The sequence below is a fragment of the Lolium perenne genome, chromosome 1 (genome assembly GCF_019359855.2).
Source record: "Lolium perenne isolate Kyuss_39 chromosome 1, Kyuss_2.0, whole genome shotgun sequence".
NCBI lineage: Eukaryota > Viridiplantae > Streptophyta > Magnoliopsida > Poales > Poaceae > Lolium > Lolium perenne.
The window spans coordinates 86,794,071-86,866,159 of record NC_067244.2 but is presented as its reverse complement, the minus strand read 5'-3'; positions in this window follow the sequence as shown (position 1 = coordinate 86,866,159).

The following is a 72,089-nucleotide window of genomic DNA, read 5'->3' as shown; positions in this document are numbered from 1 at the left end:
AACTTTTATTGTACATAGAGGATGACATGCGGGTCCCATTTTGCAGCAGCGGTCCCAATGTTTCAAATGCGGCTTGAGATCAAAAGAAAAAGAAAGTAGCCAGAAATTACGGGGTAAAAAAACTCCAAGAAAGGAAAGCTTTATCGTTCATACAGGCTGACATGTGGGACCTATGAGCCAGCAGAGTCCTCAACGTTTCAAAGGCGGCAGGGGATCAAAAGAAAAAGGAAATAGCCAAAAATCAGAGGGTGAAAAAAACAATAAAATGAACTTTTATAGTTCATAGAGGATGGCATGCGGGTCCCATGAGCCAGCAGGTTCCTCAACGTTTCAAACGTGGCATGAGATCGAAAGAAAAAGGCAAGTGACCAAATATCAGGAGCCAAAAATAATTCAAGAGAAGAAACTTGATTGTACATAGAGGATGACATGCAGGTCCCATTTAGCAGCAGCGGTATCACCGTTTGAGAGGCTGCACGATATCTAAAGAAAAAGGCAAGTGACCAAATATCAGGAGCCGAAAATAATTCAAGAAAAGAAAGTTTTATAGTACATAGAGGATGACATGCGGGTCCCATTTAGCAGCAGCGGTCTCACCGTTTGAGAGGCGGCAGGGGATCGAAAGAAAAAGGTAAGTGACCAAATATGAGGTGCCAAAAAAAGTCCAAGAAAAGAAAGTTTTATAGTACATAGAGGATGACATGCGGATCCCATTTAGCAGCAGCGGTATCACCGTTTGAGAGGCGGCAGGGGATCGAAAGAAAAAGGCAAGTGACCAAATATGAGGTGCCAAAAAAACTCCAAGAAAAGAAAGTTGATTGCTCAGAGAGGATGACATGCGGGTCCCATTTAGCAGCAGCGGTCTCAACGTTTCCAAGGCGGCACGGGATCAAAAGAAAAAAGAAGTAGCCAGAAATCAGGGGGTCAAAAAAATCCAAGAAAAGAAAGAATTTTGGTTCATAGAGGATGACATGCGGGACCCATGATCCTGCATCGTAAATGGTTCGATCGGAGAGCGTTGAACGAGATGGCGCGATCGAGAAAAAAAAATGCTAGAGAGGCTGCCATCTGGGCCCTACATCCCTGGGCTGTGCGGATTTGCGTTGACTCGGCCAGCGAACCCGAGAATTCGAGATGCACCACGTCCCGTGCCACCATACGCGACGTTTTGGCCGTTTTCGTCGGGCTAGGTGGCCTCAAAAACGAGAAAAAAAAGTTTTGACATGCACCGCGGAGAGACCAAAAATCGTCGGCCATGGTGCACCAGCAACCACGGCGCGACTTCAACTTCGTTGTCCATGGCAACTTTTCTTGTAGTGTTTTTTAGCAGTGAAGGGATGAACGACTGAAGATTCTCTCGAGACCAAATGATGAACCACGATCGTCAGGTACGAAAGACATATTCTACTAGGATTTCCCATGCCGCATCATGTTAAAAGCGGCCACTTGAGACAAACTGCATGGCCTTACTTGATATCTTTACTGGTTTTCTATTATACGAGGCAACAAAATTTTAACTATTCACTACAGCTGAATTTTCTAGATATATTGTATTAGATGTGTGATTAACCGGTACTAGCCATTCTACTGCATAGGGTCTTCTTTCCTCATTTCCAAGATGGAAATCTGCCATTTGTCTTCATGATTACAAGATGTTGTGTATTTCAAGGATCTAAGTTTCAACAAGTTTTCTAGTTAGAGTCTAGCAGAATTTGGAGGGCACTACAATTTCCGTAAGAATATTATTCGGGTTGACATAATTTTAGCCTATTGTTTCCTTTTTAAAGTAGTATATTCTATAACTTTCTCAACAATATTATGTTTCATCATGCATTTTCAAAGACCCTCCTTTCAATTCTTGAGAATAGGTACATATCTGATAAAACACTAGGGATTCGCCCGCCTGAAATTTAGAGGGGTGTCGTGCAATTACAAAGTGTTAGCAAGCAAATGTGTATGTCACACATTCAGAGATATTTGCACCAGCTAGCTTTGCTCCTCAAGAGGCTCGCTTAACTTAATGTTATAATTACATGTAGGATAACGTTGCATAGAAAACAAAAAATTTCCTACCGCGAACATGCAATCCAAGCCAAGATGCAATCTAGAAGACGGTAGCAACGAGGGGATTATCGAGTCTCACCCTTGAAGAGATTCCAAGGCCTACAAGATGAGGCTCTTGTTGCTGCGGTAGACGTTCACTTGCCGCTTGCAAAAGCGCGTAGAAGATCTTGATCACGACGCCACGAACGGGCAGCACCTCCGTACTCGGTCACACGTTCGGTTGTTGATGAAGACGACGTCCACCTCCCCGTTCCAGCGGGCAGCGGAAGTAGTAGCTCCTCTTGAATCCGACAGCACGACGACGTGGTGTCGGTGGTGGTGGAGAAATCCGGCGGAGCTTCGCTAAGCGTGCGGGAAGTGGAGGAGCGGGGCGGCTAGGGTTTGGGGAGAGGGGGCGCCGGCCATCTAGGGGGTGCGGCCACCTTGGTGGTTGTTGGGGTGGCCGGCCCCCTCCCCTTGGCCCTAAATATATAGGTGGAAGCCCCAAGTGTTGGACTACAAGTCTCCGAATAAGACCCGAACCCAAAACCTTCCATGTGATAGGGAAACCTACCCAAGGTGGGAATCCCACTTGGGGTGGGATTCCCCCCTTCCATGTGGGGGGGGTGGCCGGCCCCCATAGGGGGAGTCCACTTGGGACTCCTCCCCCTCTAGGGTTGGCCGGCCATGGAGGTGGAGTCCCTTTGGGACTCCGCCTTCCATAGTGGTTTCTTCCGGACTTTTCTAGAACCTTCTAGAACCTTCCATAGAACCTTTCGGATCATTTTAAATCTCATAAAATGACTTCCTATATATGAATCTTATTCTCCGGACCATTCCGGAACTCCTCGTGATGTCCGGGATCTCATCCGGGACTCCGAACAAATATTCGAACTCCATTCCATATTCAAGTTCTACCATTTCAACATCCAACTTTAAGTGTGTCACCCTACGGTTCGCGAACTATGCGGACATGGTTGAGTACTTACTCCGACCAATAACCAATAGCGGGATCTGGAGATCCATATTGGCTCCCACATATTCAACGATGACTTTAGTGATCGAATGAACCATTCACATACGATACCAATTCCCTTTGTCACGCGATATTTTACTTATCCGAGGTTTGATCATCGGTATCATTCTATACCTTGTTCAACCTCGTCTCCTGACAAGTACTCTTTACTCGTACCGTGGTATGTGGTCTCTTATGAACTTATTCATATGCTTGCAAGACATTAGACGACATTCCACCGAGAGGGCCCAGAGTATATCTATCCGTCATCGGGATGGACAAATCCCACTGTTGATCCATATGCCTCAACTCATACTTTCCGGATACTTAATCCCACCTTTATAACCACCCATTTACGCAGTGGCGTTTGGTGTAATCAAAGTACCTTTCCGGTATAAGTGATTTACATGATCTCATGGTCATAAGGACTAGGTAACTATGTATCGAAAGCTTATAGCAAATAACTTAATGACGTGATCTTATGCTATGGTTTAATTGGGTGTGTCCATTACATCATTCATATAATGACATAACCTTGTTATTAATAACATCCAATGTTCATGATTATGAAACTAATCATCCATTAATCAACAAGCTAGTTAAGAGGCATACTAGGGACTCTTTGTTGTTTACATATCACACATGTACTAATGTTTCGGTTAATACAATTATAGCATGACATATAAACATTTATCATAAACATAAAGATATATAATAACCACTTTATTATTGCCTCTTGGGCATATCTCCTTCAGTCTCCCACTTGCACTAGAGTCAATAATCTAGATTACATTGTAATATACCTAACACCCATGGCATTCTGGTGTTGGTCATGCTTTGCCCTAGGGAGAGCTTTAGTCAACGGATCTGCTACATTCAGATCAGTGTGTACTTTGCAAATCTTTACTTCTCCATCTTCGATGTACTCGCGAATCGAGTGGTAACGCAGCTTGATATGCTTCAGCCTCTTGTGTGACCTTGGTTCTTGTGCATTGGCGATGGCACCCATGTGATCACAGTAAATGATTAATGGGTCCAATGCACTAGGAACCACACCAAGCTCTACAATGAACCTCTTCATCCATACCGCTTCTGATGAAGCCTCTGAAGCCGCTATGTACTCTGATTCTGTAGAAGACTTCGCCACCGTGCACTGCTTCGAGCTTGACCAGCTTACTGCAGCACCATTCAATATAAACACGTACCCAGACTGTGACTTAGAGTCATCAGGATCAGTGTTCCAACTTGCATCGGTGTAACCATTTACAACGAGCTCTTGGTCACCTCCATAACAAAGAAACATATCCTTAGTTCTTTTCAAGTACTTCAGATATTCTTGACCGCTGTCCGATGTTCCATTCCTGGATCACTTTGATATCTGCTAGTCAAACTAACAAAGATGTGCTATATCCGGTCTAGTACATAGCATGGCATACATGATAGATCCTACTGCCGAGGCATAGGGGATATTACTCATCCTTTCTCTTTCTTCTGCCGTAGCCGGTCCTTGAGTCTTACTCAAGACCTTGCCTGGTAACATAGGTAAGAACCCTTTCTTACTTTCGTCCATTCTAAACTTCTTTAGAATCTTGTCCAGGTATGTACTCTGTGATAGCCCTATTAGGCGTCTTGATCTATCTCTATAAATCTTGATGCCTAATATATACGATGCTTCACCAAGGTCTTTCATTGAAAAACTATTATTCAAATAACCTTTTACACTGCTTAATAGTTCTATATCATTCCCAATCAATAATATGTCATCTACATATAATATCAGGAATGCTACAGAGCTCCCACTCACTTTCTTGTAAATACAGGCCTCTCCATGACACTGTATAAACCCGAAGTCTTTGATCACCTTATCAAAACGTCGGTTCCAACTTCTTGATGCTTGCTTCAGTCCATAGATTGAACGCTGAAGTTTGCATACTTTGTCAGCATTTTTAGGATCGACAAAACCTTTGGGTTGTACCATATACAACTCTTCCTCAATGTCTCCATTAAGGAACGCCGTTTTGACATCCATCTGCCAAATCTCATAATCGAAAAATGCAGCTATTGCTAACAAAATCCTCACTGATTTTAGCTTCGCTACAGGTGAGAAAGTCTCATCGTAGTCAACTCCTTGAATTTGTCGAAAACCCTTGCGACAAGTCGAGCTTTATAGACAGTAATATTACCATCAGCATCTATTTTTCTCTTGAAGATCCATTTATTCTCGACAGCCTTTCGGCTATCAGGTAAGTCTACCAAAGTCCACACTTTGTTATCATACATGGATCCCATTTCGGATTTCATGGCTTCTTGCCATTTGTTGGAATCTGGGCTCATCATCGCTTCTTCATACGTTGCAGGGTCCTCATCATTGTTATCCACAATCATGACATTTAGACAAGGATCATACCAATCAGGAGTGGCACGTTCCCTTGTCGATCTGCGAGGTTCAGTAGTTTCCTCGTTCGAAGTTTCATGATCATTATCATTAGCTTCCTCTGTTGCCGGTGTAGGCGGTACAGGTACAACTTCCGGTACTGCGCTATTCTGATCAACGAGCATAGATTCATCAATCTCATCGAGTTCTACTTTTCTTCCAGTCACTTCTTTAGTGAGAAATTCTTTCTCAAGAAAGGTTCCGTTCTTAGCAACAAAGATTTTGCCTTCGGATTTGTGATAGAAAGTGTACCCTATAGTTTCTTTAGGGTATCCTATGAAGACGCATTTCTCCGCTTTGGGTTCTAGCTTGTCCGGTTGTAACTTCTTTACATAGGCTTCGCAACCCCAAACTTTAAGGAACGACAGCTTAGGTTTCTTATTAAACCATAATTCATACGGTGTCGTTTCTACGGATTTTGATGGTGCTCTATTTAAAGTGAATGCGGCTGTCTCTAATGCATAACTCCAAAATGATAACGGCAAATCAGTAAGAGACATCATAGAACGAACCATATCTAAGAGAGTTCGATTACGACGTTCGGACACACCGTTTCGTTGTGGTGTTCCCAGCGGTGTCAATTGTGAAAGTATTCCGCATTTCTTTAAATGCATGCCAAACTCATAACTCAGATATTCACCTCCACGATCAGATCGTAGAAATTTAATCTTCTTGTTACGTTGATTTTCTACTTCACTTTGGAATTCCTTAAACTTCTCGAAATGTTCAGATTTATGTTTCATGAAATAGATATACCCATATCTACTCAGATCATCTGTGAAGGTTAGAACATAACGATAACCACCGCGCGATGCTACGCTCATTGGTCCGCACACATCGGTATGTATGATTTCCAATAAGTCAGTAGCTCGCTCCATCATACCAGAAAATGGAGTCTTAGTCATTTTTCCCATTAGACATGCTTCGCATCTATCAAGTGACTCAAAGTCAAGTGATTCAAGTAATCCATCAGTATGAAGTTTCTTCATGCGTTTCACTCCAATATGACCAAGGCAGCGATTGCCACATATAAGTAGAATTATCATTCAATTTAATTCGCTTAGCATCAATGTTATGTATATGCGTATCACTACTATCGAGATCTAACAGAAATAAGCCATTCTTTTCAGGTGCTCGACCATAAAAGATATTATTCATAAAAATAGAACAACCATTATTCTCAGACTTGAATGAATAACCGTATTGCATTAAACAAGATCCAGATATAATGTTCATGCTCAACGCGGGTACAAAATAACAATTATTTAGGCTTAAAACTAATCCCGAAGGTAGATGTAGAGGAAGTGTGCCGACAGCGATCACATCGACTTTGGATCCGTTTCCAACGCGCATCGTCACTTCATCTTTCAGTAGTCTTCGTTTATTCTTTAGTTCCTGTTTCGAGTTACAAATATGAGCAACCGAACCAGTATCAAATACCCAGGTACTAGAACGAGAACCAGTGAGATAAACATCTATAACATGTATATCTGATATACCTTCTTTCTTCTTCTTGACAAGGCCGCTCTTTAGATCAGCCAGATACTTGGAGCAATTACGCTTCCAGTGTCCCTTCTCCTTGCAGTAATAGCACTCAGCATCAGGCTTAGGGCCGTTCTTAGGTTTCACAGGAGGCGTGGCAGCTTTCTTGCCACCCTTCTTGAATTTTCCCTTAGACCTGCCTTGTTTCTTGAAACTAGTGGTCTTGTTGACCATCAACACCTGGTGCTCTTTCTTGATCTCAATCTCAGCAGCTTTTAGCATGCCAAAGAGTTCAGGTAACTCCTTGTTCATGTTCTGCATATTGTAGTTCATCACAAAGTTCTTGTAACTTGGTGGCAGTGATTGAAGGACACGATTAATCCCCAGTCTGTTAGGAATCACTATTCCCAAGTCACTGAGTTTCTTCGCATGCCCGGTCATGGCGAGCATGTGCTCACTAACGGAGCTGCCTTCTTCCATCATGCAGCTGAAGAAATGTTTCGATGCTTCATAGCATTCCACGGCCGCATGAGTCTCAAAAATAGCTTTCAACTCTTTCATCAACTCATGAGGATCGTGGTGCTCAAAACGTTTTTGAAGATCGGATTCCAGACTGCACAGGATGGTACACTGAACTTGAGAGTACCGAGTTTTCCGAGTCTCGTAAACAGCTTTTACTTCATCGGTTTCAGTTTCTGCAGGAGGGTCACCTAGCGGTGCATCAAGCACATATTGCAGATTTCCGCCAGAGAGGAAGATCCTCACATGACGGAACCAGTCGGTGAAGTTGCTACCGTTGCTCTTAAGTTTTTCTTTCTCTATGAACTGGTTAAAATTGATTGGGGACGCCATCTCTACAACATATATTTGCAAAAGTTTAGACTAAGTTTATGAAAAATTGAGTTCAAATTTTAATTCAACATAATTAAAAATCTAGGTGAACTCCCACTCAAAACAATATCCCTCGCATTGTCTTAGTGATCACACGAACCAAATCCACCGCACCTAAGTCCGATCATCACGAGACAAGGTGTGATTTCAATGGCGAACACTCAAAGTGTTCATCATATCAACCATATGATTCATGCTCTACCTTTCGGTATCACGTGTTCCGAGACCATGTCTGTACATGCTAGGCTCGTCAAGGCCACCTTAGTATCCGCATGTGCAAAACTGTCTTGCACCCGTTGTATGCACTTGTTGATTCTATCACACCCGATCATCACGAGATGCTTCGAAACGACAAGTCTTGGCAATGGTGCTACTAAGGATGAACACTTTATTATCTTGAGATTTTAGTGAGGGATCATCTTATAATGCTACCGTCGCGATCTAAGCAAAATAAGATGCATAAAAGGATTAACATCACATGCAGTTCATATGTGATATGATATGGCCCTTTTGTCTTTGCGCCTTTGATCTTCATCTCCAAAGCACGGACATGATCTCCATCATCTTCGGGCATGATCTCCATCATCGTCGGCGTAGCGTCAAGGTCAATGGCGCCGTCTTCATGATTGTCCTCCATGTAGCAACTATTACAACTACTTTGAAATACTACTCAACATGAAATTTAAAGACAACGATAAGGCTCCGGCCGGTTGCCACAATACAATAATGATCATCTCATACATATTCATCATCACATTATGGCCATATCACATCACCAAACCCTGCAAAAACAAGTTAGACGTCTCTAATTTTGTTTGCATATTTTACATGGTTTAGGGTTTTCGAGAGAGATCTAATCTACCTACGAACATGAACCACAACGTTGATACTAATGTTGTCAATAGAAGAGTAAATTGAATCTTCACTATAGTAGGAGAGACAGATACCCGCAAAGCCTCTTACGCAATACAAGTTGCTTGTCGAACGAGGAACAAGTCTCATGAACGCGGTCATGTAAAGTTAGTCCGAGCCGCTTCATCCCACTATGCCACAAAGATGCAAAGTACTCAAACTAAAGATAACAAGAGCATCAACGCCCACAAAACCATTGTGTTCTACTCGTGCATCCATCTATGCATAAACCTGGCTCTGATACCACTGTAGGATAACGTTGCATAGAAAACAAAAATTTTCCTACCGCGAACATGCAATCCAAGCCAAGATGCAATCTAGAAGACGGTAGCAACGAGGGAATTATCGAGTCTCACCCTTGAAGAGATTCCAAAGCCTACAAGATGAGGCTCTTGTTGCTGCGGTAGACGTTCACTTGCCGCTTGCAAAAGCGCGTAGAAGATCTTGATCACGGCGCCACGAACGGGCAGCACCTCCGTACTCGGTCACACGTTCGGTTGTTGATGAAGACGACGTCCACCTCCCCATTCCAGTGGGCAGCGGAAGTAGTAGCTCCTCTTGAATCCGACAGCACGACGGCGTGGTGTCGGTGGTGGTGGAGAAATCCGGCGGAGCTTCGCTAAGCGTGCGGGAAGTGGAGGAGCGGGGCGGCTAGGGTTTGGGGAGAGGGGGCGCCGGCCATCTAGGGGGTGCGGCCACCTTGGTGGTTGTTGGGGTGGCCTGCCCCCTCCCCTTGGCCCTCATTATATAGGTGGAAGCCCCAAGTGTTGGACTACAAGTCTCCGAATAAGACCCGAACCCAAAACCTTCCATGTGATAGGGAAACCTACCCAAGGTGGGAATCCCACTTGGGGTGGGATTCCCCCCTTCCATGTGGGGGGTGGCCGGCCCCCATAGGGGGAGTCCACTTGGGACTCCTCCCCCTCTAGGGTTGGCCGGCCATGGAGGTGGAGTCCCTTTGGGACTCCGTCTTCCATAGTGGTTTCTTCCAACATTTTCTAGAACCTTCTAGAACCTTTCATAGAACCTTCCGGATCATTTTAAATCTCATAAAATGACTTCCTATATATGAATCTTATTCTCCGGACCATTCCGGAACTCCTCGTGATGTCCGGGATCTCATCCAGGACTCCGAACAAATATTCGAACTCCATTCCATATTCAAGTTCTACCATTTCAACATCCAACTTTAAGTGTGTCACCCTACGGTTCGCGAACTATGCGGACATGGTTGAGTACTTACTCCGACCAATAACCAATAGCAGGATCTGGAGATCCATAATGGCTCCCACATATTCAACGATGACTTTAGTGATCGAATGAACCATTCACATACGATACCAATTCCCTTTGTCACACGATATTTTACTTATCCGAGGTTTGATCATCGGTATCATTCTATACCTTGTTCAACCTCGTCTCCTGACAAGTACTCTTTACTCGTACCGTGGTATGTGGTCTCTTATGAACTTATTCATATGCTTGCAAGACATTAGACGACATTCCACCGAGAGGGCCCAGAGTATATCTATCCGTCATCGGGATGGACAAATCCCACTGTTGATCCATATGCCTCAACTCATACTTTCCGGATACTTAATCCCACCTTATAACCACCCATTTACGCAGTGGCGTTTGGTGTAATCAAAGTACCTTTCCGGTATAAGTGATTTACATGATCTCATGGTCATAAGGACTAGGTAACTATGTATCGAAAGCTTATAGCAAATAACTTAATGACGTGATCTTATGCTACGCTTTAATTGGGTGTGTCCATTACATCATTCATATAATGACATAACCTTGTTATTAATAACATCCAATGTTCATGATTATGAAACTAATCATCCATTAATCAACAAGCTAGTTAAGAGGCATACTAGGGACTCTTTGTTGTTTACATATCACACATGTACTAATGTTTCGGTTAATACAATTATAGCATGACATATAAACATTTATCATAAACATAAAGATATATAATAACCACTTTATTATTGCCTCTTGGGCATATCTCCTTCAGTCTCCCACTTGCACTAGATTCAATAATCTAGATTACATTGTAATATACCTAACGCCCATGGCATTCTGGTGTTGGTCATGCTTTGCCCTAGGGAGAGCTTTAGTCAACGGATCTGCTACATTCAGATCAGTGTGTACTTTGCAAATCTTTACTTCTCCATCTTCGATGTACTCGCGAATCGAGTGGTAACGCAGCTTGATATGCTTCAGCCTCTTGTGTGACCTTGGTTCTTGTGCATTGGCGATGGCACCCATGTGATCACAGTAAATGATTAATGGGTCCAATGCACTAGGAACCACACCGAGCTCTACAATGAACCTCTTCATCCATACCGCTTCTGATGAAGCCTCTGAAGCCGCTATGTACTCTGATTCTGTTGAAGACTTTGCCACCGTGCACTGCTTCGAGCTTGCCCAGCTTACTGCAGCACCATTCAATATAAACACGTACCCAGACTGTGACTTAGAGTCATCAGGATCAGTGTTCCAACTTGCATCGGTGTAACCATTTACAACGAGCTCTTGGTCACCTCCATAACAAAGAAACATATCCTTAGTTCTTTTCAAGTACTTCAGGATATTCTTGACCGCTGTCCAGTGTTCCATTCCTGGATCACATTGATATCTGCTAGTCAAACTAACAGCATGCGCTATATCCGGTCTAGTACATAGCATGGCATACATGATAGATCCTACTGCCGAGGCATAGGGGATATTACTCATCCTTTCTCTTTCTTCTGCCAGAGCCGGTCCTTGAGTCTTACTCAAGACCTTGCACAGTAACATAGGTAAGAACCCTTTCTTACTTTCGTCCATTCTAAACTTCTTTAGAATCTTGTCCAGGTATGTACTCTGTGATAGCCCTATTAGGCGTCTTGATCTATCTCTATAAATCTTGATGCCTAATATATACGATGCTTCACCAAGGTATTTCATTGAAAAACTATTATTCAAATAACCTTTTACACTGCTTAATAGTTCTATATCATTCCCAATCAATAATATGTCATCTACATATAATATCAGGAATGCTACAGAGCTCCCACTCACTTTCTTGTAAATACAGGCCTCTCCATGACACTGTATAAACCCGAAGTCTTTGATCACCTTATCAAAACGTCGGTTCCAACTTCTTGATGCTTGCTTCAGTCCATAGATTGAACGCTGAAGTTTGCATACTTTGTCAGCATTTTTAGGATCGACAAAACCTTTGGGTTGTACCATATACAACTCTTCCTCAATGTCTCCATTAAGGAACGCCGTTTTGACATCCATCTGCCAAATCTCATAATCGAAAAATGCAGCTATTGCTAACAAAATCCTCACTGATTTTAGCTTCGCTACAGGTGAGAAAGTCTCATCGTAGTTAACTCCTTGAATTTGTCGGAAACCCTTTGCGACAAGTCGAGCTTTATAGACAGTAATATTACCATCAGCATCTGTTTTTCTCTTGAAGATCCATTTATTCTCGACAGCCTTTCGGCTATCAGGTAAGTCTACCAAAGTCCACACTTTGTTATCATACATGGATCCCATTTCGGATTTCATGGCTTCTTGCCATTTGTTGGAATCTGGGCTCATCATCGCTTCTTCATACGTTGCAGGGTCCTCATCATTGTTATCCACAATCATGACATTTAGACAAGGATCATACCAATCAGGAGTGGCACGTTCCCTTGTCGATCTGCGAGGTTCAGTAGTTTCCTCGTTCGAAGTTTCATGATCATTATCATTAGCTTCCTCTGTTGCCGGTGTAGGCGGTACAGTACAACTTCCCGAACTTCGCTACTCTGATCAACGAGTATAGATTCATCAATCTCATCGAGTTCTACTTTTCTTCCAGTCACTTCTTTAGTGAGAAATTCTTTCTCAAGAAAGGTTCCGTTCTTAGCAACAAAGATTTTGCCTTCGGATTTGTGATAGAAAGTGTACCCTATAGTTTCTTTAGGGTATCCTATGAAGACGCATTTCTCCGCTTTGGGTTCTAGCTTGTCCGGTTGTAACTTCTTTACATAGGCTTCGCAACCCCGAACTTTAAGGAACGACAGCTTAGGTTTCTTATTAAACCATAATTCATACGGTGTCGTTTCTACGGATTTTGATGGTGCTCTATTTAAAGTGAATGCGGCTGTCTCTAATGCATAACTCCAAAATGATAACGGCAAATCAGTAAGAGACATCATAGAACGAACCATATCTAAGAGAGTTCGATTACGACGTTCGGACACACCGTTTCGTTGTGGTGTTCCCGGCGGTGTCAATTGTGAAAGTATTCCGCATTTCTTTAAATGCATGCCAAACTCATAACTCAGATATTCACCTCCACGATCAGATCGTAGAAATTTAATCTTCTTGTTACGTTGATTTTCTACTTCACTTTGGAATTCCTTAAACTTCTCGAAAGTTTCGGATTTATGTTTCATGAAATAGATATACCCATATCTACTCAGATCATCTGTGAAGGTTAGAACATAACGATAACCACCGCGCGATGCTACGCTCATTGGTCCGCACACATCGGTATGTATGATTTCCAATAAGACAGTAGCTCGCTCCATCATACCAGAAAATGGAGTCTTAGTCATTTTTCCCATTAGACATGCTTCGCATCTATCAAGTGACTCAAAGTCAAGTGATTCAAGTAATCCATCAGTATGAAGTTTCTTCATGCGTTTCACTCCAATATGACGAAGACGACAGTGCCACATATAAGTAGAATTATCATTCAATTTAATTCGCTTAGCATCAATGTTATGTATATGCGTATCACTACTATCGAGATCTAACAGAAATAAGCCATTCTTTTCAGGTGCTCGACCATAAAAGATATTATTCATAAAAATAGAACAACCATTATTCTCAGACTTGAATGAATAACCGTCTTGCATTAAACAAGATCCAGATATAATGTTCATGCTCAACGCGGGTACAAAATAACAATTATTTAGGCTTAAAACTAATCCCGAAGGTAGATGTAGAGGAAGTGTGCCGACAGCGATCACATCGACTTTGGATCCGTTTCCAACGCGCATCGTCACTTCATCTTTTAGTAGTCTTCGTTTATTCTTTAGTTCCTGTTTCGAGTTACAAATATGAGCAACCGAACCAGTATCAAATACCCAGGTACTAGAACGAGAACCAGTGAGATAAACATGTATATCAGATATACCTTCTTTCTTCTTCTTGACAAGGCCGCTCTTCAGATTAGCCAGATACTTGGAGCAATTACGCTTCCAGTGTCCCTTCTCCTTGCAGTAATAGCACTCAGCATCAGGCTTAGGGCCATTCTTAGGTTTCACAGGAGGCGTGGCAGCTTTCTTGCCACCCTTCTTGAATTTTCCCTTAGACCTGCCCTGTTTCTTGAAACTGGTGGTCTTGTTGACCATCAACACTTGGTGCTCTTTCTTGATCTCAATCTCAGCAGCTTCTAGCATGCCAAAGAGTTCAGGTAACTCCTTGTTCATGTTCTGCATATTGTAGTTCATCACAAAGTTCTTGTAACTTGGTGGTAGTGATTGAAGGACACGATTAATCCCCAGTCTGTTAGGAATCACTATTCCCAAGTCACTGAGTTTCTTCGCATGCCCGGTCATGGCGAGCATGTGCTCACTAACGGTGCTGCCTTCTTCCATCATGCAGCTGAAGAAATGTTTCGATGCTTCATAGCATTCCACGGCCGCATGAGTCTCAAAAATAGCTTTCAACTCTTTCATCAACTCACAAGGATCGTGGTGCTCAAAATGTTTTTGAAGATCGGATTCCAGACTGCACAGGATGGCACACTGAACTTGAGAGTACCGAGTTTTCCGAGTCTCGTAAACAGCTTTTACTTCATCGGTTTCAGTTTCTGCAGGAGGGTCACCTAGCGGTGCATCAAGCACATATTGCAGATTTCCGCCAGAGAGGAAGATCCTCACATGACGGAACCAGTCGGTGAAGTTGCTACCGTTGCTCTTAAGTTTTTCTTTCTCTAGGAACTGGTTAAAATTGATTGGGGACGCCATCTCTACAACATATATTTGCAAAAGTTTAGACTAAGTTTATGACAAATTGAGTTCAAATTTTAATTCAACATAATTAAAAATCTAGGTGAACTCCCACTCAAAACAATATCCCTCGCATTGTCTTAGTGATCACACGAACCAAATCCACCGCACCTAAGTCCGATCATCACGAGACAAGGTGTGATTTCAATGGCGAACACTCAAAGTGTTCATCATATCAACCATATGATTCATGCTCTACCTTTCGGTATCACGTGTTCCGAGACCATGTCTGTACATGCTAGGCTCGTCAAGGCCACCTTAGTATCTGCATGTGCAAAACTGTCTTGCACCCGTTGTATGCACTTGTTGATTCTATCACACCCGATCATCACGAGATGCTTCAAAACGACAAGTCTTGGCAACGGTGCTACTAAGGATGAACACTTTATTATCTTGAGATTTTAGTGAGGGATCATCTTATAATGCTACCGTCGCGATCTAAGCAAAATAAGATGCATAAAAGGATTAACATCACATGCAGTTCATATGTGATATGATATGGCCCTTTTGTCTTTGCGCCTTTGATCTTCATCTCCAAAGCACGGACATGATCTCCATCATCTTCGGGCATGATCTCCATCATCGTCGGCATAGCGTCAAGGTCAATGGCGCCGTCTTCATGATTGTCCTCCATGTAGCAACTATTACAACTACTTTGAAATACTACTCAACATGAAATTTAAAGTCAACCATAAGGCTCCTGCCGGTTGCCACAATACAATATGATCATCTCATACATATTCATCATCACATTATGGCCATATCACATCACCAAACCCTGCAAAAACAAGTTAGACGTCTCTAATTTGGTTTGCATATTTTACGTGGTTTAGGGTTTTCGAGAGAGATCTAATCTACATACGAACATGAACCACAACGTTGATACTAATGTTGTCAATAGAAGAGTAAATTGAATCTTCACTATAGTAGGAGAGACAGACACCCGCAAAGCCTCTTATGCAATACAAGTTGCATGTCGAACGAGGAACAAGTCTCATGAACGCGGTCATGTAAAGTTAGTCCGAGCCGCTTCATCCCACTATGCCACAAAGATGCAAAGTACTCAAACTAAAGATAACAAGAGCATCAACGCCCACAAAACCATTGTGTTCTACTCGTGCAACCATCTATGCATAAACCTGGCTCTGATACCACTGTAGGATAACGTTGCATAGAAAACAAAAAATTTCCTACCGGGAACATGCAATCCAAGCCAAGATGCAATCTAGAAGACGGTAGCAACGAGGGGATTATCGAGTCTCACCCTTGAAGAGATTCCAAAGCCTACAAGATGAGGCTCTTGTTGCTGCGGTAGACGTTCACTTGCCGCTTGCAAAAGCGCGTAGAAGATCTTGATCACGGCACCACGAACGGGCAGCACCTCCGTACTCGGTCACACGTTCGGTTGTTGATGAAGACGACGTCCACCTCCCCGTTCCAGCGGGCAGCGGAAGTAGTAGCTCCTCTTGAATCCGACAGCACGACGGCGTGGTGTCGGTGGTGGTGGAGAAATCTGGCGGAGCTTCGCTAAGCGTGCGGGAAGTGGAGGAGCGGGGCGGCTAGGGTTTGGGGAGAGGGGGCGCCGGCCATCTAGGGGGTGCGGCCACCTTGGTGGTTGTTGGGGTGGCCCGCCCCCTCCCCTTGGCCCTCATTATATAGGTGGAAGCCCCGAGTGTTGGACTACAAGTCTCCGAATAAGACCCGAACCCAAAACCTTCCATGTGATAGGGAAACCTACCCAAGGTGGGAATCCCACTTGGGGTGGGATTCCCCCCTTCCATGTGGGGGGGTGGCCGGCCCCCATAGGGGGAGTCCACTTGGGACTCCTCCCCCTCTAGGGTTGGCCGGCCATGGAGGTGGAGTCCCTTTGGGACTCCGCCTTCCATAGTGGTTTCTTCCGGACTTTTCTAGAACCTTCTAGAACCTTCCATAGAACCTTTCGGATCATTTTAAATCTCATAAAATGACTTCCTATATATGAATCTTATTCTCCGGACCATTCCGGAACTCCTCGTGATGTCCGGGATCTCATCCGGGACTCCGAACAAATATTCGAACTCCATTTCATATTCAAGTTCTACCATTTCAACATCCAACTTTAAGTGTGTCACCCTACGGTTCGCGAACTATGCGGACATGGCTGAGTACTTACTCCGACCAATAACCAATAGCGGGATCTGGAGATCCATAATGGCTCCCACATATTCAACGATGACTTTAGTGATCGAATGAACCATTCACATACGATACCAATTCCCTTTGTCACGCGATATTTTACTTATTCGAGGTTTGATCATCGGTATCATTCTATACCTTGTTCAACCTCGTCTCCTGACAAGTACTCTTTACTCGTACCGTGGTATGTGGTCTCTTATGAACTTATTCATATGCTTGCAAGACATTAGACGACATTCCACCGAGAGGGCCCAGAGTATATCTATCCGTCATCGGGATGGACAAATCCCACTGTTGATCCATATGCCTCAACTCATACTTTCCGGATACTTAATCCCACCTTTATAACCACCCATTTACGCAGTGGCGTTTGGTGTAATCAAAGTACCTTTCCGGTATAAGTGATTTACATGATCTCATGGTCATAAGGACTAGGTAACTATGTATCGAAAGCTTATAGCAAATAACTTAATGACGTGATCTTATGCTACGCTTTAATTGGGTGTGTCCATTACATCATTCATATAATGACATAACCTTGTTATTAATAACATCCAATGTTCATGATTATGAAACTAATCATCCATTAATCAACAAGCTAGTTAAGAGGCATACTGGGGACTCTTTGTTGTTTACATATCACACATGTACTAATGTTTCGGTTAATACAATTATAGCATGGCATATAAACATTTATCATAAACATAAAGATATATAATAACCACTTTATTATTGCCTCTTGGGCATATCTCCTTCATTACACAATTATGGTGGAAAGCTTTTCAGTTTGTAAGATTGTTTACTTGAATTTCCAGATGATTATTATTTTTCTTATGAATGCCGTTGAAAGAAAAACAAGTAATAAGTGTGTGTATTTCTTTATTTCTTACAATTTTTAAACCATGCCTAACAAAGAACCTCCCTTGCATGGCAAACCACAATGTAAATTTACTTGCACACTGGAGATGGACGAGCAGTCCATTGAAAACTTAGACTTATCTAACAACATCTGAAAATTGCTTCAAATACCCTGCTCATTAACTGTGCAGGCAGAAGCTTTGTGATAGATCACAATGTCTGTGAGGATGACAAATCTCTAACTAGAAAATAAACTTTTGCATTATCTAATGATAAAAGAATGGTCTTATAGTAGTACAAGTGATTTTGCAGTATTGAAGTCAAACCACTTGAACGTAGGAAATACTAGAATCCAATTTTGTGATGTGCGAAACCACCACACTCTAGCATGGCAATGGACTTGCTTCTTTCTAGGACCACATTTTGTTCAATAATTATATTTACTAACTATTTCTCTAGATTGTGGTGTATAAATAGACTCGAGATTGATTTATATTTTGACCTTCTTATCAACACTATGCCCTCTTTTCTGAAGATAAACATGGGTCCTGATTTATTGATAGGTCTTGACAGCATGCATTCCCGCCGCAACGCGCGGGGTATTATCTAGTTTAAGTAGAGATGCACCCCGCCATATTGAAGTAGCTCTGGTTCCCCAAAAAATTACATTGCGATGTAAAATTTGCACCACGTGATGCAAATATACATCACCTGCAACAACCAACTGCCAGGCCGATTCCGGCTCGCATCCGCGCCCTGCTGGCAGTCAGTCTGCGGGGCTGACGCGACACCTTCGAGCTTAGCTTTGCCTGCCACGAGCTCCCATGCAACCTATGTTCGACCAGCCTGTAGCCGACGAGCTACGAGTTGCACAGAATGTGTTTGACAAGCAGGGTGTATAATTGCACATGTGATGTACATCATCTGGATTCAAAAACCAAAAATTAGGCGATGTAAAATCTAAAATAATCCCTAAACATGTGATGTATAATTGCTTTGGTGCTTCTCTACGCTATCCTCAATGTCTTTTCTGTTAGAGTTTGCCTGGAAGAGAGAGCACAACTATTAATCATGTTACAAAATCAGGGGTTTTGCATTCGAAACAAACATCATTTATGGTTTTACAGATTAAGCAAATATTTACATCAACGTGTAAAAATAATAATGTAGTACAAAAAAGGCAGGCTAGATACAGTTTCAATTGAATATAAACATAGCCAGGTGAGAGAATTGGCGATCCAGATGGACAAATCCCTTTCGTTTAGTGTCACCAAAATTGGCTACTGTTTTAGTACGACTCCCGACATGGCTAAGAAAAAACAAAAACTATTTTATTTGTGCAATGGCACTGCACAAAACCTAGTTCATCGGCAGTTTGGCACGATGGCCGGTAATCCAATGATTTATAACTTGAGTCGGTGGGATGTCGGGATCACATCCGGTACAGTGTCTCCCGTGGATCGACCCGCTGGCGACAAATCATTGCGCGCATGTCTCGCCCTCTTCATCGACTACCTGGCCACCTCCTCCGCGCCACCAGATCTCGTGACGGGAACACGAGGAAGGGCGCGAGGAAGAGCCGTCGTGGCCGCGCACACGCCGAATGAGCTCTAGCGCCGGAACTGACGACTGAGGCGACTGATCAACGTCTGCGCGAGTAGCGCTGCCAAGTCTAAGTCTGAGAGAGTGGAAAGATAGCGAAGTTTTAGGGTTGCAGGGTAGTCCATGTATATATATAACTATATGAAATATTTCTAAGTCGGCCCTCCACACTGTGGCCGATGCCCCAAAACTCAAAAGGTTGCCACCTAAGCAGCGAAGCCCTGACACAATATTTTGGCACCGGCCTCCACAATGTAGTTGATGCATGTACAGTAAAGCGGGGTCCATCTGTGGATTAGAAAATTTGCCTGAGCCAATCTAGCGTGCTAGTAGTTGATTCGGGAGTTATATACACTAATAGTCCCACAACTTGTGCGGTATGTGCAAATTAGTCCCACATCTTGTAAAATGGGCTATAGTAGAGCCTGTTTGGTTCCTAGCCACAATTTGCCAAGACAAAATGTGGTTAGCCACAAAAGGGTGGAGAGCCACAAAATTTTGGCTTAAAATATTGAAGCCAAACTTTTGCAATACTTGGCAAATAAGTTGAGTCTATTATATATATGCAATTTAAATATTGTTTTTGAATTTCTAAAAATAAAAGTTCTACACGTAGCTCAGAATATAATTATCTAGAGGGCTACGGCGCTATGTAAGTTACAATCACTAACATAATTTGCCACCCATATATAACTCAACCTGTCAGATAAACAGAACATGACAAGCTATCCAAATCCAACACCTAGCGCGAGGTGTGCCTTAGTGGTTACCAAACGTTATTTGCCAATTGAAGTTTGCAAGTTCAAATCACAGAGTCGCGTTAAATTTTGTTTTAAGCTCCACCTCTGATAGGTGGTACCATAATGGTAATGCAGCACGAAGGAGACATGCCAAAGAAAAATAAGCAGGGTCGTTTTTGCAAAAAGTACATCGCCACATGTCCACTTCTAGTTCGTTTGGACGACCGGTTTTGCATGGGAAGTCAAGTTTGAGGACTGTTGTGCCCCATTTTACAAGAAGTGGGACAAATTTGCACATCCTAGACAAGTTGTGGAACTATATAGCTCTTTATTCAGGAGGACAACTTTTATTGCATGGAGAAACTGGGCATCGGAGCCACTGGAGTATCTGATTCCCTGAAAAAAATTCTAGGCACTAGCTGGGCAGCATGGGGCACCGGCCCTTGATGCATCAAAATCGATTTGGGCACCCATAAATGTATATAGTGTGTAAGAGCATCTTCAACCGCCTTTGTATATTTTCTAGTATTACTGTAAACTGAAAATATATCAATTTGGCTCCAAACATTTGCTCCAACAACCTCTGTATAAATGGTCCCCACACCAAATTAAATATAGCAAACTTGCTATATTGGCACCTCCACTTGGTATATTTGCAAAGCCTAGCCAAAATTTTGGTATAAGAAGAAGAGAGAGAAGGTATAGAAATCCTACCCATAATATGCTTTGCTAGCATTGCTATAATAGCAATTCAAAACTGCCAATGTACATGTGGGACCATATGTTAGTGGATTACACATTCTCCTTCCTTTTTTCATCCTTTTTTTTTCTTTTCCTCTTCCTCCACCCACAGCCAGCCACTGCCTAGCTCGCCACCCACACACCGCCGCTAGCCCATGACACCGTCCGCTGCCAGCCCATGCCACAGTCTGTCGCTTGCCCATGCACCCCGAAGCGAACGACGATGCATGTGGGATGACCTCAATTTGGCCTGGTGGGGCAACCTTGATTTGGCCGGTGTGGGGCGACGGAGCATAGGGAGGGGGCTTGGAGATGCACGACGGGGTCGAGGAGAAGCTCCACCATGCCCGAATCAGCTGGCACCTGCCTACCTCGGCGTGAATCGAATGGATTCGAGCGGCGCGGCTCCAGGCGCGGAGAACTCAATTTGGTGATGTGGAGGCTCGCGCTAGCGGGGAAACGAAGGGTGGGGCGGCGGAGAAGGTTTGGGTAGGGGCCACGACGGTTGGCGGGCGGAATGGTGACCGGGAAGGGAGAGGGTGATGGCCGACGGAAAAGGGCGCGCTCGAGAACGTTCCATGTGCGAGCAGTTTTGCCTCTGTGTGAGTGGCCACAAATTTTATAATTTTTGGTGGGGGGAACACTTATACAAATGCTACTGGAGCTGAATTTTGGCCACGGATTGCTAAAAAGCCGTTTTTTACAAATTTGGGGGAATATAGTAATGTTGTTGGAGACGCTCTTGGTTAGAATGGGAAGAGAGCAAAGACGTTGCGAGGCTGGCTTTTCTTTTTAACATGATCGATATTGTTGGTACTTGCGAGACGTACGTGGTCATAGTATAGCGTGCCATGCCGGTGTCGAACCAAGCCCATCTCTCTCTATCTCTCTCTCTAACAAGGACAGCTCCGTAGTACGCTGGTTGTTTGTGCCGAAAGCAATGTCAGTGGAAGTCAGTCCTAACAAAAAGCCAGTGTGTCTCCCACCTCATCCAAACAGGTGATGCGCGAGGCGAGGAAAAGAAAAGTCTCCATGCTTCTTCTCGGCCGCACACCCCTTCCAGTGTGGGAACTTCAACATCGCCACATCGGGTCCAACGGAGGGAAACTTGCATCGCCAATATATCTGGTCAAAATTTCCACATGCTGGGACCCACTTAGTGGGCATGTGGAAATCGGACTTCATCCGAGGAAATTGCACAAACCACTCACTATTGCTGCCTTCGTTGCACAAACTACTCAATTTACCTGTCTTTTGCATAAATTACCAACTATAGGATGTATTATGCTGCACAGGTCCAAATATGGGATTAAGCTGCTTAATAGCAAATCTGATGGCTGATACGTTGCAATGTATCTATAATTTTTGATGCTCCATGCTTGTTTTACACCAACTTCTATATGTTTGTTAACACTTCCTTGCACTTTTATGCATTTTCTGGAACTAACCTATTGACAAGATACCACAGTGCCAGTTCCCTGTTTTCTGCTGTTCTGTATTTCAGAAAAGTTGTATAGGAAATATTCTCAGAACTGGACGAAATAAAAGCCGAAGTTCCTATTTTACTATAACGAAGAAGGAGTCCAGGGGAGAGACGAAAAGGTGCCACAAGGCGGCCACACTAGGCCTAGGAGCGGCCCAGCCCCTGGCCGCACCTAGGGGTGGTGTGGGCCCCTCGGGCACCCACCGACCTTGCCCTTCCGCCTATTTACTGACATGTTTGGGAAAAACCTAAATACCCGAGCCTCCATCCATGAAAAGTTCCATCACGGCCGCCATCGCCGACCCTAGCTCGGGACGGTTCCGAAGCTCTTCCCGGCACCCTGCCGGAGAGGGAGATCATCACCGGAGGCCTCTACATCTCCATGCCCGCCTCCGAAATGATGCGTGAGTAGTTCACCTCTTGACTACGGGTCCATAGCAGTAGCTAGATGGTTGTCTTCTCCAATTTTTTCTTCATGTTTAGATCTTGTGAGATGCCTATCATGATCAAGATCATCTTTATGTAATGCTACATGTTGTGTTTGATGGGATCCGATGAATATTGAATACCATGGTTGAGATTGATTATATACTTGTCATATGTTATTTGTGATCTTGCATGCTCTCTGTTGCTAGTAGATGCCCTGTCCAAGTATATGCTTGTGACTCCAAGAGGGAGTATTTATGCTTGATAGTGGGTTCATGCCTCTAGTAATCTAGAAGAGTGATAATAACTTGTAAGATTGTAGATGTGATGTTGCTACTAGGGAGAAAACAACAATGATTTGTCTAAGGATAGTTCTATTGTTTAGTTTACACACCTTGTTTAATGCGATAATCTGTTGCTTGCAACTTAATTCTGAAAGGGGTGCAGACGCTAACCGGAAGGTGGATTATTAGTCATAGACGCAGTTGGATTCGGTCTATGTATCATGTTGTAATGCCGAAATGAATCTCATAGTAATAATCTTGTCATGTATGGTCTTTATTCTGTCAATTACCAGCATGTTATTTATATTTATGGAGAGACACCTCTAGTGAACTGTGGATCCCGGTCCTTTCTTTTACACTGATAAAATCATCCACTATAAACACCTGCTCTGTTTACTTACTGCAAGCATTGTTCTCTTTAATTCCACTGCAAACAAATATCTCTTTCCACACTATACGGTTAATTCTTTGTTTTGAGTAAAACCAGTGAGATTCACAACCTCACTGTAATTTGGGGCAAAGTATTTTGGTTGTGTTGTGTGTAGGTTCCACGTTGTTGCTGACGCCGGTAGTGCACCTTGCTAAAAATCAGCTAGCAACACCTTCAGAATTGATTTCTTTCTCCTACTGGTCGATTAAACCACATGTTAGTGATGGTGTGGCATCTACGTGTCATCAACTGACGTTGAAGAATAGAAACAATATAAACTAATAATCTGGGAAAGTTAGTAAGTTTATAGCGTCCATTTCAAATACTTACGGAAATACTTTTGTACAGCACGCATGGATATGGGTGTTTCTGTCACCGTCCATTTATTACTCGAGATTCATGCCCACCATGGTAGATGAAAAGATTTGCTGGTTTTTTATGAAAACATGGAAAAGTCTTGTAAATAAAATAACATGAACCAAATAATCTCAAAAATGTTTGAAAATAATTGACCTTCCAATTTATAAGTTGTCACTTTTTCTGAGATGCAAAATGATGAAATTTTGATCTTTTTAAATACTTGTTAAAGGTACGCCATGCACGTATAGGATGCACGTACATGACGTACGTGTGAAATGTGTTCTAACAAACATGAGATTGTTATTGTGCTTAATTACTAACTTTTGTCTTGTTATTCTGATAAAAATTGCTCGTGTGTGTCGATATTTTCAGAACCAATGGCAGTGGTGGGCCCAAGATTTTCATCAAGCTAGCCTGGGTGCACTGTAAGCCCGGCCAAATTTTCATCAAAATATCCATCTAATTTTCATCAAAATAGTCTACGCTGCTGGTTGGAAGCCTCGGCGCGTGCCCAGGCTTAGGGACAGTTGGGTCCACCTATGACCGAGGGTAGATTTCATAGGATTCTAAATAAATGTCTTGAATCCCTCATTCTAAACAACTGGATCGCTCGTGTATTGCAGGAACATTCTGGATCCCTCATTAAAAACTCGTGTATTATAGTAGTGGAGATAAAGCAATATAATAACTGAAACAATATTTCATATGTAATCTGGTTAACTAACATAATTTGGAGAAGTAATTAGGTACAGGATGAAGTTTAAGGTTGAGCAATTTAATCCAAGATTTTGACCTCTATGCAACAAACACACGTATAGTTGGGTTTTATGCAAAAGACATATAAAGTGAGTCGTTTGTGCAACAAAGACATCAATAGTGAGTGGTTTGTGCAATTTTCTCGAGTTCAACACTATGGGATTATTTGGTTCATAGTCATAATTTTTCATCGAAAAGTGTGGTTAGCCACAAAAGCGTGGCTTAAAATATTGAAGCTAAACTTTGGTAGAAGTTGGCAAAAAAGTTAAGTCTATGATGAAAAATGGACCATACATGCAATAAAGTCTAGCAAGCCAAAATTATTTCAAAAACCAAACACATGCGCCAACTAAAATATGGCTCCAAAAATTTGGCTTGGAAAGTTGTGCATTGGAACCAAAAAGGCATAGCACTTTGTGTACTACACTTGTAAACGTAGTATATATATTATTTTATTCCTTGTGGGCAACCTACAAAGCTTGCGATAGATTTGGCCACAAGCCTTTGGTCTTGTGAATTATTGTTGATGTTGATAGCATCCACTATATGTGTATATTGCCACCCTTATGGACTATTTTCGTGCATGTGGATACCCTTATGAACAACATATATAGTGGACACCCTTAATCACAAACACAAACAAGGAGAACAATAAGTAAACTATGGAAATTAAATAGTCCTTTATTTAGTATAAGGTTCTTTGTATGCTCTATGCATGTAATCAATCTTTGCCTATCCGGGGGAGAAACGTCAGGTAAATAAATTGAACCGGAACCTAGGATATTTTTCTAGGTGAATATTATGGGCCCCCTTTAATGCCACCATGACATGACATTACTTAACATAAACAAAATGAAATATCTACCGCCATTCGAAGCCAGTCAAAAGGCGGGGATAGAATGTGTACGTACACAAGGTAGGGTATCGTGTGAAAAACTTGTATATATATACATGTGTGTGTGGCCCTAAAATAAATATATGTATGTAAGTGTGGTCAAGGGGAGAGATTGAAAGAGCCAAACCCTAGCACATGCAGCTAGCTTGTCGGTGTGACCCACACACTTCACACAAATATGCTTTCACGCATAATTGGGAGGTTTCTTGATTTATTAGTTCGGGTGGCTAGAATTCCCAACTCGGTTCAACTAGAGGGAATTGCGCTCGATCTTGAAAGAGAGTTACATTATCTATTCGGCAATGTGTGTGGTTGCATGGTATATATATGCCACACTTTCGAAGACAATATGAGCCTCCATGTGGTGGTGAAGGACATGATCTTTTTCCATTTATATGTTTAGGTCCTTTCCTCCATATATCAGGGACTTCTTTGTAATTCCCTATTTCTTGATGTCATATGTATCATGAATCGGTACCAAAATTATGAACTAGAGATCTATATGAACTACCGTAACCAAACGGGTCCCTCTTTCTCTCCCCTCTTGCCTCCAACCTTGAGAGTCGACTTCCCATATTTATTCTTCGGCAGCCAAGCCACTTGGAGCAAGGATAGGTGGACATGCCCGCTTGTACAAAGTATTTTAGGCGTGTTTCTTGGCCAGATGCCGACCGGAGTGGATGGGGGACAGGAGGCCGGCCTCCTCATGTAGATAGGTTTTTTTTAGATTAACATGTAGATAAGGTTAGTAGTAGGTGTAGTTGTATGAGTTCTACCCTCTGGAGAATGGCGTTATGACCTGGAGGTTCAAATAGTCGGTGCCATCACGCGGTATTGCGAGGTCGACGGATCTGTGCGCCGGCGAGCACTAGTAACATATGGGTCTTCAATGACGGTATGATACTGATGGTTTGGAAATCCGTCAGTGATTGTCTTTTTCTATGACGATAGGCCGTTTTCGCGTCACAGATAGCGATTTGGGCCATTCGGCCCGAAAAAATAGTGACGGGCGAGGTCTAAACGTCAGCGATTGTGTAGAAATGAGCATCGCGGGTGGTTGGCGGCTCAAACTGCTGAGTCAGCAGTGGGCGCGCGTCACAACAAGTGGGCTTCGGGCCGGTGGACACACCTGAACCACACTCTGCACGCTCATGTTCACGTACTTTTGTGTCTGCCCGCACAACAGTCCAAGGCCTGCAGCACTGGGACCATATTTGTAAGGGGAGACAACCACTGTCTGCACACATGTACCTAGCCTGCACCACTCGGCCCCGCATGTCAGGTGCCGATAAAACCCACCTGCGTGGGGCCGCCCGTTCCGACAGCCTCCCAGGTGGACCAGAACTGTCAGTACCACCAACATGGGTTCCACATGTCAGTTGTCATGCCAAAAAAATTCCGCACGTGCCAGCACAAGTGTCTGCCTGCCGTCAATTCTGAACGCATGGCCCCGCAGGTCAGAGCCTGCTGGGACCGTTCTCTAAGAGTTTTGGTGGGTCTGGCATGCCAGAGATATGTGGGGGCCGCATGTCAGAGCCTGCTGGGACCCTTCTCTGAGAGTTTTGGTGGGTCCGGCATGACAGAGATCTGTGGGGGCCGCATGTCAGAGCCTGCTGGAACCCTTCTCTGAGAGTTTTGGTGGGTCCGGCATGACATAAATCTGTGGGGGCCGCATGTCAGAGCCTGCTGGGACCCATCTCTGAGAGTTTTGGTGGGACCGGCATGACAGAAATGTGTGGGGGTCGCATGTAAGAGCCTGGTGGGACCCACATTTAACAGTTTTGGTGGGTCCGGCATGCGAGAGATCTGTGGGGTCCGCTAGTCAGAGCCTGGTGGGCCCCAGCATGCCTGAGCTTGGTGGGCCCAACATTCTAGAGAGTGGACCCAACATGTCAGAACTTGTGGGTCCCGTTTGTTAGAGCTTGATGGGTCCCTGCTCCCAACCCCGTCGGGCCCACATGCAGACGTGGGACCTACTGGATTCACTATGTGTCCCAGCTGTCAGCTATGCGTCGTGGTGTCCTTGGGCCATATTGGCTGACTAAAGGCCCAAGCCCAATTTATTCAGGTCGAAACAAGACATTCACAGGAAATTAATCGGCCAATGGTGGCCCATCTAACGTGCGACGTCATTTATTCGTGAAATTATTGTGGGCTTATGCTGCCTTGTCTAGCATGCACACATCGTTGGTCCTCTAGTTGGCTATCCTCAGCGGCCTGGGAGCCACAACCACTACGCGGTAACTATCATGCGCCCAAAGAGGAAATTACCTTGCTGGCTTACTGTTTGACCGACGAGTGACCTACAATTTAGATTGATGGCCGCCTGCCGCTGGGTGGATCTCGGGGTAACAGATTTACAAACTGAAGTTTGGAAATCTGTTGGGGAGAACAATTACGTTGCCCTTGTGTGCCCTTCCCAAAGACTCTCAAGCAGGTCTGCAGGAGACGAACTAGTATTGCTTATCAATACTAACGTCTCGGTTCAAGTACATTCCGTACAGAAACAAAATAGGAAACAATATAACAGAAACAACAAAAAATAGGAAATGAAACAGAAACAGAAACCAAAACAGCTACATCGTCTAACTGGGCCGGCCCATATCAGGCCTAGGTTATTCTACATTCCTATCATGCATTCAGGATTTATGCGTAGCTAGGCAACAGATGTTGTGGATCAGATCCTAGTACTCCTAAGGCCTTGTACAGCTTGTTTTCTGGTCCGTGCCATAATAACATCGAGCAAGTTGTGCAAGGTCTAGAATCCAGAAAACTTGATCGCTCTAATAGCCAATATCAATGCGTAAGATGAAAAGGAACCAAATCTCTGAATAAATACAGTAAGTACAAATATAACAAAATGCCAACTTTCATGGATTTCAGTTGTGATCTATTCATCCTGGCATTCATGTCAAATCTGAGTACATCATTCTAGTGTTTGTCTGGGCGGGAAAAGGAATTCATATATTGACATAGCCAATACAACGGGATGGTAGAAATTCATCGTTTGAGTCAAAACCACCTCCTGCTATGCCTGTGTGAAATACACGATAAATTTCCGAGGATAGCATCAACCAATAGATGCAGAGGAAAAACAAACACAAGCACACTGCTTAAGTGACAAAAGGATTAACATGGAAAACCACCTCAACTTGAGGGCAAAACAACAGGTGTGCATTCAAGCTTCACTATGAGCAACCTGGGTACAGAGTTTTGCAACCTGCTTTGCCAAGCCACTGCTCCCCTGAATGGGTAACCAAATATCCCGAACTGGACTTTCTGCCATCAATATCTCCTGCCAAATCTGAATCTGAAATCAGCTCTGACTCTTTACCACCAAAACAAATTGTCATATATGTAGTGCCCCAGAGATATCTCAAGATGTTGGACAGAATATAGCAGCTGTTGGCTTGTGATCGAACTTGTGACAAGATGGGGATGATAGATATATATCACCCATCTTGAGGGCGAGTGTTGGACAGTACATGGCCGGCATTACTGTCCAACACAAGATCCACTTCACAAATAAGTAATGTATTTTGTACGGTGTCACCGAAGTCTAGTCCTGAAATGCACTCATACAGCAAAAGCAGCTGCTGCAATTCATGCTGGAATTCACTTAAAGAAGGAGCCACCATGAAGGGTAATGAAATCATTCCTCCCACTGCTGGAATTTTTCCAACACCTAGGAAATTTCTGCGGTGTCAGAAACACCTTCTGCAATCTATCAACTGCAGAACAGTAAAAAAACATTCATCAATATTATAACATTTATATAAATACTACAGAACTCATAGTAAATGCGCAAACGAAAAAAACAATACATTCTGCAATATTTGCTAGTACCTGCTGATACGTCTCCAACGTATCTATAATTTCTTATGTTCCATGCTTGTTTTATGACAATACCTACATGGTTTGCTCACACTTTATAATGTTTTAATGCGTTTTCCGGAACTAACCTATTAACAAGATGCCTAAGTGCCAGTTCCTGTTTTCTGCTGTTTTTGGTTCCAGAAAGGCTGTTCGGGCAATATTCTCGGAATTCGACGAAACAAAGACCCAGTATCTAATTTTTCCCGGAAGACCCCAGAACACCGAAGGAGAGTCGGAGGCGGGCCAGGGGGCCACTGATACGTCCAAAACGTATCTACTTTCTCGAACACTTTTGCTATTGTTTTGCCTCTAATTTGTGTATTTTAGATACAACTAACACGGACTAACGCTGTTTTCAGCAGAATTGCTCTGGTGTCTTGTTTTTGTGCAGAAATTCAACTTTCGGGAAAATCCTCGGAATTTATACCAAAGGGCCTATTTTACCAGAAGACTCAGGGAGCTGGAAGGGCAAGCCAGGTGGAGGACCGAGGGCCCCACACACCAGGCCGGTGCGGCCCAGGGGGGGCGCGCCGCCCTAGTGTGTGGCCCCCTCGGCTGGCCTCCGACGCCCTCCTCTGGACTACTTAAAGGGTTCGATCTAAAAAACGCGAGGCAGAAGTCGAAGTCGCCAGAAACCCTCCAGAACGCCACCACATCACGAAACTCCGTCTCGGGGACCAGAAACTTCGTTCTGGCACTCCGCCGGGACGGGGAATTGGAGGAGATCATCACCATCATCACCACCGACGCCTCTCCATCGACCAGCAATGCTTCCCCCATCCATGTGTGAGTAATTCCCCCGCTGTAGGCTGAAGGGGATGGTAGGGATTGGATGAGATTGGTCATGTAATAGCATAAGATTGTTAGGGCATAGTGCCTAGTGTCCGTAATTGGTACTTTGATGATATTGTTGCAACTTGTTATGCTTAATGCTTGTCACTAGGGCCCGAGTGCCATGATCTCAGATCTGAACATGTTATTATTTCATCATGATATGCATTGTTTTATGATCTGACCTGCAAGTTGTATACACATGTCGCTGTCCGGAACCAAAGGCCCCGAAGTGACAGAAATCGGGACAACCGGAGGGGATGGCGGTGATGTGAGGATCACATGTGTTCACGGAGTGTTAATGCTTTGCTCTGGTACTCTATTAAAAGGAGTACCTTAATATCCAGTAGATTCCCTAGAGGCCCGGCTGCCACCGGCTGGTAGGACAAAAGATGTTGTGCAAGTTTCTCATTGCGAGCACGTACGACTATATACGGAACACATGCCTATGGATTGCTTTGTACTTGGACACCGCTTTATTATTATCTGCAAATGCCCTGCTTTGATTGTTACATGAGTTTCTCTCATCCATGCAACACCCGTCATCCATCCCTGTGCCTACAGTATTTTAATCCTGCTGTTTACTATAATCACTACTGCTGTCTCTGTTCCACTGCTGCTGTTATTTCACTACTGCTACTGCTATAAACTGTTACTACTGATAAACTCTTGCGAGCAAGTCTGTTTCCAGGTGCAGCTGAATTGACAACTCCGCTGTTAAGGCTTTCAAGTATTATTTGTCTCCCCTTGTGTCGAATCAATAAATTGGGTTTTACTTCCCGCGAAGACTGTTGCGATCCCCTATACTTGTGGGTCATCAAGACTATTTTGTGGCGCCGTTGCCGGGGTGCATAGCTTTATTTGGAAGTTCACTTGGATTGATATTGTTCGCTGCAATTCTCCATCATGGGTAAATCTCGCGATCCTAAAGTCGCCATATTACCATCCACTACAAGAAAAGGTACAACTCTGAGTACCTCTGCTACTCTTGATTCACCATCCGTGATAAGTCAACTTGTTTCACCGCCGCAAGCTTCACTTGCTGGTACTTCTGCTGAATCTGAAAACTCTCATAATATTGATAATGTTTCTGCTGTGCTTGATGATAGTGGTTCATTGGGATCCTTTCTAGATGCTACAATTGCTAGGTCTAGACAAATTGAAAATACTGAAACTCCTAATGCTGCTACACCTGTTAATTCACCTGAACTTGATTATTCTAGCGATGATCCTGATGAAGATTATGTGGAGCTTAATGATGATTTTATTAATAGATGCAATGCTACTGCTGATGCAAGAAAAATTAAAAAGTTTCTCGCACAATATACTGTTAGACATAAGCTATCTCCTGATCCTAAATTTGCCACATCTCCTATATGCATTAAGGATAAAGATTATGATTTTTCTCTTGATCTATCTCATATAGCTATTGTTGAGAAAGCTCCCTTTTGTGGTACTGAAAAAGAAAGTGCTGTAGAACACATGAATGAACTTTCTTCTATGAGTAGCTTGTTTTCTGATGATGTCAAGACGCGTACTTATTTTGTTGCTAAATTTTTTCCTTTCTCATTAAAGGATGATGCTAAAACTTGGTATAATAATTTGCCTCCTGGTTCTATTAAAAGTCCAGGTGATTTGCTTGATGTTTTCTTTCGGAAATACTTTCCTGCTAGTGCTCAACATGCTGCTTTACAGAAAATTTATAGCTTTGACCAGGAAGATGGAGAGAAATTGCCAGAAGCATGGGCAAGATTTTGCTCTCTTATCAGAGCTCGACCTGGACATGATTTGGAAAAGCATGATTTACTTGATATATTTTATAGTGGACTAACCGTTGAGTCTAGAGCATATTTGGATAGTTGTGCTGGTTGTGTTTTCAGGAAAAGAACTCCAGACGAAGCTGAAGAATTATTGGCTAAAATAGGCCGGAATCATGATGATTGGACTACACCTGAACCAACTCCGACGCCAATATTGAAGAAGAGGGGTTTAATTAAATTGAATGATGAAGATATGAGGGAAGCCAAGAAGTCTCTTAAGGAGAAAGGTATTAAATCTGAAGATGTGAAGAATTTACCTCCCCTAGAAGATATATGTGAGATAATTTCCCCTTCATCCATGATTGAGGTAAACTCCCTTCAACGCTTTACTAGGGAAGATATTCCGTATTCAAAACCTCCTGCTCAATGCTTAGATGAGTTTGATAATTATATTGTTAAGCAAGAAATTTTTAATATGAGAGTAGAGAATCATCTAATGGAAAATTCTCAAGCTATTAGCAATTTGCATGATATTGTGGAGAGAACCTCCAATGATGTTAAGATGCTTGTTAAACATTTTCAAATGGTTCAAACTCAAATTGATCAACTCACTAAAGTGCAAAATGACTTATTAAAAAATAATTCTAAAGAGAAACATGCTTATGAAGTAACAACTAGAGGCGGTGTTTCTACCCAGGATCCTCTATATCCTGAAGGGCACCCCAAAAGAGTTGAACAAGATTCTCAACGAATTGAACCTAGTGCTCCTTCTAAGAAAAAGAAGACGAAACATAAAAATGTTGTAGAATCCTCTGAACCTGTTAATGATCCTAATAGTATTTCTATTTCTGATGCTGAAACCGAAAGTGTTAATGAACATGATAATAATAATGATAAGAATGATGCTTCTGATAAAGAAGAGGTAGAAGATGAACCTGAAAAGCATGCTAAAAATAAAAAGTATACTAAAGAAGATTTTATTGCTAAGAAACATGGTAATGAAAGGGAACCTTGGGTTCAAAAGCAAATGCCTTTTCCTGCTAAGAAACTAAAATCAAAGGAAGAAGGACACTATAATAAATTTTGTGATTGGATGAAACCTTTATTCTTGCAAATCCCTTTGACTGATGCTATTAAATTGCCTCCTTATTCAAAGTATATGAAAGATATTGTCACTAACAAAAGGAAAATCCCTAATGAGGAGATTTCCACTATGCTTGCTAATTACTCTTTCAATGGCAAAGTTCCAAAGAAGTTGGGCGACCCAGGTATACCTACTATTCCTTGTTCCATTAAGAATAATTATGTTAGAACTGCTCTATGTGATTTGGGAGCGGGTGTTAGTGTAATGCCTTTTTCTCTTTACAAGAGACTTTATTTAGATAAGTTGATACCTACTGATATATCTTTGCAAATGGCTGATAAATCTAGTGCTATTCCTGTTGGTATATGTGAGGATGTTCCTGTTCAAGTTACTAATAATTGCTTGATATTAACTGATTTTGTTGTGTTGGAAATGCCTGAAGATGATAATATGTCTATTATTCTTGGGAGACCTTTTCTTAACACCGCAGGGGCTGTTATTGATTGCAATAAAGAAAAAGTTACTTTCAATGTTGATGATAAGGAGCATACCGTCTATTTCCCCAAGAGGATTGATAAAGTATGTGGAGTTAATACTATTTCTAATGTGAGAACTATCAAAGTTGGAACTATTGATTGTCCTATATATGAGCCTAAAGAAGGATATCAAAATCTTATGATTGGATCCATATCAATACAATTCAAGGTAACATGATTGATTTGAGGTTTATTTCTTCTTATGCTATGTAAAATTTATTTGGTGGCAAGACTTTATCAACCTTGTTAACAAATACTTTTTATATGCATAGAGGAGGTAAACAACATCTCTTTCTTCCTCCACTTGTTTTATTTGCTGTAGCACTTTTTATTTGCAAAGTTCCTTAGTTGATTAGAGATTTCAAAATCTTTTTCTGCCCAGTAATAATAAACTTAATACCCAGAAATGTGCATTTTTCAAAGTTTTCAAAAATTCACAAAAATTATACCGTTGGTCTTATTTTTTGAAGACGCACCTGGGAGCACCTGGGGATGACCAGTGGGGCACCCCAGGGTGGCACCCCACAGGCCGGCGCGGCCTGGAAGGGGGGCGCGCCACCCTGGTGTGTGGGCTCCCCCTTCCCCCACTTTTCCATCTCTTCCTCCCACACACTTCTCTCTCCCGAAAAAACTCGCACCAGTTTCCTCTCACTCGCGTTTCTGCTCAAGAGCTCAAGATTTCTCGATCTCTTTGCTCAGCCCAGATTTCTGTCTGAAATTTGGCACATTTGCTCTCCGGTATGTGACTCCTCCGATTATCCAAGTAGAATTTTGTTTGGTTGAGTATATCTTGAATATTTTGCTGCTGTAGGTAACATGTTTAGTGAGCTTGCATGCTTGTTCTAAGTTGAAGAAACTAGTTTTGATGCATGATTAGTACTCTAGCAAGTTCCTATAGTAGTTCCCCTCAATTATATGTCACCAAAACAAATTTTATAATGTTTGTTGAAAAATTTCAGAAAAGGAAGATGGATAATTTCAACTTTGGAGAAGTGTTTGAGAGAGAGACGACAAGCACGGGAAGGCCCTCTAGGACCGCCACTCGATTCAGGCGATCCTACAATGAGGATGTCATCGCGCCAAGCTTCGAGCTCGAAGAAGACAATGGAGTCCCTAACGCTTCATCTTTCCCATGTTATGACTTTTTGAGTAATGCAGGGTTGCTGGATGATTTCTTGACCCTCGTTGATAAGGTGGGCTTAACCGCCTATATGGGAGATGAAAGGGAGCAATACCTTATGCTCACCAAAATCTTTGTTGAGAGCTTCAAGTTCAACAACAAGCACTATCACCCGACAGTTGCATTCAAGATTTATGGTGATCCTATTACTATGAAATTGGAAGAATTTTGTGTTGCATTGGGTATTGCCCCTGTAGGTACAGCAAGGAGGATTGAGGATAACCCCAGGGCCTTGTTGGAGCTCTATCGAGGGATCACCAATGATGACTGTCGCACCATTCAGCGTGACAAGATAAGAAACATCCAACTCCCCGCCATTAAGTATTTTGCTTATTACATTGCTACTAGCATTCTTGGTAGGGAGAACACTAGCAATATTTCTAGCTATCATCTTGCTTTCTTAATTGCTGCACTTACTGGAGAGACACCTTATCATCTTGGTTCTCTTATTGCTCGCCGCCTGTCTAGCAAGGGGCCTATGTTTGGAGGAATTATTGCATCACGTATTTTAGCACATCTAGAACTTCCTCTTGACTCTACTGATGTGCCATTAACCCCTACAAGGCTTGATATTGCTGCTATGAAGAGTCATCAATTTGTTACAGCTGATTCTAGCTCAGATAATTTGGTCTATAGAATGTTGTTTGCTGACGGGGATGAGAGGGAAATCCCTTTGCCCCAGCCAGATTTGTTCAGTATTGACAGGAAACCATGGTCGCGCTCTAAGGAGGAGGTGGATGAGAAAATGAAGATACAAGGCTTCCACCAGCAGCATGACTCCGAGGACACCGAGCCCTCCTACGACTACACCGTCACGTATCCGGGTGCTTCTTCCAGCACATACCCGGAGTATGATCCATCTTCGTCGTACTATGGAGGTGCTACTTCATGGGCACCATGGGATTGAACTCCACTTAGGCCAAAAGCCTAAGCTTGGGGGGAGGTATACCGGCATCACTCATTCTTTGCATATTATGGTTGCTGGATACTTGTATATACTTTTTTAGTTTTTTTAAGTGGTTTTCTAATGAGAGAGAGATGATATTTGGGGAAGTGCTGCCTGAAAACAGATTCTGGACTGTTACCAAAAAAATTCTCAAAAAAATCTAGAACTATATTTTGAGAAGCCAATTTTTTTGCATGTTCCCCAGGTTGTTATCTAACTTTCATTAGTTTAACACTTTTCGATTTGAGCAGCGGAAGAATTTATTAAAAATCGATTACTGTACTGCTGTCAAGTTTGACGAATTCCTGCTGCTTTGTGTTTATGTGACTCTTCTAGTTTCCATTTTCTTGTTTTTGCTTTGTTTCTTTCCTAAAACACAAAAAGACCAAAAATATTTCTGTTGTTTCTCTTCACCATTTGGTTTATTTTGTTTCTTGCTTTTATCTTGCTTTATTTGCTATCGTTGGTTTGCTATAAGAAAATCCAAAAAGATTTTGCTTTGTTTGCTTGTTTCCTTTTGTTCTTGTTTCCAAATTCGAAAACACCAAAAATATTTGCTGTTCTTCTTTGGTTTTGTAAAGTTCATTTTGAGTTCAATGGTCTTCGGTGGCTGGAGCGTGGTTTTCATTTCATATTATCCAAGCTACACAAGTGAAAGGCAATAATGACGATCTACAACAATTTGACTGTGGTGAGAGGCTGGTATGAACTCTATTTGTTTTCATTTTTGTACATATACTCATCCATGTGAGCATGCTTAGTTGGTTCATGTGAGGTATATGTCATTTAAGAAAGTCTAGTAGTTCATGATCTCTCATGTTTAGCTCCAACTTATTAATATGAGTAGCATGTCATGGATGTTTGCTTGCATTGTTTTATTCATAAGTAGGTATGACATTGTGGTATCCTCCTCTGAATAATTCATTTGAATTGACTTCGCACATGCTCACGCATGCATATGACTGAACAAAAGTCAATTAAGCCTCTATGATTTACATTGCTTCAAAGTTCTTGTATCACTTTTATGCCTCCGTTAATTTATTTTGCCGCAAGCATGATTATGACAGTGACTGCTCTCTTGATTTGTCGCTCCCCAGTCTATTGCTAGCCTTCACTTGTACTGAGCGGGAACGCTGCTCGTGCTTCCAAACCCCTGAAAACCAAGTTGTTCCAAAGTGTCCACCATAAATACCTATGCATGGCATTTCAAACCATTCCAAGTAAATTCTCATGCGCTACCTTTAAACCTTCAAAATGCTTCTCAATTTGTGTTAATGTTTTATAGCTCATGAGGAAGTATGTGGTGTTTATCTTTCGACCTTGTCATTTACTTTTGACGGACTTTCATAATAAGAGCTGGCAACGGGGTGCCCAGCCCCAACTAATAACTTCATTAATAATTCTCTTCACATGTTTTGCTCTGATTCATCAGTAAGCAACTTAATTTTGCAAATAGACACTCCTCCATGGTATGAGATTGATGGTAGGCACCCGAGGATTCGGTTAGCCATGGCTTGTGTAAGGAAAGGTTGGGGTGAGTGTCACTCATAATAAAAACTAAAGTACATGTGTAAACAAAAGAGAAGAGGGATGATCGATCTTGCTGGTAGAAATAACGTCCTTCATGGGAGCCGCTCTTGAAAGTCTGGTTGGCAAGGTTGTTGAGGTACCCATTACCATTCGTTGACAACAACAAACACCTCTCAAAATGATTTTACTCCTGTTTTAAAAATGAAAAGATCTAGCGCATGTTAATCCCTGCTTCCCTCCGCGAAGGGTTAATCTTTTACTTTTATGTTGTGTCTCCATCCTTTCTTTGAGCACTTTCTTGAGAGCACAACTGTCATTCTTAGTGTAATATGCTTGTCCCAAAATATGATTGACTGTGGTATAACTTTGATGCTTTTATCTTTGACAATCTCTATTTCTAGTCTTTCTATGAACCTCAGAGGTGCCTGGGCATTTATGTTTTGCTGTTCAAATTCGGGCAAGCGAGATGCCACTTTATCATACCCTTTTATGAACATTGCAATCCTGCTTATAGACATGATTCATGATGCTTATTATTAATTGTTGGTACCTTTCCATGATTGACATAGCTATTAGATGATCTTATTTGCATGTACCTTATTATGATCTGCCTAAGTGTTAGCCATATCATGAGAATATTTACATCATATGAGCAAATGTGTTCGTGAAAGTTCTTTTATCGCACTCAGTTGTTAACTGAATTGCTTGAGGACAAGCAATAAGCTAAGCTTGGGGGGAGTTGATACGTCCAAAACGTATCTACTTTCCCGAACACTTTTGCTATTGTTTTGCCTCTAATTTGTGTATTTTGGATACAACTAACACGGACTAACGCTGTTTTCAGCAGAATTGCTCTGGTGTCTTGTTTTTGTGCAGAAATTCAACTTTCGGGAAAATCCTCGGAATTTATACCAAAGGGCCTATTTTACCAGAAGACTCAGGGAGCCGGAAGGGCAAGCCAGGTGGAGGCCCGAGGGCCCCACACACCAGGCCGGCGCGGCCCAGGGGGGGCGCGCCGCCCTAGTGTGTGGCCCCCTCGGCTGGCCTCCGACGCCCTCCTCTGGACTACTTAAAGGGTTCGATCTAAAAAACACGAGGCGGAAGTCGAAGTCGCCAGAAACCCTCCAGAATGCCGCCACATCGCGAAACTCCGTCTCGGGGACCAGAAACTCCGTTCTGGCACTCCGCCGGGATGGGGAATTGGAGGAGATCATCGCCATCATCACCACCGACGCCTCTCCATCGACCAGCAATGTTTCCCCCATCCATGTGTGAGTAATTCCCCCGCTGTAGGCTGAAGGGGATGGTAGGGATTGGATGAGATTGGTCATGTAATAGCATAAGATTATTAGGGCATAGTGCCTAGTGTCCGTAATTGGTACTTTGATGATATTGGTGCAACTTGTTATGCTTAATGCTTGTCACTAGGGCCCGAGTGCCATGATCTCAGATCTGAACATGTTATTATTTCATCATGATATGCATTGTTTTATGATCTTACCTGCAAGTTGTATACACATGTCGCTGTCCGGAACCAATGGCCCCGAAGTGACAGAAATCGGGACAACCGGAGGGGATGGCGGTGATGTGAGGATCACATGTGTTCACGGAGTGTTAATGCTTTGCTCCGGTACTCTATTAAAAGGAGTACCTTAATATCCAGTAGATTCCCTAGAGGCCCGGCTGCCACCGGCTAGTAGGACAAAAGATGTTGTGCAAGTTTCTCATTGCGAGCACGTACGACTATATACGGAACACATGCATATGGATTGCTTTGTACTTGGACACCGCTTTATTATTATCTGCAAATGCCCTGCTTTGATTGTTACATGAGTTTCTCTCATCCATGCAACGCCCGTCATCCATCCCTGTGCCTACAGTATTTTAATCCTGCTGTTTACTATAATCACTACTGATGTCTCTGTTCCACTGCTGCTGTTATTTCACTACTGCTACTGCTATAAACTGTTACTACTGATAAACTCTTGCGAGCAAGTCTGTTTCCAGGTGCAGCTGAATTGACAACTCCGCTGTTAAGGCTTTCAAGTATTCTTTGTCTCCCCTTGTGTCGAATCAATAAATTGGGTTTTACTTCCCGCGAAGACTGTTGCGATCCACTATACTTGTGGGTCATCAGCCACCACACGCCAGGGCCGCGCGGGCTCCACCCTGGCTGCGCCGGCCTATGGGGAGGAGGCCCCAGGCGCCCTCCTGCGCCGCCTCTTCGCCTATATAAGCCCATTCGACCTAAATACGCGATACGAATTGACGAAACTCCAGAAAGACTCCAGGGGCGCCGCCGCCATCGCGAAACTCCAATTCGGGGGACAGAATCTCTGTTCTGGCACCCTGCAGGGACGGGGAAGTGCCCCCGAAAGCCATCTCCATCGACGCCACCGCCTCAATCATGCTCCGTGAGTAGTTCCCCCATGGACTACAGGTTCTAGCAGTAGCTAGTTGGTACTCTCTATCCCATGTACTTCCATACAATGATCTCATGAGCTGCCTTACATGATTGAGATCCATCTGATGTAATCGGTGTTGTGTTTGTTGGGATCCGATGGATGATACATTATGATTAGTCTATCTATAAAGTTTGTGAAGTTATTGTTGCTGCAATCTTGTTATGCTTAATGCTTGTCACTAGGGCCCGAGTGGCATGATCTTAGATTTAAGCTCTATAATTATTGCTTAGATTGTATCTACAAGTTGTTTGCACATATTGTTGTCCGGAACCCGAGGCCCCAAAGTGACAGAAATTGGGACAACCGGAGGGGAAGGCTGTGATATGAGGATCACATGTTTTCACCAAGTGTTAATGCTTTGCTCCGGTGCTCTATTAAAAGGAGTACCTTAATAGCCAGTAGATTCCCTTGAGGCCCGGCTGCCACCGGCTGGTAGGACAAAAGATGTTGTACAAGTTTCTCATTGCGAGCACGTATGACTATATATGGAAAACATGCCTACATGATTAATAATCTTGATTCTGTCTTAATGCTTTCAATCCTATCAATTGCCCAACTGTAATTTGTTCACCCAACACTTGTCACTTGTTATTGAGAGTTACCACTAGTGTAGATCGCTGGGAACCCCGGTCCATCTCTCATCATCATATACTCGTTCTATATGTCATTGGAAGTAGTATCAACTATTTTCTGGTGCCATCGCCTCTGTGTTATTGCTACTGCTGTTGTGTTACTGTTACTATTGCTCTCATATTACTGCTGCTTTCACATCACCCCTGTTACTAGTGCTTTTCCAGGTGCAGCTGAATTGACAACTCAGTTGTTAAGGCTTATAAGTATTCTTTACCTCCCCTTGTGTCGAATCAACAAATTGGGTTTTACTTCCCGCGAAGACTGTTGCGATCCCCTATACTTGTGGGTTATCAAGACTATTGTCTGGCGCCGTTGCCGGGGAGGCATAGTGATACGTCTCCAACGTATCGATAATTTCTTATGTTCGATGCTACTTTTATGATGATACTCACATGTTTTATACATACTTTATGTCATATTTATGCATTTTCCGGCACTAACCTATTAACGAGATGCCGAAGAGCCAGTTGCTGTTTTCTGCTGTTTTTGGTTTCAGAAATCCTAGTAAGGAAATATTCTCGGAATTGGACGAAATCAACGCCCAGGATCTTATTTTTCCACGAAGCTTCCAGAACACCGGGGGAGATACGAAGTGGGGCGACGAGGCGATGCCACACCAGGGCGGCGCGGCCCAGGCCCTGGCCGCGCCGGCCTGTGGTGTGGGCCCCTCGTGGCGCCCCATGACCTACCCTTCCGCCTACTTAAGCCTTCGTCGAGAATAACTCCAGTACTGAGAGCCACGATACGGAAAAACTTCCAGAGACGCCGCCGCCGCCAATCCCATCTCGGGGGATTCAGGAGATCGCCTCCGGCACCCTGCCGAAGAGGGGAATCATCTCCCGGAGGACTCTTCACCGCCATGGTCGCCTCCGGAGTGATGAGTGAGTAGTTCACCCCTAGACTATGGGTCCATAGCAGTAGCTAGATGGTCATCTTCTCCTAATTGTGCTATCATTGTTGGATCTTGTGAGCTGCCTAACATGATCAAGATCATCTATCTGTAATGCTACATGTTGCGTTTGTTGGGATCCGATGAATAATGAATGCTATGTTATGTTGATTATCAATCTATCATCTATGTGTTGTTTATGATCTTGCATGCTCTCCGTTACTAGTAGAGGCTCTGGCCAAGTTTTTGCTTGTAACTCCAAGAGGGAGTATTTATGCTCGATAGTGGGTTCATGCCTCCATTAAATCTGGGGGAGTGACAGCAACCTCTAAGGTTGTGGATGTGCTGTTGCCACTAGGGATAAAACATCAATGCTATGTCTAAGGATATATTTGTTGATTACATTACGCACCATACTTAATGCAATTTTCTGTTGTTTGCAACTTAATACTGGAGGGGGTTCGGATGATAACCTGAAGGTGGACTTTTTAGGCATAGATGCATGCTGGATAGCGGTCTATGTACTTTGTCGTAATGCCCAATTAAATCTCACAATACTCATCATAACATGTATGTGCATGGTCATGCCCTCTTTATTTGTCAATTGCCCAACTGTAATTTGTTCACCCAACATGCTTATTCTTCTCGGAGAGACACCACTAGTGAACTGTGGATCCTGGTCCATTCTTTTACATCGAATACAATCTACTGCAATACTCGTTCTACTGCTTTCTGCAAACATCATCATCCACACTATACATCTAATCCTTTGTTACAGCAAGCCGGTGAGATCGACAACCTCACTGTCACGTTGGGGCAAAGTAATTTGGTTGTGTTGTGCAGGTTCCACGTTGGCGCCGGAATCCCTGGTGTTGCGCCGCACTACACTCCGCCGCCATCAACCTTCAACGTGCTTCTTGGATCCTACTGGTTCGATAAACCTTGGTTTCTTACTGAGGGAAAACTTGCCGCTGTACGCATCACACCTTCCTCTTGGGGTTCCCAACGGATGCGTGATGTACGCGTATCAAGCTCTTTTTCTGGCGCCGTTGCCGGGGAGATCAAGACACGCTGCAAGGGGAGTCTCCACCTCCAATATCTTTACTTTGTTTTTGTCTTGCTTTATTTTATTAGTACTTTGTTTGCTGCATTATATCAAAACACAAAAAAATTAGTTGCTAGCTTTACTTTATTTACTGTCTTGTTTGCAATCTCCATATTAAAAACACAAAAAAATTAGTTACTTGCATTTGCTTTACTTATTTCATCATGTTTCCTCCTAATTTTACTTTAAAAGATATACCGGTAGGACAAGGGTCTATAATTGGAAGAGATAATATAGAAGAATTTTTCACCCATGTTAGTATGCATGAAGATCTTGAAAATATACCCCTGGCAAAAACTGTCCCTACCTATGAAGATGCCTCTGTCTGTTTGGTACGCATGATGGAAACTAGATTTATTAGTCTCAATCCCATGATACAACACATGTTTCTTACACTTTCTGATATGGAAAGGGGAGAGAAGAGAGATTTTGTTTTAAAAGTCCTTGTGCGAGAATTTGAGGATATAGCTAAAGAAGCTAGACAAGTTTTTATTAAGCATAAGAGGCTTGGTATGTTCACCGATTTTAAAAGAACACTTGAAAAGATGGACATGGATAGAATAAAGTATACTAATAATGTTAATAATGGTGGGGATATTGAAGCACCAATACCCTGCAAGCTCCTAGGAATGCATGAAGCTCTAGATGATAATTATGCTTGGCTTGTCCCTGAAAATTTGTTTGATGAGAATAGCAAGCCTAAGACTAATGAAAAGGGAGCCTCTGAAACTTATATATACAAAATATAATGCATGGTTGAGAAAACTCCAGACCCCGCTGTAGATACATCATCTCTTGATAATACTTGATACACACTTTCTGCGCCTAGCTGAAAGGCGTTAAAGAAAAGCGCTTATGGGAGACAACCCATGATTTTACTACTGCACTTTTATTTTATATTTGAGTCTTGGAAGTTGTTACTACTGTAGCAACCTCTTCTTATCTTAGTTTTGTTGCATTGTTGTGCCAAGTAAAGTCTTTGATAGTAAGGTTCATACTAGATTTGGATTACTGCGCAGAAACAGATTTCTTGCTGTCATGAATCTGGGCTGAATTCTCTGTAGGTAACTCAGAAAATTCTGCAAATTTACGTGAGTGATCCTCAGATATGTACGCAACTTTCATTAAATTTGAGAATTTTCATTTGAGCAAGTCTGGTGCCTCTTAGAAATTCATCTTTACGGTCTGTTCTGTTTTGACTGATTAATCCTTTTATTTCGCATTGCCTGTTTTGCTATGATTGATGGATTTTTCTATTCCATTAACTTTCAGTAGCTTTGTGCAATGTCCAGAAGTGTTAATAATGATTATGTCACCTCTGAACATGTGAATTTTGATTATACACTAACCCTCTAATGAGTTGTTTTGAGTTTGGTGTGGAGGAAGTTTTCAAGGATCAAGAGAGGAGGATGATACAATATGATCAAGGAGAGTGAAAGCTCTAAACTTGGGGATGCCCCGGTGGTTCACCCCTGCATATTTGAAGAAGACTCAAGCATATAAGCTTGGGGATGCCCAAGGCATCCCCTTCTTCATCGACAACATTATCAGGTTCCTCTAGTGAAACTATATTTTTATTCCATCACATCTTATGTACTTTGCTTGGAGCGTCTGTTTGTTTTTGTTTTTGTTTTGTTTGAATAAAGTTGGATCCTAGCATTCATTGTGTAGGAGAGAGACACGCTCCGCTGTTGCATATGGACAAATATGTCCTTAGGCTTTACTCATAATATTCATGGCGAAGGTTGAACTGCTTCGTTAAATTGTTATATGGTTTGAAACGGGAAATGCTACATGTGGTAATTGGTATAATGTCTTGAATAATGTGATACTTGGCAATTGTTGTGCTCATGTTTAAGCTCTTGCATCATATACTTTGCACCTATTAGTGAAGAAATACATAGAGCTTGCTAAAATTTGGTTTGCATGATTGGTCTCTCTAAGGTCTAGATATTTTCTAGTAAGGGTTGAAAAACAAGGAAGACGGTGTAGAGTCTTATAATACTTACAATATGTCTTTTATGTGAGTTTTGCTATACCGGTTCATACTTGTGTTTGTTTCAAATAACCCTGCTAGCCTAAGCCTTGTATCGAGAGGGAATACTTCTCATGCATCCAAAATCCTTGAGCCAAACACTATGCCACTTGTGTCCACCATATCTACCTACTACATGGTATTTCTCCGCCATTCCATAGTAAATTGCTTGAGTGCTACCTTTAAATTTCTATCCTTCATCTTTGCAATATATAGCTCATGGGACAAATAGCCTAAAAACTATTGTGGTATTGAATATGTACTTATGCATTTTATTTCTTATAAGTTGCTTGTTGAGCGATAACCATGTTCCTGGGGACGCCATCAACTACTCTTTGTTGAATATCATGTGAGTTGATATGCATGTTCGTCTTGTCTGAAGTAAGGGCGATTTACCATGAGTTGAATGGTTTGAGCATGCATATTGTTAGAGAAGAACATTGGGCCGTGATACGTCTCCGACGTATCGATAATTTCTTATGTTCCATGCCACATTATTGATGATATCTACATGTTTTATGCACACTTTATGTCATATTCGTGCATTTTCTGGAACTAACCTATTAACAAGATGCCGAAGTGCCAGTTCCTGTTTTCTGCTGTTTTTGGTTTCAGAAATCCTAGTAACGAAATATTCTCGGAATTGGACGAAATCAATGCCCAGGTTCCTATTTTGCCCGGAAGCATCCAGAACACACGAGAACCGAAAGAGAGGGGGCACAGGCCCACCAAACCCTAGGCCGGCGCGGCCAAGGGGGGGGCCCGCGCCCCCCTATAGTGTCGGCGCCCCTTCGACCTCCTGATGCCGCCTCTTCGCCTATATAAAGCCCCTGGACCTAAAACCTCGATACGGAAAAGCCACGGTACGAGAAACCTTCCAGAGCCGCCGCCATCGCGAAGCCAAGATCTGGGGGACAGGAGTCTCTATTCCGGCACGCCGCCGGGACGGGGAAGTGCCCCTGGAAGGCTTCTCCATCGACACCACCGCCATCTTCATCACCGCTGCTGTCTCCCATGAGGAGGGAGTAGTTCTCCATCGAGGCTCGGGGCTGTACCGGTAGCTATGTGGTTCATCTCTCTCCTATGTACTTCAATACAATAATCTCATGAGCTGCCTTACATGATTGAGATTCATATGATGATGCTTGTAATCTAGATGTCGTTATGCTAGTCAAGTGAATTTTACTTATGTGATCTCCGGAGACTCCTTGTCCCACGTGTGTAAAGGTGACAGTGTGTGCACCGTGTGGGTCTCTTAGGCTATATTTCACAGAATACTTATTCACTGTTATGAATGGCATAGTGAAGTGCTTATTTATATCTCTTTATGATTGCAATGTGTTTTGTATCACAATTTATCTGTGTGCTACTCTAGTGATGTTATTAAAGTAGTTTTATTCCTCCTGCACGGTGTAATGGTGACAGTGTGTGCATCCGTGTTAGTACTTGGCGTAGGCTATGATTATGATCTCTTGTAGATTATGAAGTTAACTATTGCTATGATGGTATTGATGTGATCTATTCCTCCTACATAGTGTGAAGGTGACAGTGTGCATGCTATGTTAGTACTTGGTTTAGTCGTGTTGATCTTTCATGCACTCTAAGGTTATTTAAATATGAACATTGAATTGTGGAGCTTGTTAACTCCGGCATTGAGGGTTCGTGTAATCCTACGCAATGGTGTTCATCATCCAACAAGAGAGTGTAGAGTATGCATTTATCTATTCTGTTATGTGATCAATGTTGAGAGTGTCCACTAGTGAAAGTATGATCCCTAGGCCTTGTTCCTAAATACTGCTATCGCTGCTTGTTTACTGTTTTACTGCGTTACTACTGCTGTGTTGCTACTGCTCATACTTATTCATACCACCTGTATTTCACTATCTCTTCGCCGAACTAGTGCACCTATTAGGTGTGTTGGGGACACAAGAGACTTCTTGCTTTGTGGTTGCAGGGTTGCATGAGAGGGATATCTTTGACCTCTTCCTCCCTGAGTTCGATAAACCTTGGGTGATCCACTTAAGGGAAAACTTGCTGCTGTTCTACAAACCTCTGCTCTTGGAGGCCCAACACTGTCTACAGGAAAAGGAGGGGGCGTAGACATCAAGCTATTCTCTGGCGCCGTTGCCGGGGAGGAAAGGTAAAAGGCACTCATACTCCAGTTCCAGGTAACAGTACTTTTCTGGCGCCATTGTATTTGTGCTCGAAGCTATTTCCTTTAGATCCTGCAATTGCAACTTTTTGTTTCTTGTTTACACTAGTTAGGCATAATGGAAAACAACAAAAATATGAGAGATCTTTATGAACTTCATCTTGAATTAGGACATGATGTGTTTGAAGAGAGAATTAAAAAACCCATGGAACTTTATATGCATGCTAATGGGAATGTTATTAATATGAATGCTTTGAACACTATTGTTGCTAATGCCATGGAAAATTCTAAGCTTGGGGAAGCTGGTTTTGATGAGCATGATCTTTTTAGTCCCCCAAGCATTGAGGAGAAAATTTACTTTGATGATACTTTACCTCCTATTTATGATGATTATAATGATAGTAGCCTTTTGGTGCCACCTACTATGGAGAGTGAATTTGATTATGATTACAATATGCCTCCTATATTTGATGATGAGAATAATAATGCTAGCTACTTTGTTGAATTTGCTCCCACTATTACTAATAAAATTGATTATGCTTATGTGGAGAGTAATAATTTTATGCATGAGACTCATGATAAGAATGCTTTATGTGATAGTTATATTGTTGAGTTTGCTCATGATGCTACTGAAAGTTATTATGAGAGAGGAAAATATGGTTGTAGAAATTTTCATGTTACTAAAACACCTCTCTATGTGCTGAAATTTTTGAAGCTACACTTGTTCTATCTTCCTATGCTTGTTACTTTGCTCTTCATGAACTTGTTTATTTACAAGATTCCTTTTCATAGGAAGCATGTTAGACTTAAATGTGTTTTGAATTTGCCTCTTGATGCTCTCTTTTGTTTCAAATACTATTTCTTGCGAGTGCATCATTAAAACTGCTGAGCCCATCTTAATGGCTATAAAGAAAGAACTTCTTGGGAGATAACCCATGTGTTATTTTGCTACAGTACTTTGTTTTATATTTGTGTCTTGGAAGTTGTTTACTACTGTAGCAATCTCTCCTTATCTTAGTTTTTTGTTTTGTTGTGCCAAGTAAAGTCATTGATAGTAAAGTTCATACTAGATTTGGATTACTGCACAGAAACAGATTTCTTTGCTGTCACGAATCTGGGCAAAATTCTCTGTAGGTAACTCAGAAAATTATGCCAATTTACGTGAGTGATCCTCAGATATGTACGCAACTTTCATTCAATTTGAGCATTTTAATTTGAGCAAGTCTGGTGCCTCAATAAAATTCGTCTTTACGGACTGTTCTGTTTTGACAGATTCTGCCTTTTATTTCGCATTGCCTCTTTTGTTATGTTCGATGGATATTTCGATTCCATTGACTTCCAGTAGCTTTGGGGAATGTCCAGAAGTGTTAAGAATGATTGTGTCACCTCTGAACATGTGAGTTTTTTATTATGCACTAACCCTCTAATGAGTTTGTTTCGAGTTTGGTGTGGAGGAAGTTTTCAAGGGTCAAGAGAGGAGGATGATATACTATGATCAAGAAGAGTGAAAAGTCTAAGCTTGGGGATGCCCCGGTGGTTCATCCCTGCATATTTCAAGAAGACTCAAGCATCTAAGCTTGGGGATGCCCAAGGCATCCCCTTCTTCATCGACAAATTATCAGGTTCCTTCTCTTGAAACTATATTTTTATTCGGTCACATCTTATGTACTTTACTTGGAGCGTCTGTGTGTTTCTATTTTTGTTTGAATAAATGCTTGTGTGGGAGAGAGACACGCTCCGCTGGTTCATATGAACACATGTGTTCTTAGCTTTTAATTTTCATGGAGAAGGTTGAAACTGCTTCGTTAATTGTTATATGGTTGGAAACGGAAAATGCTACATGTAGTAATTGGTAGAATGTCTTGGATAATTTGATACTTGGCAATTGTTGTGCTCATGTTTAAGCTCTTGCATCATATACTTTGCACCTATTAGTGAAGAATACATAGAGCTTGCTAAAATTTGGTTTGCATATTTGGTCTCTCTAAGGTCTAGATAATTTCTAGTAAGGTGTTTGAACAACAAGGAAGACAATGTATAGTCTTATAATGCGTGTAATATGTCTTTTATGTGAGTTTTGCTGTACTAGTTCATCCTTGTGTTTGCTTCAAACAACCTTGCTAGCCTAAGCCTTGAACTGAGAGGGAATACTTCTCATGCATCCAAAATCCTTGAGCCAAACAACACTATGCCATTTGTGTCCACCATACCTACCTACTACATGGTATTTCTCCGCCATTCCAAAGTAAATTGCTTGAGTGCTACCTTTAAACAATTCAAAATTTATCACCTCTGATTTGTGTCAATGTTTTATAGCTCATGAGGAAGTATGTGGTGTTTATCTTTCAATCTTGTTGGGCAACTTTCACCAATGGACTAGTGGCTTCATCCGCTTATCCAATAATTTTGCAAAAAGAGCTGGCAATGGGATTCCCAGTCCCAAATTAATTAACAAAAATAGACACTCCTCCATGGTATGTGATTGTTGGACGGCACCCGAAGGATTCGGTTAGCCATGGCTTGTGTAAGCAAAGGTTGGGAGGAGTGTCATCATAATAAAACTAAAATAAAAAGACACTCCTTCATGGTATGAGATTGTTGGCAGGCACCCGAGGATTCGGTTAGCCATGGTTTGTGAAAGAAAGGTTGGAAGGAGTGCCACCCAAAAATAAAAATAAAATGGGAGCCGCTCTTTGAAGGTTTGTCTGGCAAGGGGGTTAGAGTACCCGCTACCATTCGTTGACAACAACAAACACCTCTCAAAATTTTACTTTTATGATCTCTATATGTTTTCAAAATCAAAGCTCTAGCACAAATATAGCAATCGATGCTTCCCTCTGCGAAGGACCTTTCTTTTACTTTTATTGTTGAGTCAGTTCACCTATCTCTCTCCATCTCAAGAAGCAAACACTTGTGTGAACTGTGCATTGATTCCTACATACTTGCATATTGCACTTGTTATATTACTCTATGTTGACAATATCCATGAGATATACATGTTACAAGTTGAAAGCAACCGCTGAAACTTCATCTTCCTTTGTGTTGCTTCAATGCCTTTACTTTGAATTATTGCTTTATGAGTTAACTCTTATGCAAGACTTATTGATGCTTGTCTTGAGGTACTATTCATGAAAAGTCTTTGCTATATGATTCACTTGTTTACTCATGTCATATACATTGTTTTGATCGCTGCATTCACTACATATGCTTTACAAATAGTATGATCAAGGTTATGATGGCATGTCACTCCAGAAATTATCTTTGTTTATTGTTTACCTGCTCGGGACGAGCAGGAACTAAGCTTGGGGATGCTGATACGTCTCCGACGTATCGATAATTTCTTATGTTCCATGCCACATTATTGATGATATCTACATGTTTTATGCACACTTTATGTCATATTCGTGCATTTTCTGGAACTAACCTATTAACAAGATGCCGAAGTGCCAGTTCCTGTTTTCTGCTGTTTTTGGTTTCAGAAATCCTAGTAACGAAATATTCTCGGAATTGGACGAAATCAACGCCCAGGTTCCTATTTTGCCCGGAAGCATCCAGAACACACGAGAACCGCCAGAGAGGGGGCACAGGCCCACCAAACCCTAGGCCGGCGCGGCCAAGGGGGGGCCCGCGCCCCCCTATAGTGTCGGCGCCCCTTCGACCTCCTGACGCCACCTCTTCGCCTATATAAAGCCCCTGGACCTAAAACCTCGATACGGAAAAGCCACGGTACGAGAAACCTTCCAGAGCCGCTGCCATCGCGAAGCCAAGATCTGGGGGACAGGAGTCTCTGTTCCGGCACGCCGCCGGGACGGGGAAGTGCCCCCGGAAGGCTCCTCCATCGACACCACCGCCATCTTCATCACCGCTGCTATCTCCCATGAGGAGGGAGTAGTTCTCCATCGAGGCTCGGGGCTGTACCGGTAGCTATGTGGTTCATCTCTCTCCTATGTACTTCAATACAATAATCTCATGAGCTGCCTTACATGATTGAGATTCATATGATGATGCTTTTAATCTAGATGTCGTTATGCTAGTCAAGTGAATTTTACTTATGTGATCTCCGGAGACTCCTTGTCCCACGTGTGTAAAGGTGACAGTGTGTGCACCGTGTGGGTCTCTTAGGCTATATTTCACAGAATACTTATTCACTGTTATGAATGGCATAGTGAAGTGCTTATTTATATCTCTTTATGATTGCAATGTGTTTTGTATCACAATTTATCTGTGTGCTACTCTAGTGATGTTATTAAAGTAGTTTTATTCCTCCTGCACGGTGTAATGGTGACAGTGTGTGCATCCGTGTTAGTACTTGGCGTAGGCTATGATTATGATCTCTTGTAGATTATGAAGTTAACTATTGCTATGATGGTATTGATGTGATCTATTCCTCCTACATAGTGTGAAGGTGACAGTGTGCATGCTATGTTAGTACTTGGTTTAGTCGTGTTGATCTTTCATGCACTCTAAGGTTATTTAAATATGAACATTGAATTGTGGAGCTTGTTAACTCCGGCATTGAGGGTTCGTGTAATCCTACGCAATGGTGTTCATCATCCAACAAGAGAGTGTAGAGTATGCATTTATCTATTCTGTTATGTGATCAATGTTGAGAGTGTCCACTAGTGAAAGTATGATCCCTAGGCCTTGTTCCTAAATACTGCTATGTTAGTACTTGGTTTAGTCGTGTTGATCTTTCATGCACTCTAAGGTTATTTAAATATGAACATTGAATTGTGGAGCTTGTTAACTCCGGCATTGAGGGTTCGTGTAATCCTACGCAATGGTGTTCATCATCCAACAAGAGAGTGTAGAGTATGCATTTATCTATTCTGTTATGTGATCAATGTTGAGAGTGTCCACTAGTGAAAGTATGATCCCTAGGCCTTGTTCCTAAATACTGCTATCGCTGCTTGTTTACTGTTTTACTGCGTTACTACTGCTGTGTTGCTACTGCTCATACTTATTCATACCACATGTATTTCACTATCTCTTCGCCGAACTAGTGCACCTATTAGGTGTGTTGGGGACACAAGAGACTTCTTGCTTTGTGGTTGCAGGGTTGCATGAGAGGGATATCTTTGACCTCTTCCTCCCTGAGTTCGATAAACCTTGGGTGATCCACTTAAGGGAAAACTTGCTGCTGTTCTACAAACCTCTGCTCTTGGAGGCCCAACACTGTCTACAGGAAAAGGAGGGGGCGTAGACATCAGGCCGCTAACTAAAGCCATGATCCATGGTGGAAGTTTCAGTTTTGGACAACTATCCTCAATCTCATATGAGAAAATTATTTGTTCCTAAATGCTTATGCATTAAAGAGGAGTCCATTATCTGTTGTCTATGTTGTCCCGGTATGGATGTCTAAGTTGAGAATAATCAAAAGCGAGAAATCCAATGCGAGCTTTCTCCTTAGACCTTTGTACAGGCGGCATAGAGGTACCCCTTTGTGATACTTGGTTAAAACATATGTATTGCGGTGATAATCCAGGTAATCCGAGCTAATTAGGACAAGGTGCAGGCACTATTGGTATACTATGCATGAGGCTTGCAACTTGTAGGATATAATTTACATAACACATATGCTTTATTACTACCGTTGACAAAATTGTTTCTTGTTTTCAAAATAAAAGCTCTAGCACAAATATAGCAATCAATGCTTCCCTCAGCGAAGGGCCATTCTTCTACTTTTATGTTGAGTCAGTTCACCTATTTCTCTCCATCTCAAGAAGCAAACACTTGTGTGAACTGTGCATTGATTCCTACATACTTGCATATTGCACTTATTATATTACTTTGCATTGAAAACTATCCATGAGATATACATGTTACAAGTTGAAAGCAACCGCTGAAACTTAATCTTCCTTTGTGTTGCTTCAATACCTCTGCTATGAATTTATTGCTTTATGAGTTAACTCTTATGCAAGACTTATTGATGCTTGTCTTGAAAGTACTATTCATGAAAAGTCTTTGCTATATGATTCAATTGTTTACTCATTGCATTTACATTACTTTGATCGCTGCATTCATTACATGTGCTTACAAATAGTATGATCAAGATTATGATGACATGTCACTTCAGAAATTATCTTTGTTATCGTTCACCTACTCGGGACAAGTAGGAACTAAGCTTGGGGATGCTGATACGTCTCCAACGTATCGATAATTTCTTATGTTCCATGCTACTTTTATGATGATACTCACATGTTTTATACACACTTTATGTCATATTTATGCATTTTCCGGCACTAACCTATTAACGAGATGCCGAAGAGCCAGTTGTTGTTTTCTGCTGTTTTTGGTTTCAGAAATCCTAGTAAGGAAATATTCTCGGAATTGGACGAAATCAACGCCCAGGATCTTATTTTTCCACGAAGCTTCCAGAACACCGGGGGAGATACGAAGTGGGGCGACGAGGCGACGCCACACCAGGGCGGCGAGGCCCAGGCCCTGGCCGCGCCGGCCTATGGTGTGGGCCCCTCGTGGCGCCCCCTGACCTACCCTTCCGCCTACTTAAGCCTTCGTCGAGAATAACTCCAGTACCGAGAGCCACGATACGGAAAAACTTCCAGAGACGCCGCCGCCGCCAATCCCATCTCGGGGGATTCAGGAGATCGCCTCCGGCACCCTGCCGGAGAGGGGAATCATCTCCCGGAGGACTCTTCACTGCCATGGTCGCCTCCGGAGTGATGAGTGAGTAGTTCACCCCTGGACTATGGGTCCATAGCAGTAGCTAGATGGTCGTCTTCTCCTAATTGTGCTATCATTGTTGGATCTTGTGAGCTACCTGATACGCGTACAGCACGCGTCCGTTGGGAACCCCAAGAGGAAGGTGTGATGCGTACAGCGGCAAGCTTTCCCTCAGTTAGAAACCAAGGTTTATCGAACCAGTAGGAGCCAAGAAGCACGTTGAAGGATGATGGCGGCGAGATGTAGTGCGGCGCAACACCAGGGATTCCGGCGCCAACGTGGAACCTGCACAACACAACCAAAGTACTTTGCCCCAATGAAACAGTGAGGTTGTCAATCTCACCGGCTTGCTGTAACAAAGGATTAGATGTATAGTGTGGATGATGATTGTTTGCAGAAAACAGTAGAACAAGTATTGCGGTAGATTGTATTGAATGTAAAGGAATGGACCGGGGTCCACAGTTCACTAGTGGAGTCTCTCCCATAAGATAAATAGCATGTTGGGTGAACAAATTACAGTTGGGCAATTGACAAATAGAGAGGGCATGACCATGCACATACATGATATGATGAGTATTGTGAGATTTAATTGGGCATTACGACAAAGTACATAGACCGCTATCCAGCATGCATCTATGCCTAAAAAGTCCACCTTCAGGTTATCATCCGAACCCCTTCCAGTATTAAGTTGCAAACAACAGACAATTGCATTAAGTATGGTGCGTAATGTAATCAATAACTACATCCTCGGACATAGCATCAATGTTTTATCCCTAGTGGCAACAGCACATCCATAACCTTAGAGGTTTCTCTCACTCCCCCAGATTCACGGAGACATGAACTCACTATCGAGCATAAATACTCCCTCTTGGAGTTACAAGCATCAACTTGGCCAAAGCATCTACTAGTAACGGAGAGCATGCAAGATCATAAACAACACATAGATTGATAATCAATATAACATAGTATTCTCTATCCATCGGATCCCAACAAACACAACATATAGCATTACAAATAGATGATCTTGATCATGTTAGGCAGCTCACAAGATCCGACAATGAAGCATAATGAGGAGAAGACAACCATCTAGCTACTGCTATGGACCCATAGTCCAGGGGTGAACTACTCACTCATCACTCCGGAGGCGACCATGGCGGTGTAGAGTCCTCCGGGAGATGAATCCCCTCTCCGGCAGGGTGCCGGAGGCGATCTCCTGAATCCCCCGAGATGGGATTGGCGGCGGCGGCGTCTCTGGAAGGTTTTCCGTATCGTGGCTCTCGGTACTGGGGGTTTCGCGACGAAGGATATTTGTAGGCGGAAGGGCAGGTCAGGGGGCGTCACGAGGGGCCCAGATGCCAGGGCCGCGCGGCCAAGACCTGGGCCGCGCCGCCTTGTTGTCTGGCCACCTCGTGGCCCCACTTCGTCTCCTCTTCGGTCTTCTGGAAGTTTCGTGGCAAAATAGGCCCCTGGGCGTTGATTTTGTCCAATTCCGAGAATATTTCCTTACTAGGATTTCTGAAACCAAAAACAGCAGAAAACAGCAACTGGCTATTCGGCATCTCGTTAATAGGTTAGTGCCGGAAAATGCATAAATATGACATAAAGTATGCATAAAATATGTAGATATCATCAATAATGTGGCATGGAACATAAGAAATTATCGATACGTCGGAGACGTATCAGCATCCCCAAGCTTAGTTTCTGCTCGTCCCGAGCAGGTAAACGATAACAAAGATAATTTCTGGAGTGACATGCCATCATAACCTTGATCATACTGTTGTAAGCATATGTAATGAATGCAGCGATCCAAACAATGTAAATGACATGAGTAAACAAATGAATCATATAGCAAAGACTTTTCATGAATAGTACTTCAAGACAAGCATCAATAAGTCTTGCATAAAAGTTAACTCATAAAGCAATAATTCATAGTAGAGGTATTGAAGCAACACAAAGGAAGATGAAGTTTCAGCGGTTGCTTTCAACTTATAACATGTATATCTCATGGATAGTTGTCAATGTAAAGTAATATAACAAGTGCAATATGCAAGTATGTAGGAATCAATGCACAGTTCACACAAGTGTTTGCTTCTTGAGGTGAAGAGAGATAGGTGAACTGACTCAACAATAAAAGTAAAAGAAAGGTCCTTCGCAGAGGGAAGCATCGATTGCTATATTTGTGCTAGAGCTTTGATTTTGAAAACAAGAAACAATTTTGTCAACGGTAGTAATAAAGCATGTGTGTTATGTAAATTATATCCTACAAGTTGCAAGCCTCATGCATAGTATACTAATAGTGCCCGTACCTTGTCCTAATTAGCTCGGATTACCGGGATTATCATCGCAATGCACATGTTTTAACCAAGTGTCACAAAGGGGTACCTCTATGCCGCCTGTACAAAGGTCTAAGGAGAAAGCTCGCATTGGATTTCTCGCTATTGATTATTCTCAACTTAGACATCCATACCGGGACAACATAGACAACAGATAATGGACTCCTCTTTATGCATAAGCATGTAGCAACAATTAATGTTCTCATATGAGATTGAGGATATATGTCCAAAACTGAAACTTCCACCATGATTCTTGGCTTTAGTTAGCGGCCCAATGTTCTTCTCTAACATTATGCAATGCTCTAACCATTCTAGCGGTAAATCTCCCTTACTTCAGACAAGACGAACATGCATAGCAACTCACATGATATTCAACAAAGAGTAGTTGATGGCATCCCCAGGAACATGGTTATCGCACAACAAGCAACTTAATAAGAGATAAAGTGCATAAGTACATATTCAATACCACAATAGTTTTTAGGCTATTTGTCCCATGAGCTATATATTGCAAAGGTGAAGAATGGAAATTTAAAGGTAGCACTCAAGAAATTTACTTTGGAATGGCGGAGAAATACCATGTAGTAGGTAGGTATGGTGGACACAAATGGCATAGTGGTTGGCTCAAGGATTTTGGATGCATGAGAAGTATTCCCTCTCGATACAAGGCTTAGGCTAGCGAGGTTATTTGAAACAAACACAAGGATGAAGCGGTGCAGCAAAACTCACATAAAAGACATATTGTAAACATTATAAGACTCTACACCGTCTTCCTTGTTGTTCAAACTCAATACTAGAAATTATCTAGACTTTAGAGAGACCAAATATGCAAACCAAATTTTAGCAAGCTCTATGTATTTCTTCATTAATAGGTGCAAAGTATATGATGCAAGAGCTTAAACATGAGCACAACAATTGCCAAGTATCACATTATCCAAGACATTTTAGCAATTACTACATGTAGCATTTTCCGTTTCCAACCATATAAAAATTTAACGAAGAAGAAACTTCGCCATGAATACTATGAGTAAAGCCTAAGGACATTGTTGTGGGTATGCTTCATGGGTGTACCATCGACAGTGCCTAGATCCGGCAAGCCCGGGTGGCCCACAGATGGTGATGAGGCATGTGGCCCATCGGGCGGCCCAGTTGCTGTTGATCTTGACGGAAGATGTCCGGCCCAGGAGCAGGGAGCCGGATCCAACCGACATTGAGGAGGAACCCGGATCCACGGAGGCCCATTAAGGGACCCGGATCCGGTACGACGTAGATGGAAGGGCGGATCCTTGGCGTACACGGCAAGACATTGTACCGTAGTTAGGTAAACCTGTATCCGGGTAAGGACTCTCCATGTAAACCCTAGATCCGTGCGCCTTTATAAGCCGGATCCCGGGAGCCCTAGAGGCAGAACCTCAACTCATTGTAATATCGCGAAAGCGCCCAGATAATTCCAGACAAGCAGCAGTAGGCCCTGTCATCGTGCAGGTGTTCCGAAGCTGGGTAAATCGCGTACCACCGTCCCGTGTGCACTCCGCCCTATGGCCCCTACTTCTTCTCCCCCTCGTGAGGATCCCTCCTCCGGGGTACCGTCGATTAGGCAACGACAGTTGGCGCCCACCGTGGGGCCTGCGGCGTCTGGAGGCCGGAACCGGGAGGGTTCCGCCATGGGAAGCTACGATGACACCATCGCTGTGGGGCGCGTCCTCTACGCCGGAAATCTGCCGATCGTCCCTCCGGACGAGTGTTGGATTCCGGCTAGGACAAACCCTGTCAAGCTCTCCATCGTCCCAGTTGGCGGCATACACATCTTCATCGGGGAAACCGTCGATTCCGACGGAAACCCACTGGTAAGTAACGCAGACGCGACCGCCGCAGAGCTGGACGCTGTCGCGAAGATCCGATCTGAGATGCAGGAGCTTCCCAAGGAAGATTCCGCCTCGGATCTGGAATTTTCAAAGCCCACCCAATCCGCCCCTGAGCAGGAAACAACGGTGGAAGACCAATGCAGATCCGCCTGGGTCTCCCAGGTGTTAGAAAAGCAGAGGTGCCACTTCGTACACTTCTTGGCCCATACCGCCGGAACCGCCCCTCAAGAAGACGGAGCTGGTCCTGAGCAGGTAGAGGCACCGGAAAACGACGCGGATCCGGATCAGGCTGAGCCTGTCGGAGAAAGCGAAACTCCGGTTGAAGAGTCGATTTTGGGCAATCTGAGCCCAATTTTGGGAGATACCCCCTCCATGGATACTGACGAGTTCAACCGCAAGCTAGGGGAGTACGGTTTTGGTGATCAGCCTAAAGTCGACTCCGCCCAGCCTAAGCAAGTCCTTGCAACCGTAGCAGCGCTGGGAGAACCTGGATCAGAAGGGGCAACCAACCAATCCGACCCTCAGCCATCCCGCCAAGGATCTCCAATGTCACGGGAGCGACCCCGCAGGGATTCTTCCTCGGAGGAACTCCTGTCACCTGAAGAGATGGTTGCACAAGCAGGCATGGATGCAGTTTATCGCTCGGATATTCTTAACAAACCCATAACCTCGGGCGACGCCGCAGATCCGGAGGCTTTAGAGGCCACGAGAAAGGAAATGCTGGCCACAGCCAAGAAGCTCGCCAATACCGCAGCCGCAATAATGGATGAAAGGGCAGAAGCTGCAAACTTGATGGACCGCTTCGAAAGACAGGATCGCGAAATCGCTGACACACTCGAGCATGTCAAGAGCATGAGGCAAGAGTGGGAAGTAAAGATGACCTATGCGCAGGCGGAGGCCGATCGAATCGTTAGAGAAGCAATTCCGCCCCGCAGAATCAACTTCGCCACGCCCGCAGAGCAGTAGCCGCTGGAAACCCCAAAGGATAACATGCTAAAAGCTACGGAGCTATTGAAAAAGAAGGACGAAGAGGTTGATATCAACTACCTCCGCAAACTTGTCGCTTCAGCAATGCAGCAGCAAAGCAAGGCAGATACCTCGCGCAGGTTAGAATCCAATCCGGATAACTGTGTATCTACCGCGCAGAAGGATGCTCGCGCCAATCGACATCCCGACGATGAATCACACACCGGATCCTCGGAGCGCAGAAGAAAAGCCAGGGAACACCCAAATCCGATCCTCGTGCTGTCAAAGACACCTCCGTCAGATCCAAGAAAGGGAAAGGATGCAATGTACTCTGGACGAGACAAGTACCGCAACCCCTCTCCTCCGCCTAATGGTTAACCGCGACCCCCTCGCCGCCGTAGTCCAGCCGGAAACACCAGGCCCCCACGGCATGGTGGGATTGTTATCCGCGACAACGTGCTGCCAAGAAACAGAAACAGGGAGCGCTCGCCGGAACCTCGCCGGAACCAGAACAACGATCGTGAGCCCGATCCCAGGAGGAGTCGGAATGAGGAGCGCGACCCGGAGCCTCGCCGGAGCCGCGACCCGGAGCCTCGCTGGAGCCGGAACGACCAGGGCAGCCAGCGCCATGGCGAAGGCAGCCACAGAAGCCGGAGCCAGCACCGGGAAGGCCGAGGAGAATCGGAAGGCGGAAGCAAGAAGTTGGATCGACCACCTCGCATGTCTCCCTCACCACCACCTAGCGGTGGCGGCGGAGGTGGAGGCGGAGGCGACGGCCGGAGATCTCGCTCTCGCTCACAATCTCCTCGCCACGGCCCGCGCGATGCGCGGGAACGCCTTAACGAATACAGAACCGACTACATTGGTCCGAAGTGCTTTGGCAGGATGATTCGAGAGGAACCAAAGCCAAGGATGAACCTCAAGCTACCAGGAAACTTGAAGCATTATGATGGCACCGAAAGGCCGGATACCTGGATTGAGGATTACTATAATGCAGTAACCTTTGCCGGAGGAACCCCTAACATCGCCTGCTGCATGCTCCAGTTGTACCTTGTAGGTCCAGCCCGGATCTGGCTCAGTGACCTCGAGAAGAACTCCATCTTTTTCTGGTTCGACCTGAAGACCGCTTTCGAGAAACACTTCAGAGGCACCTACAAAAGACCTGCCACGGCAATCGACTTGCAAGCCTGCATCCAGAAGAAGGGAGAAACCTCAAGACACTACCTCACACGATGGTTGGCATGCAGGAACGAGTGCGAAAACGTCGACCACACCACCGCCATGTACGCCTGCATTGGTGGACTACAGAGGGGAGGATTGCTGAGGCATACGCTCACTCGTTTGGCTAACTCAAACAAACTGACTTTGGATGAAATGATCTCCATTGCCAGTGATCATACTGCCGCCGATGATGACGCAGGCGGTGATCTCGCAGCTACAGCAATCCCCCTACATCAACAAAAGAAGAACCGTGATAACGGCAACAGCAGCAGCCATAAGCGCAAGAACCCTGATGACCAGAAGAGTGGCGGATCCGAGATGGTCGCCATGGCGTTTCAACGCGGAGGTTCAGGAGGCGGAAGAGGACGCGGCCGCGGAGGCGGAGCCGGCAGGGGTCAGCAGCATGGCACTGAGGTCACGGCTGGCGGATCTCGCGCCCCGCAAACCTATGAGGAGTACAGAGACATGCCTTGCCTGGCCCACTTGGATCCGGTTAGAGGGAAGTCTACTCACACCAACCGCAACTGCAAATGGGTCAATGATCTAAAGAACGACCCGGAGGCAGGATACAAGCGAGCCCGGAAGCACCGCCCACGCGGCAAGGGAGGCAAGGGCAAGAACAAGGACAAAGAGGAAGATAGTTCCGAGGCGATGGATGAGGATGATAACTCGCCGGATCCCAAGGCAGGGTCCGCAGGTAAATCCAACCCATTCGAGAAAAAGAGCGTGGGGGCTTACCACACTTTCCTCGGAACCCCAACAGTCCGCGCTACCAAGTCAGCTACCCGGATCCTGAACGCCACAGTTCTGGCTGTGCCGCAGTATGTCAGGTGGTCGGAAGTCCCATGCACATTTGATAGGGAGGATCACCCTGCCATTGTGCCAAAAGAATGCTACGCCTTGGTTGTAAGTCCCCGCATAGACGGGTATGACTTCTCCAAGTGCCTCATGGATGGTGGAGCCAGCTTGAACATCATGTACCTGGAGACTCTAGAGCGGATGAACCTCACCAAGGAACAGCTCAAACACAGCAACACTGAGTTTCATGGCGTGGTTCCGGGTAAGAAGGCGAATTCCCTCGGCAGCATCACACTTCCCGTGGTTTTTGGCGATGTTCACAATTTCCGCGAAGAGAAGATCACGTTTGAAGTTGTGCCCTTCAAGAGCTCCTACCACGTCATCTTCGGCAGGCCCACCTACCACAAGTTCCACGCAAGAGTGTGCTACATCTACAACAAGCTCAAGATTCCGGGTCCTAAAGGTATGATTACCATATCCGGAGACTACAAAAAGGCTCATGAGTGCGAGTTAGGCGAAGCCGCCTTCGCAGAGTCTGTGATATCTGGAGAAGAGCTGAAAGGCTACAGAGCCGCGGTGGATCCGACTGAGATGCAGACCACCAAGAAGCAGATCTCCGAGCACAAAAACTCCTTCAAGGCCGCGATAGAGACCAAGAAAGTCAACTTCAAGGAAGACGACGATTCCAAGCAGGTCTCAGTCGGAGCCAACATGGACCCCAAATAGGAAAACGCGCTCGTCGAGTTCCTCCGCGCTAACATGGATATCTTCGCATGGCAGCCTTCTGACATGTCCGGAGTACCAAGGGAACTCGCCGAGCACTACCTCAACATAAACCCGGGGGCTAAACCGGTGAAGCAAGCTATGCGACGCTTTGGAGACAAGAAGCACCGCGCCATAGGAATGGAATTAGCAAAGTTAATAGAGGCAGGTTTTGTAATAGAAGTTATCCACACTGATTGGATCGCAAATCCTGTCCTTGTACCCAAAAAGAACACTGAAATACTAAGAATGTGCATCGATTACTCTGGCTTGAACAAACATTGCCCGAAAGATCCGTTTCCCCTGCCGCGCATTGACCAAGTCATTGATTCGACGGCAGGGGCGGAACTTCTGTGTTTTCTTGATGCGTATTCCGGGTATCATCAGATCCGGATGAAGGAGTCTGACCAAAAGGCGACCTCATTCATTACTCCGTTTGGCACTTACTGCTATGTTACTATGCCTTTTGGCTTGAAAAACGCAGGTGCCACCTACCAACATACGATGCAGCGGTGCTTGAAGGACCAAATTGGCCGGAACGTACACGCCTACGTCGACGACTGTCGGGGGGAAGACCCCGGATAGGGCAATGGACGCGGAGCAGCCGGCTGGCCACTGGCCGGCTCGCGGCAAAGGCCGGCTGAGGAGCAGCCGGCTGGCGCCGTGGCCGGCTGGTCTGGAAGCCGGCTGGCTCTAGGTCCTAGTCGGCCTGGCTACGGCCACCAATGCTGTAGTTGGGCCGGCTTCTACAAGCCATATCCGACTGGGGTTTGTACCTCAGACCGACTCGAGGCTGGCAAGTCTTGCACTGGAAGGAACCGGGTAGGTGATCCGGGTTCCCAAAGTCCACGCTGACTCCATCTTCCGTGAAACGTGGGGCACTGTGGAGCAATAGTGCCTCGCGCCGGACAGGCCGTCAGGGCTTACGACGATCCGTACCGGCTACAGTGGCTGACGGCGACAGGGACACCTCCTCCATACCGCTGACCGTGGCAGCCGGATGGGACAGGCCACGATGCCTCAACCACTCCTGACGTCACCGCCTCGGGAAGGAGCGGAAGCCGGAGCCGGCCCAGCCGGCCAGTAAAACTATAGGGTCTTATATGTAAAGTGCCGGTGCCTATATAAGCCGCACTACCCCCTCTCGTGCAGGGGATCGATCATTTATTACTTTTACCCACCTACAGAGCTGCCCTGTGAGAGAGACCATAGTCTTCCTTAGCCTCTCAGGAGCAGCCGGACACAGCTCTAGGAGCACCATTGTACTGTGTGATCATCATATACACTCATAGCAGGAGTAGAGGTTTTACCTCCATCGGAGGGCCTCGAACCTGGGTACGTCGCCGTGTCGCTCGTGCCCATACCCGCATCCGGATACCACCGTGAGATCTCTCAGGAACCACTTCGATTAGCCACCCTATGGCATATGCCGTGACGATACCACGACATTTGGCGCCCACCGTGGGGCCTTCAGCATCCTCGGCCGGTGTCTTCATCCGGACGGGCCTCACCACCACCACCGGCGAGCGAGTCGCTTCAGGCTTGATCTGGAGATTCGGCTCCCTCGACTGCGTCAGCGACAACGCTGGCTGCTTCGCTGACCGGCCCTTCCCAGCCGGCGGCAGCGTCATCTCCTTCGGCGGCTTCGACGTCTACGTCGCCACCGTCGCACCGCCGCGCTACCCGCGGCAGGTGCTGCGCTGCGCCAGCCCTCCTCCGCGAGCCGGCAGCAGCGCTCCCGCCAGCCCCGCCGTCGTGCAAGTCATGATGGCTGGCGACGAGCTCCCCACCAAGAACCCGCGCATGCGCGGCCCCGACCTGGAGCGCAACATCGACCCCAACGCCTCCGGCTCGGGCCCAAAAGCGCCACCACCGCCGTCCCGGCTGGATGCAGTCCGGGCAAAGCTGAGCACCCCGCTCACGCCTGGCGGAGACCCCACCGCCATCGAGGCGGACTTGGAGGCGCACCGCCAGCTCCTCCTCAAGCAAACCGAAGAACTGGCTGCTGCTAAGCGCCAGATGGAGATCACCCAGCGCGAGTACAACCGCGCCCACGGCCTCACCTGTGCGGCGACGAGCCAAGCCGAGCCGGCCACATCCGCCGCAGGGGCCGCGACCTCGGCGCTGAGATCGCCCGCGACGGCGCTCCTTCGCCGGCTCCGTCCGCGGAGCTCCCCGTCTACAACACCCCCGACAAGAACATGCGCGCGGCAGAAGCCGCCGCAGAAGAGCTGAACCGCCTTCAGGGCGAAGAGTTACGCCGCCAGACCAGGCGGGTGACTGAGCTGCTCAACGCAGCCAACAGGCAGATCGCCGACCCCAGGTATGTCAATGCCCCCAGAGCTTCTCACGCTCGTGGAGCTGCAGGCAACGACAGGGAAGGCGCCAGGGACACGGCCGAGTCCTCCTCCCCAGCACCAAGCCGGCGCCATGACTCCCGGGCCACGCACAGCTCGGGCCGGCCAAGCCACCAGCCGAGCGGCAGCAGCCGCAGCCGGCCCCCTCCGAGCCGGAACCAGGAGCAAGACTCCGGGCCCCGCCGTCATCACCGGCCGGCTCCAGAAGCAAGCGGCGCGCGCCAGCCGGCACATTCCCGGCTGGGCCCGCGCATCGAGCCCGCTGACGCCCGAGACCGCCTCGACCGACTGGTTCAATCCCGCATCGCGGAAGAAGAGGGGCCAGCCGGCCCAAAGTGCTTCGGGCCGCGGATCCTCAACGAGCCCATGGTCGAGGGCTTCCAGCTCCCGCGCGACACCCCCAAGTACGACGGCACCACCAAGCCGGAGGACTGGCTGCTGGACTACTCCACGGCAGTCGGCATCGCCAAGGGCAATAAGCGCTGGGCCGTGCGCTACTCCCCCCTCATGCTACTCGGCTCCGCCCGCACGTGGCTCAACAACCTGCCAGCCGGCAGCATAAACGGCTGGCTGGACTTCGAAGCCGCCTTCATCAGCAACTTCACTGGCACTTATCGCCGGCCGGGTCGCCCTCAACAGCTTGAGATGTGCAAGCAGGGCCCGGACGAGACGGATCGCGCGTACCTGACGCGCTGGTGCGAGATGCGCAACTCTTGCGAGGGCGTGCACGAGATGCAAGCCATCAGCTTCTTCATGGGCGGCTGCCGACCCAACACCATGCTGTGGCACAAGCTACGCCGCAGCGAGCCCAAGACGATGGCCGCCTTGATGGCCATCGCAGACAAGTACGCGCTGGCAGAGGAAGCCGGCAAGGCGCCGGCTGATGTTTCACCGGCCCCAGCAAGACGGGACAACAACAAGCCGGCCGAGGGCGCCTCGCACGGCAGCCGGCGGGACAACTACCGCGGCAAGCGTCACAACGACCAGCCGGACCGCCGGTACGGCTCCGCCCACGTGGCCGCCGTGGCAGACAACGCGGCAGGCGGAAGCCGCCGCCAGAAGCAAGACCGGCAGTGGAAGCCGAAGTACACCTTCGAGCAGATGCTCGACTCGCCGTGCAAGTACCACAGCGGCAAGAACCCCTCCAACCACACCACCCGCGACTGCCACTTCATGAAGCGGCTGACAAGCGGTGAACCTCTACCGCCTCCACCCCCGCCTCCACCAGCCGGCGGGCCGGGTGGCCAAGCCGGCGCAGAGAACGTCAACCTCGAGCACCACGAGGCTAACCAAGTGCACCATGCCGGCCGGTATCTGGCCGAAGACGCCACCTACATCATCTTCACCTCCGAGCCCGAGGACAGGACGAGCCAAGAGCGCCGTTCCCTCGAGGTCAACGCGGTCATACCGCCGGTCCCCCAGTACCTAAACTGGTCAGAGCAGGCCATCACTTTCGATCGCCGCGACACACCGGCTGTCCTGCCGGGCCGGGCAGCTACGCCATGGTCCTCGACCCCACCATCGGCACAACCCGGCGCAGCCGTGCGTTTCTCGCGCGTCCTCATCGACGGCGGCAGCAGCATCAACATCCTCTACCGCGACACCGCCCGCAAGCTGGGCATCCAGAGGCCGAGTTGCGCCCCACCCCACCGTCTTCCATGGCATCGTGCCAGGCCATTGCTGCCAGCCGATCGGCCGGATCACGCTGGAGGTGATGTTCGGGAAGCCGGACCACTTCCGCACTGAGAGAATCGAGTTCGAGGTGGTGGACCTCGTGAGTCCCTACCACGCGCTCCTGGGCAGGCCGGCCCTGACCAAGTTCATGGCGGTGCCCCACTATGGGTACCTGAAGATGAAGCTGCACGGCCCCAAGGGGGTCATTACCGTAGCCGGCGACTATCGCCGCTCCATGGACTGCGCCATGCAGAGCTCCAAGATGGCCCAGACGCTGGTCATCGCCACCGAGAAGCAGCTCATCCACGACGCCGTCGCCCTCGCCAAAGCCGCGCAGACAGACATGCCGGCTTCGGGCTACCCGAGCTGGGACGACTCACTTCCAGCGGGCCGTCAACACCAAGAAGATCCTGCTGGACCCGGCGCAGCCGGACAAGTTCGTCACCATCGGTGCCGGCTTGAACAAGAAATAGGAAAGCGAGCTCACCAGCTTCCTCCGTGAGAATCGGGACATCTTCGCGTGGACTCCAAGAGACATGCCGGGTGTGCCGAGGGAGTTGGCTGAGCACCACCTCCACGTCCGGCCTGAAGCCAAGCCGGTGAAGCAGCCTCTCTCAGCGCTTCGCCGAAGAACGAAGGAAGGCCATTGGTGAAGAAATCGCCCGGCTCCTAGCTGCCGGCTTCATCATGGAAGTGCTGCACCCGGACTGGTTGGCGAACCCGGTCCTGGTTTTGAAGAAGAACGGCTCCTGGCGCATGTGTATCGACTACACCAGCCTGAACAAGGCGTGCCCGAAGGATCCCTTCCCCGCCGCGCATAGATCAAGTCATAGACTCGACTGCCGGCCGTGAACTGTTGTCTTTCTTAGACGCCTATTCAGGCTACCACCAGATTCCTTTGAATCCGGCTGATCAAATAAAGACTTCGTTCATTACCCCGTACGGGCTTATTGCTACACGACTATGCCGTTCGGCTTGAAAAATGCAGGCGCCACCTACCAAAGGTGCATGCAAAAATGCTTGCAGGATCAAATCGGCAGAAACGTTCACGCATATGTGGATGATGTCGTTGTAAAGACCAAGGAGACGACTACCCTCCTTGATGACCTGAGAGAAACCTTCACCAATCTGAGAAGATTCCGGATGAAGCTCAACCCGGCCAAGTGCACATTCGGCGTGCCGTCTGGCCAGCTCCTTGGCTACCTCGTCTCTCAGCGAGGGATCGAAGCCAACCCGGACAAGATCAGCGCCCTAGAGAAGATGGAACTGCCGCAGTGCCTCAAGGACGTCCAGAAGTTTGCTGGCTGCCTGGCCTCCTTGAGCCGCTTCGTCAGCCGGCTGGGGAGAAGGCACGCCCTGTATCAACTAATGAGGAAGGCGGACAAGTTCGTCTGGTCACCGCAGGCGGATGAGGCCTTCCGTGACTTGAAGCGCGTGCTCTCAACCGCGCCAATCCTTGCAACGCCGGGTTCAATGGAGCCGATGCTGTTGTACATCGCAGCCACCAATCGAGTGGTTAGCGTTGTCCTGGTGGTGGAGCGCAGAGAAGCCGGCAACAGGGAGCAGCTGGTTCAGCGCCCAGTTTACTACCTTAGCGAAGTGCTCTCCCAGTCGAAGCAAAATTACCCCCACTACCAGAAGGTCACCTACGGCGTGTACATGGCGGCCAAGAAGCTCAAGCACTACTTCCAAGAGCACCCCATCAGGGTGGTTGCCACAGCACCCTTGGCGGAAATCATAGGTAGCAAGGATGCCAACGGCCGGGTTGCCAAGTGGGCCCTGGAGCTAGCCGCCCACACCATCCTCTACGAGCCACGCACAGCCATCAAGTCGCAGATCCTCGCGGACTTCTTCGTCGACTGGGCTGAGATGCAGTACCTGCCGCCTGTGCCGGATTCCACACACTGGAAGATGCACTTCGACGGCTCGAAGATGCGCAACGGTTTGGGAGCCGGCATCGTCATCACTTCTCCCAAGGGGGACCGACTGGACTACGTCCTACAGATCCACTTCGCCGCCTCCAACAATGTGGCGGAGTACGAAGCGCTCATTCATGGGCTGAAGCTGGCCAAGGAGATTGGCGTGCGTCGCATACTCTGCTTCGGCGACTCCGACTTGGTCATACAGCAAGCATCTGGCGACTGGGACGCGAAGGACGCCAACATGGCCTCGTACCGCTTCCATGTCCAGCAGCTATCCGGCTTCTTCGACGGCTGCGAATTCCACCATGTGCCACGAGCAAATAACGAAGCGGCTGATGCCTTGTCCAAGATTGGCTCAACCCGGCAAGCCATTCCGCCGGGTGTCGCCTTGGCGGTTCTCAAGAAGCCGTCCATCATACCGTCACCGGACTCGGATTCAATATTCGTGCCGGCTGACCCGGGGGCTGCTCAGCCGAACCCGGGGGCTTCATCGCCCAAGTCGGGGGCTAACAAGCCAAACCCGCCGGCTAGCATGCCGAACCCGGGGACTTCTCAGTCCAACCCGGGGGCTTCATCGCCAAACTCGGGGGCTAGCAAGCCGAACCCGCCGGCTAGCAAGCCGAACCCGGCGACCATGCAGTCGAATCCGGAAGCTCCCACGCAGGAGGCCCTGTTGGTCAGCGTATTCGAGATAAGATGCGTACCTTCATGGGCACAAGAATTCCTCTCCTACCTCACCGACGGTGTGCTGCCTGATAATAGAGTCCAGGCCAGGCAGATTGAGAGAAGGGCCAAGGCCTATACCATCATCAACCACCAGCTGTACAAACGCAGCGTAAGTGGGGTGTTCCAGCGGTGCGTCGAGCCGGCTGAAGGGATTGAACTCCTACGGGAAATCCATCAAGGAGAGTGCGGACATCACGCCTCATCCAGAGCCATAGTGGCCAAAGCCTTCCGGCACGGTTTTTACTGGCCGACTGCGCTCAGAGACGCAGAAGATTTGGTGAAGAAGTGCAACGGCTGTCAGCGCTTCGCAAAGCAAAGACACCAGCCGGTTTCCGCCTTGAAAACCATCCCCATCACATGGCCATTTGCCGTATGGGGCTTGGATATGGTAGGCCCATTCAGAACAGCGCGAGGCGGCATGACACACCTCTTGGTGATGATTGACAAATTCACCAAGTGGATCGAAGCCAAGCCAATCAAGAAACTGGACGGGTCCACAGCCGTCACATTCCTCAAGGAAATCATTGTGAGATTCGGCTACCCCCACACCATCATCACCGACAACGGCACCAACTTCTCCCAAGGCATCTTCTCTCGCTATTGCGGGGAAATGGGGATCCGGATGGCCCTATCTTCTGTGGCACACCCAGAGTCCAATGGACAAGTGGAAAAGGCTAACGGCTTAGTCCTAGCCGGCATCCGGCCCCGGCTGGTGGAGCCGCTCGAGCGAGCAGCCGGCTGCTGGATTGAAGAATTGCCCAATGTGCTGTGGAGCCTGCGCACAACGACAAACCGCTCAGTCGGCTTCACACCATTTTTTCTCGTATACGGGGCCGAAGCCGTCTTGCCGACTGACATCGAGCATGACGCGCCAAGGATCAAGCTCTACACAGAAGCCGAAGCCAAAGAAGCTCGCGAAGACGGAGTTGACCTGGTCGAAGAGGCCCGGCTGCTGGCTGAGTCTAGATCTACTATCTACCAGCAAAGCCTCCGACGCTACCACAGCCGGAAGGTCCAGCCCTTAGCATTCCGAGAGGGAGACCTAGTGCTCCGGCTGATCCGCAGGGACAGCGGACAGCATAAACTATCATCCCCATGGGAGGGTCCCTTCATCGTGAGCAAGGCAGTAGGCAATGATTCCTACTATCTCATAGATGCCCAAGAGGCTAAGAAAAACAAGCCGGACAAGGCTGACGAGGAGACTAAACGTCCCTGGAATGTCAGGTTACTCCGCCCATTTTACACATGAGAGCAGGAATGTATGTATCCCTTTGTATCCCTTTTGTGAGTTATGAAAAAGCTTGCGCCAAGAGCGCTGTTTCCGACAAGTTTTTCGCGTATTTTACCTTGTTTCGCCAATTGGCTTGAACCCTCTCACGCGGTCGGCTCAGTACCGTGATCCGGTTTCCGACAGCCGGCTTCCGATCCAGCTACAGACCGCAACTCGGCTGTCCGGCTGGCGGGAGTAAGGCCTAGGGAGCCGGCACGCGAAAAACGACTAAGGGAAAGAGTAAAAGCGAGTTGACTCGCAACTTTTCATATAAGTGCCGGACTGCCGAATTCAGCTCGTTCGACTGAAATACTGTCAGCCTCACCCAGCGGCCCGCTCTTGATCCGGCGACGGATCGCAAGTCGGACGTACGACCGGCAAGGGCACAGCCAAAGAGTGGGGCGGATGGGAAAAAGCGAACGAGTGGAAAGAAAGCAACTCGGCACACAGATGATTAACAAACACATTAAAGCGTGCCTTAATAAAAGGATAATAACATTGTCTTACATATGCACCCGGCATCCCGGGGATTTAACGATTTGTCTTGGCAAAAGAACAACTGGAAAGCAGGAAATCTAAGCCGGAGGGGCATCAGTGGAGCCGGCTGCCGGGTCGTCCTCAGGCACGTCCTCCGCCTCCTCATCGTCCACATACTCCCCATCGGATGGAGGAGGGTTCGGGTCCGCGACGAAGAGGGCCTTGTCGACGAACTCGGCGATGGTGCTGGCTCGAGCAAGGAGGGCGGCCTTGAGATCGGCTGGGAGCTTGTCCTCCACGCCGGCTCGCCGGAACTCAAGCTGCCCCAGGTCCACCTCGTTGTACCAGGAGAGGACGAAGGACAGCGCCATGTCGGCACCGGCGCGCGTGGCCGACTCCTTCCTGGGGCCGAGGAAGCGGTCCGCGCCCGCTCCATCGCGGAGATGAGGCCGGAGATATCCTGCGGCGCCGCCTCTTCGTGCCACAGCATGGGCACCAGCTCTTCAGCCGCCTTCCGAAGTTCCCAGCCGAGCTTGGTGATAGGCTCGACGCGGGCAGCCATGGACGCCATGTGATCCTCCATGGAGAAATACTCCGAGCTGCCCTCGCCGGTCTCCTGCCTCCTGGACTCGCGCGCAACGCCAACGGCTGCCAGAGCCGCGTCCTGCGTCTCCGGGAAGGCCGCTGCAAGACAAAGCAAGTCAGAAATCATCGAAGCCGAAATAAGCTGAAAAATGCAAATTTTCGAAGTCCTAAGCCAAAAGGAAAAGCCTGGCGGCAGCCGGCAAGAACCGACTGCCACCAGCCCCAAGTTGAAGATAACGAAGAAGTTTCTGCTGCCGGCTGCCAGCAAAAGCCGGCAGCCAACAGCCGAAAGCCGGCAAAGGGAAAGGAACTTAGAGATGCACTCACCCGCCAAGCCGCGATCTAGTGCGCCAATCTCATCCGTCCAGCGCTTGGCGGTAGCCGTCAGCTCTGTGGACTTGACGGTGACCTCCTCCTGCAGCACAAGCCGCTGCTTCTCCACCTCCGTCAGCCGCCGGCTCAGATCCTCCACCTTCTCCTTCTCCGCCGTCCGGAGGGAGTTGAGCTCAGCAAGGTGGTTCTGTTCCAGCAGGCGCAGCCGCGTCAGCTCCTGCTCAGCCAGCTTGAGCTTGCCGGCGGCGGATCGGCCCGCCTCCTCGCTCTCGGCGCACTGGGCACGAGCGGCTCGGAGATCCGACTCCAGCTGCGGGACCTTGGCGGCTTCAACTGCGAGGCGGCCAGAAAGAAATGTCAGCCAACCAAGGCTGAAAGAAAACAAGACATTAAGTCAAAAGAAGCATAGAGCTTACCCTTGACAGCCTCCAGCTCGCGAGCCAAGCCGGCTCGTTCGATCTTGGCCTTGTGGTAGCTAGTCACCACCTTGTTGTACAAGATGGTGCGTCGCTCCGTAACCGCCTGAAAGAAACAATCAGATATCCAGACGAAACCCGGACCGGCTCCAAGCAGCCGGACCATGCCTCGGAGGGCTACCAGGATAATAACAAAATTACAAAAACAAGAAGACACCTACCTTGTCAGCATCCTCCAGCGTTGCTAGCTGGGCAAGGGCCTCGGCGGCCTTGTTCTTAAGGCCGGCTCGGAAGCCGGAGAAGGCCATCTTCATGGGCGCCGTGCCAGGCTGCCCCTCCCGGTTGAACACCTCGCAGGAATCTGCCGAATGCCACGCAGCTTCCATGGTGCCAGCCGAGCCAAGGCTGGAGTCAGAGGCAGACGGCACCTGCAGCAGCCGGGCCCCCTTGGCCACGTGCAGGCCCTCAGTTGGGCCCGGCGGGCCCCTCGTCCTCACCAGAGCCCGGGAGTCGGCGTCCTTTGAGCGCGCCGGCTCCCCCCTCGCCGGCTCCTTCCCGGTCGGCTCCCTCCTCGTCGGCTCCGAAGCTGGAGGCGGCGCGGTCGAAGCAGTCGGCCCGGTGGGAGCCGTCGCATCCGGCGCTTGAGGCGCTCCCTTCGGAGAACTCTCCAGCACCACAACGTTGGGCGCGGACCCGCCGACTCCGGTCGAAGGCGGCGCAGCCCCACCAGCACCAGCTCCAGCTCCAGCTCCCGCCACAGATGGCATGCCCCTGCCAGCTCCGGCTGCCCGCTCCACAAACGGGGCGCGGCGCGGGAACATATCGTCCAGCGTCGGCTGCCGCGGCGGCTCGACCCGCGTGCCGCGATCAGGCGCTGAAGCCAGCGGCACGGCGAAGGAAGATGCCCCCGCGGGCGGCGGTGGCGTAGGAGCGCGCGATGAAGGCTGCGGCGTCGGCTCCCTCCTTTGGCGCGGCGGCGGCGACGCGACGCGCGGAGCTTGCCGGGAGCCGCCGCCCTGGGCGAACTTGATAGGGACCCTAGCCGGATAAACAGAAAGACAATAAGCATGGAAGCAAGGAAAGAAA